We start from the raw sequence: 72,089 nt of genomic DNA, 5'->3' as shown, positions 1-72,089 counted from the left end.
ATCCAGACAAACACTGTTAAACCAACATTACTCCACATGTAGTATAGCAGCACTTGCAGTCTGTAGTCAGGTCAGGCACATCCCCCTCCTGGTTGTTGCCCTCTTTCCACAGTGTATGTTGTTAGAAGTGAATTCCCAATCCATCTGAGATGCTGTTTGCCAAACAACAGATCGAGTTTCTGCTCACAGTGACTGAAAAGGGCCAACACCACCATGTTGTTCCTAGGTATTGGAGTGTGTTTTCATGCAACTGGCTATGGGAATGTTACCACAGCTGTTCCACATGCAATCCGCTAGGGGAGGGCTGCAATTCGTGCAGAGGCCATCAACTGATCACTTCAAATACATGTGCTGCTGCCTAAGCATAGCAGGTGTGGGTCTCCAAATCCACCAGAGAGGGAGTGGGGGAGACAGACAGAGGCAAATACATGTCAGGGAGGGGTGGCAGAGTAAAACAGAAACATGTTTGTGTCACACACCTACCGGCACAGGGTATCAAACCCCCAACAACCATGTAGTGCTATCACAGTTCGATGCATTTACTGGATGCTCCACATGGGTTACCTGCGGTGGAGCACTCAGAGCATATATGTGATGGTGAGTGACATCTGCAACAGGGATACGGTAGATATACAGTAGGTGACGTACACATGCCTGTCTGCATGAACAACTGCCAGCATCAACACAGGCACACTTACACAGGGACACACACACACTGGCACACTTGGCAGGGCCAGGAGTGCAACTCATCACTAGTGGGATTGCCACAACATATTAATGTGCAGGTATCACATGTACCACACGGGGTCATATGGAGGTCGTATGGGCATAGAGTATTATGAGGTGTCAGGCATCAAACAGTATGCTTCAGTATGCCCTGGGGGGTTGTAGTAAGTGTGGATGTGGTCAGATGCACCATACAACACACACACGAACACACAGGGTGCCAGTTCTAACATGCATGGGTGCATGTCTGCACGGATGTGTGGTGGTTTACTGTGCCAGAAGGCTGTACAAGGATAGGGGAAGGGTATACTTTGGCAACAGGCCACATGACAGTTGTCCGCATTGTGTCTCAGGCCTGCATTTTCTGCATTTGCCCACACAGGTGGGTATTGCATCCCCCATCCAGTCACCTGCATGACAATTGTGTGTGGCCAATGCTGTGCATCACTTGCCATGTATATGTTCCTTACCCCATGACATGAATGGTGTCCAGGATGTGCACACCTCCCACATGCATGTACAGTGACATGTGGAACTGTACCTGGGGTGTCTGGCCCATGTTGTGAACACAGATTATCATTGGATGTGCCAGTCTTGCCCACCTGTGGTAGGAACTGGTAATGGGCAGCAGGTTTACCCTACACCTACATTGATAGCATGCTAACAGCATTCCCTGATGGCAGTGTCATCTGTCCATACAGGGCATGTTATCAGGCATGGTATGTCCGTTGGAAATCACATGTAAAGGCACCATGGGTGGTGCAGGTGTCCATTTGGGAACATGGTGGTGGTGCACTGTCTGCATGTACGTGGTAATGGACAGATGGGCAGGGTGGCATGCCCTTTGTAGCCCACTGCTATCACTGCAGAGTTACTATCAGTGGCCAATATGCAGTATACTACCCACATATTGGCTGTTGCCTAGGCATGTGTGTGCATATGACACATGGGTTGTGTGTGTGCTCTGGGTAATAGTGGGGTTGCTAACTGATTGGCTGGCCTTGATATCACATGTCTGGGTATGGCTTTGCACCCCAGCCTCTCAGCTAATTTACATATGTTATCCCTGTATGGTTAACATGGTGATATACAGTAGGGCCACCATAAAAGAACTGAGCAAAACCCCCTCTACATTGGCCACAAGTGTCACACACTCACAACCACCTCTACACAGGATATGAGTTACACACACACACACACACACACACACACACACACACACACACACACACACACACACACACACACACACACATACACACACATGCGTGCGCGCGCACGCACACACATCATGTCTGGGAGTAGAACCCCTACCTAACTAGTTTATTACACTACAGCACTATGCAGTTACAGTATGCACTACAGACATTACTGGTGTACTTCTTCCCCAAAGATGTATTTCACAATGTATGACATCAGCAGGGTTACCAGAGTAGGGCATTTCAACTGAACTGTGAGTGACTTGCCTAAAATGCATTGCTCCCTACACAGACAGTGAGACACACACAAAACATCCACAACTGACATGTGTGGGTATAGAACCCTCACTGAGGCCTATATCACACTACAGCATGGAGCTGTGATAGGACGCACCACAGGGATTACTACAGAAAGTCTTCCCCAAAGGTGTATTTCACAATGAATGACATCAGCAGGATTGCCACAGTAGTGCATTTGAAATGTACTGCAAGTGAGTAGCCTATAATGCATTGCTCCATACACACACATTGAAACACACACAAAACATCCAAAACTGCCATGGGTGGAGATGGAACCCTACCACAGTTCTAAATCACACTACAGCAGTACGCGGTTACAGGACACTCTACGGAGATTACTGGGCTACACTCTTCCCAGAGGTGTACGTCTAGGTGAATGACATCAGCAGTCTTGCCAGAGTTGAGTATATGAATTGTACGGAGTGTTAGTAGCCTAAAAAGCATTGCTGTCCACTCAGTCAGACACACACACACACATTCACACACAATTGCCAGATCTGGGGTTAGAACACCTACCTAACTACTTTAGCACACTACAGGAGTACACAGTTACACACACAAACACACAGTTGCCAGATCTAGGGTTGGAACACCTACCTAACTACTTTATCACACTACAGCAGTATGCAGTTACAGGACGCACTACGGACATTACTGGGCTATGACTTTCCCAGAGGTGTATTTCTAGGTGGGTGACATCAGCAGCCTTGCCAATGTTGAGTATATAAATTGTGCAGAGTGTGAGTAGCCTAATAAGTATTGCTGTCTACTCAGTCAAACACACACACAAACACACAGTTGCCAGGTCTGGGATTAGAACACCTACCTAACTACTTTATCACACTACAGCAGTATGCAGTTACAGAATGCACTACGGAGATTACTGGACTAAGACTTTCCCAGATGTGTATTTTTAAGTGAGTGACATCAGCAGCCTTGCCAAAGTTGAGTATATGAATTGTATGGAGCGTGATTATCCTAAAAAGCATTGTCCTCTACACAATCAGAGAAACACAAACACGCATTCACACAGTTGCCAAGTCTAGGGTTATAACTACTACCTAACTAGTTTATCACTACAGCAGTGCACAGTTATAGGATGCGCCATGGAGATTCCTGAGCTACACCTCTCACAAAGGTGTATTTCACATTGGATGAGCTCAGCAGGCTGGTCATAATACTACTATGGGGAGGGTGATGTGTGCATGGGCCATAACCCATTCATGTAGGGGTTGACATGCCACATGCGGTCACACACGGGGTCATATGTCACAGGTACATGTATACAGCTACTAGATGACTACTTCCTTGCACAGTCATGTTGCACAGCTGGCACGAGCACCACATAGTCTGTCATGCTGATGGCTAGTATCTGCAGTGAGTGACACTTTACAGATCAGTCTGACGAGCCTGATCTGCAAAGGCATGGAATGCATTATCATGGAACTTATAAACAAAGACATTGGCAACCTTCAAACACTGGACCCCACCCAGTTTGGGTTCATGAAGGGCTGATCTTGTCTCCTGAACCTGATTGACTTCTTTGAATCAGTCTCCAGAGCTGTGGATGAAGGTAAGGCAGTCCCCACAGCCTAGCTGGACCTCACCAAGGCTTTCAACACCATCCCCCACTTTGGAATCATAGATAAACTTACTAAGCTGGGTATAAATCCCTACGTCACTCGATGGGTTGCTAACTGGCTTATTGACAGAACCCAGATTATAAAAGTAGCTGACTTCAAATCCAGCTCCAGACAAGTGACAAGTGGAGTACCTCAGGGTTCAGTCCTGGGACCATTCTTGTTTGGCATCTACTTCTCTGAAGTACAGGCCAACACAAAGGAACTCTGGCTAACAAAGTTCGCAGATGACTGCAAACTGGGAGCCATTATTGAATCCCCAAATTATGTGGATATTCTACAAAAGGGCCTTACAGAAACAGATGCTTGGTGCCAGAGCCATGGGCTCAAGGTTAATGCCAAGAAATGAATAGTTTTCCCCTTTGGGAAAAGCCATACACCCATGAATTACCACATAGGTGGCAGTACACTAAACACCGAAAGTGTGATGAGAGACTTAGGGACACAGGTGGACAGTGGTCTCACCTTCGATAAATACATCGCCACAACAGTCAGGAAATCTTTCTATGTGGCACACCTCATCACTAAGGGCTTTTCATCCAGAAAAAAGGAGGTCATTGTCCAACTGTACTCATCTCTCATTAGACCTATTATAGAGTACAATGGCCCGTTTGGTATGTACCTCACAAGACATCTTCCACAGCTGGAAAGGTCGCAGAAATACCTCACTAAAAGAATCACAGGCCTAAAGCAGATGCCCTATACTGACCATCTAAAACAACTCCAGCTATACTCTGTGGCATATTGTCTACTCAGAGGTGATCTCTGCTTAACATACAAGGCCATGTCAAATCCTGAGCTGTTGGACATGCTCCACTTAAAGAAATTCCAATCCCTCAGAGACACATGCTCCAGGGATCTAAACCTTGTCATCACAATGAACAAAACATGCTGGAGGGATAGGTTCCTGACCCAGAGGCTCCCTATACTCTGGAATAGACTGCCATACATGTCAAGCAGAGCACCTCCTTGGCGCTCTTCAAAAGGAACCTTGACGATTGGATGGGAGATAGGAAATTCACCCCAGGGATCACATCAGTCGCCCTGCTAGACAGGGGTCCAGGGAAGTAAATATTGCAGGAAGAAATATCCAGGGAATTGTTATGGCTAGGCTTGTATAGGCCCTAGGGCTGATAGCCTAGTACCAACCTATGAACCTATGAACCTATCTGCACCTCATGTGTTTGGGGCCCTTTGGCTGTGTGCTGGGTGGGACAGTCCCGGATAGGTCCTTGTCACGGTGACCCTCTTTCATACATCCATGTCCATCTACCTTTGGCTTATTATAGTGTGTCATCCTTACATATATGTCTGTATTTCTATCCACTGTGTGTGCAAGGCAGGAGTGGTGCATACTGACATGTGTTTATACTAAGAACTGTGACTGCCAGATATGTCTGGTCCACTGGTGTTTGCAGACATGGCCTTCATGTATTTAAATGTGTGACCATATCCAGTATGACTTTTCAGTATGTTGTTGACTGACATTGCCTTCATTCCTCTGTGCGTGTGAGTATGCCCAGTATGGTCATCTGTATTGCATGTGTGGATCAAGTCCTGGTTGTTTGTACTGTGGTGCTGACCTTTGTTTTGTACACCAACAGGTAGCATGCTGTGTCTGCAGGGTATCCATCGGTCATTTGGCATGTACTGTTGCTACATTTTTGCATGGGGGGGACACCTGACTGTTTTTGCATTTCTACACAGGAGTGGGGGGTGCACACCTGACTTTTACTATAAGTGTACGTAGGATGGGGGGGCACACCTGACACTTTTCCACATTTGCTAGGACTGTACTGGTATGTCGGGTACTCCATTTCAGTCTGTAGTCTTACCTATCGTGCTGGCTAGAGGCATACCAGTGTACTACAGATCCTAGCTTTCACTGCCTACATATTAGTTTCTGACTTCCTAGCCTTCACAGCTTACATCCAACTGACTGGCCTGTTGTAGTCCGTCTGTGTAGGCCTGGGGGGCTTTACACATAGGGCTCATTCAGAGGCACTAGTACAGCATTTGTTTGTGTTTGTCTACACCTATCCTGCTGGCTGTAACTGTTGTTGGGTATGTGACCCCCCCCAACTGGCATGTGTGAGTCACTTACCTTGTGGGTGTCCCAGTATTGAGAGTGGTGCTGCAGGGCTGCCTATGTTGGATGTACAGAGTACACTCCTTATACATAGCTAAGCACAGGTAGTGCCATGTTTGGCATCCCTTTTACTGTATGTGCGAGTCGGAGGGAGGTGTCCTTCCCTGGGTCCCTACTGTGTCAGTGTATGTGCTATGCGTTGCCTCTTTGCTAAGGCCAGGGCATACTGGGCATGCCTCCTTCTGCCTACTGGGGCAGGCTCAGGTTGTTCCTCCTCCAAGTCACTCTGTGCCTGTGCAGGCCTTGGCAATGGTGGGGGGCTGTGTGGCCCTGCCCCATGCTGTTCCTGCTGCAGCTGTTTCTGCAGGGTCATATTGTATAGCATGGCACATACAAGGACAATTTGGGTAAATATAGTTGGTGAGTACTACAAGACTCTACCAGATGTGTCCAGACACTGGAACCATGACTTGAGCATGCCAAACACACGCTCTATTATGATTCATGTTTGTGCGTGTGCCTCATTATAGAGTTCTTGTTCGGGTGTGTGTGCATTTCTGATGGGTGTCATCAGCTGTGGCTCCAGTATGCATCCAGCATCCCCCATTAGGTGACAATATGGGATGTCCCCATTGGCAAATCTCTGGTACAGCTGCGTCAGATGCCAGATGTGGGAATCGTGGTAGCTTCCAGGGCAGTCAGCACACACATTCATTATTATGCTCTGGGCATTGCACACAACCTGGCAGTTGATCGAGGGGAAGCCCTTGCGGTCGATGTAGACCCTACCCTGCTCACCAGGTGGTGCTTTGATGCATATGTGCATGCAGTCTATTGCATCCACTACCTCAGGGTATTCTGCTATTGGATGGAAGAGACGCATATTTCTGGCCAACACCCCATGGGTGATGGGGAAATATAAGTGCTCAATGACATATGCTGACATGGCATCCAGGAACTGGTGGAGTACCCTGGATGCTGATGCCTGTGATATCCCCATCATATCCCCAATTGGCCTTTGGAAGGTACCTGTAGCTAGTATTTGTAGGCCTACACATACCTTGGTATCCACTGGGATGGGTTCCCCTCTGTTAGTTCTGTGTGTGAGGCATGGCCAGCACAGCTCAACAATCTGCTGTAGGAGGTCCCTGTCCACCCTATAGCGCTCCACTATCTCCAGCTCATGTAGCCCTTGGTAGGTTACCCTGGGTCTGTACACTCTTCTCCGTCTCCTCACTGTGGGTTGCTCAGCAGCATTCACATCCTCACCCACCCTCAGCCTCTTGCACATGCTGGTTTATGATAGCAGAAGCAGCCCCTAACATTTTTTCTCTTGCTTTCGTTTTGTAAAATTTCCCCCTTTGTATACACAGGTGGTGCAGAGTTATTGGGAAAAACAAGGGGGAAAGCTGTTTGCATTGTTTATAGTGGTGGGCTGGGCTGGTCTGCTGCCTGTGTGATTGGCTGATTCTGATACATTTCACCTGTCAGCTAAGTTAGTTCTCCATGGTTACCTTCCTACTGCTGTTTTCCCTCACATTGCCTTCCTATTTAAGCCCGGGGTTCGCTGCACAAATGGAGTGCTCAAATGTCCACAGAGCTGCTATTTCCTGGTTTAACTTCTTTTTTCTTCCTGTAAAACCCGGTGCGCAGCGCACATACCTGCTTACACTTTGTAAAGAGTGCTAGTCAAGTTTAGACACACCACTAGCTTAGCTGTGCTAAGCTAGGAGCAATCCCGAGCCACTGGACTCCAGTCCACTTACAGTATGTGTGGCAACCCCCCCCCCCATGATGTCATCTATATCCTAGTCTTGCACCCAGCTATTCATACTCTTTCACTGATGGGACCTGTCTCACATGCTGGGGAAAACTGGTGGAACTGATTTTTACAGCTTGTGTGTTATCTAACTCAAGGATCACTTGCATAAAATTAGACCTGTTAGTAACAGCCTGCATTTCATTGCTGGAACCTGTGTTCTGAGAGACTGCTTCTCAATCTATCTGAAAATATACAGAGCTGAGTATATTTTTTTTGTTTTAGAGTTTGTACTGTTAATTGTTGCTTAGATCTCTGCTGAAACTGTTGTCTCCCTGTTCTGAGAGACTGCTTTCCAATCTATCTGCAAATATACAGAGCTGAGTATATATTTTTTGGTTTTAGAGTTTGTACTGTTAATTGTTGCTTAGATCTCTCCTGAAACTGTTTTCCCCACCTCCCCCTATTTTCTGCCGTGTCTTTAGTTGGTATAACTGGTTTTTACAGCTTGTGTGTTATCTAACTCAAGGATCACTTGCATAAAATTAGACCTGCTAGTAACAGCCTGCATTTCATTGCTGGAATCTGTGTTCTGAGAGACTGCTTTTCAATCTATCTGCAAATATACAGAGCTGAGTATATTTTTTTCGTTTTAGAGTTTGTACTGTTAATTGTTGCTTAAATCTCTGCTGAAACTGTTGTCACCCTGTGCTGAGAGACTGCTTTCCAATCTATCTGCAAATATACAGAGCTGTGTATTTTTTGGGGGTTTTAGAGTTTGTACTGTTAATTGTTGCTTAGATTTCTGCTGAAACTGTTTTGTCCCAACCACCCTCCTTATTTCTGGCTTGTAGTTTAAATTTGGTGGCTTTTGCAGTTGCCCGCCCCACTGTGGATTTGATCTGGGACACTCCCCCAGTCCCATCTCTTTACCACATTCTACCTAATAAACTCTTTCTGCACTTGCTTTTAGTCCTTTCCAATTTAATTGCATTTTTTAAACTGTGCTTGGTCTAGTATTGCTACATACTCATGTGTGCTAGTTTGCACTGCACGTGAATTGTTTTTTCTGCTGTTTTAGCTATGTTTCTGTAAGAAAAAAAACTGTAAGCCTGTTTCCTACCTTTCCTGTAACTAGTGTTCCAGATACAGATTTGCTGTATCCAGGACTGTATGTGAGCTTCTGAGCACCCCAAGCCTTTCTGTGTTGAAGGGAAGCCTTCTAGCTTATCAGTGGGAGTGGTAAGAACTAGGTAACCTGTCTACCACATAAGGAGTGGTTCTGGCCCAGAAATTGTAGTTATTGGCCATTTGGGCAATCTCTTCCATCTCTCTCAACTTTCTGATTTGAAAGCCTGAATTTGCACTTGTTTCTGTCCTGTAACTCGTCTATTGCAGATACAGATTCTTAGTTTTAGCACTTAAATTTGCTTATTCATGCTCAGCACTTGTTCAGAACTTGTAAGCACTAAATAAGCTACTAATTACTATGGCACTCAACCTTCCTCGTTACCTAGAGGAAAACAGTTTTTGTACTTACATTTCTCACTTGCTTAGAGAAAAACAGCTCGTGTACTCACTTTCTTCACTTATCTAGAGGAAAATAGTTTTTTATTCAGGCATGTCCAAGGGTCAGCTCCCAGTGTTCTCTCCTGTCTATCTGATGAATCTGGGCATCTTGAGGCAATGTAGAAATGGACTCATGTACACAGACAACCCTCTCCTCCTACCACCCAACACTACAACCTGTGAGAGAGGCACTTATCTAGCCAAACTGGAGGTAAAGCTCTCTCCAACCAAGACTGAACTTGACAGTCATGAGGAGAAGGTAAACATTTGCAGCACACCACACTCATCACATAGTCTCACTAAATCTACACCACCAAACTCCACACATAGTAACACAAAAACATTTGCAGAAGCTCTCAATAATAATCTGTCTAAGCAAAAGAGACCTCCAAAGCAGAAATGCAAGCAACCTACATCCCACAACACAACCCAAATGACACATAGCCCACAGACTCAGTGTGCCATTCAACCACAGCCAATAAGGCAAAACAATGTACCCAACACACTAGTCACAGGTGACTCTATAGTCAGGCACACTGATGTCCCACTCACCAGGCTAAACAAGGAGAAGGTTACTGTCAGCTGTCTGTTGGGTGCCAGGATCCGCCACATAACCCATGCACTCAGGTCACTCCACAACAAGTACAAATATGACTCTGTCATTGTCCATGTTGGTGTGAATGACCTGAGACGTACCTCCCTGGACTGCATGAAAAGAGACATGGAAGAGCTCTCGGATCTTGTAGTCCAGGCAGGTATGACCCTAGCCCTGAGTAGCATTCTGCCATCACCCAGAATGATACCGCAGTACAAGGGCAAAATTATTGACTTCAACAATTGGCTAAGCTTCTGGTGTCATTCAAAGGGGATCCAATATCTGTCTGCTTGGGATGACATGGTCGACAGACCACGATGATTTGCCACAGATGGCCTGCACCTGTCACCCCTGGAATTCCGGATACTGGCTAAGGCTCTTGCTGCCCCTATAGTGCCTTTTTAGGCAAGGTTCAAATAACAAATTCACCACCATAACAGGAACAGGTAAGCAAAAACTGAGGGTAATGCTATTCAATGCTAGAAGTCTAAATTTCAAAATGCACTCACTCGAGGCACTCCTTAAAATGGAGAACATCGATATCTGTGCAGTGACTGAGACCTGGTTCAAGGCTCCAGAGAACACTCCTGCACTACCAGGCTATAACACATACCACACGTTTTGGCCATGTAACCTGGACCGAAACACCAAAGGCAGAGGTGTGTCCATATTCATTAAGGATATCCACACCTCCAGGCTAGCTGCTCAGCATAATGCATCCATGGTTATCCAAGTGCAACTAACTCTGGACAAAACTGCAATCCAAATTGTAGCTTGCTATAGATGCCCCACCCTGCCCCAGGATTCCCACTCCCCTTTTCTTGATGTACTGGAAAATATTAGGGTTTAACCAAATACCCTAATAATGGGCGACTTCAACTACCCCACCATTAACTGGGAAAACTACTTGTGTACCAACTCCTTAGCTCAACACTTTCTGGAATTCATAAACTTCAATGCCCTGGATCAACTTATCCACACCCCCACCAGAGGCAACAATATCCTAGACCTAGTCATTACCAACATGAGTGAGCTGTGTTCCACACCTGAAGTCAACTCTTCGTTGGTCCGATCCGACCATAAGCTAATCACCTTTGATTTCCACATCCCGCCCCCACCCCCCATTAAGGAAACCATGGTAAAAAAATTTCACCAAAGCCAAATTCATGCTTCTTAAGACAGAAGTGGTGAACTTCATGAAACCCATGCAGATGGACAATACAGTTACAACTGCTGAATCCTACACAAATGCACTCTATAAGCACTTACATGAGTGCATGGATCGTGCTATCACAAACAATCTGGTGGTCCCCTGCCATAAACAAACTGTACAACAGAAGGAAGAAACTGTTGCAAAAGATAGTAAACTCCCATGAGTGGAGGAGCTCCCTGGTCAGCCTCAGTAAGAAGCTGAGATCCCTTATAAGATCCTCCAAAGCTAGCTACAAAAACAAAATTGCCACTAATTCTAAGGACAACCACAAAGCATTCTATACCTATGTCAAGAATCTCGATGGCAACACCCAGATCTGCTCTGAGTTACAGCACAACGGCACGAAAATTACAGAACCAACTGATATTGCCAACATCCTGGCAGATAGGTTCGGTGCTAACTTTACCCCCCCACCCCCTAAAGGGCCCATATCTATACAGGAATAATGCAGAGTCCCTGTAATCACAACTACACAGGTAAAAGCTGCACTCCCTAAAGCCAAAAACACAGATCCACAACATCCCAGGCTGCGTTTTACATGAACTTCAGAACGAACTGGCTCTCCACGTAAGCACCATATTCAATAATAGCCTCACATCAGGCTTTGTGCCCACTGAATGGCGCACAGCAACAGTCATCCCACTCCACAAAGGGGGAGACACCACTGATCCTGGGAAATATCGACCTATTAGCCTGACGAGCCTGGTCTGCAAGGCCATGGAACGTATCATCACGGAACTCATAAACAAAGACATTGGTAACCTCCAAACTCTGGACCCCACCAAGTTCGGGTTTGTGAAAGGCAGATCATGCCTCATGAACCAGATTGACTTCTTTGAGGCAGTCACCAAAGCTATAGATGAGGGTAAGGTGGATCACACAGCCTATCTTGACCTCGCCAAGGCTTTCGACACCATCCCCCATTCTGGAATTATAGCTAAACTCACTAAACTAGGTATAAATTCCTATGTCACAAGATGGGTTGCCAACTGGCTCACTGACAGAACCCACACTGTAAAAGTTGCAGACTCCAAATCTGACCTCAAAGCAGTGATAAGTGGAGTACCACAGGGTTCTGTCCTGGGACCTCCCCTGTTTGGTATCTACTTCTCTGAAGTACAGGCTAACACAGAAGGCCTCTGGATAATGATGTTCGCAGATGACTGCAAACTAGGAGCCATGGTCAAGTCCCCAAGTGATGTGGACATCCTACAGAAGGGCCTTGCTGAGACAGATGCCTGGTGTCAGAGCCATGGCCTCAAGCTCAATGCCAAAAAGTGCAGTGTCATCTCCTTTGATAAAAACTATGTACCGATGAACTACCACAGAGGCAGCAATCTACTTAACACTGAATTTGTGATAAAAGACCTTGGGACCCAGTTGGACAGTAGTCTCTCCTTTGATAGACACATCGCCACAGTAGTCAGGAAGTCCTTCTACGTGGCACACCTCATCATAAAAGGGTTTTCATCCAGGAAAAAAGAGGTCATTGTTCCCCTGTACTTGACACTCATTAGACCCATTATAGAGAACAACGCCCTTTTTGTAATGTACCTCACAAGACATCTGCAGCAGCTGGAAAGGCCACAGAAGTACCTCACAAAGAGGATTACTGGCCTCAAACAAATGCCCTACACTGACCATCTCAAAAAACTCCAGCTTTACTCCATAGCATATCGCCTACTCCGAGGTGATCTCTGCCTAACATATAAAGCTATGTCAAACCCAGAGCTATTGGGCATGCTACACCTAAAGAAATTCCAATCCCTCCAAGCTACACTCTCTAGGGACCTAAACCTTGTCACCACAATAAACAGGACATGCTGGAGGGATAGATTTCTGCCCCAGAGACTTCCCATACTCTGGAACAGGCTACCCATCTATGTCAAGCAAAGTTCTTCATTAGCACTCTTCAAGAAAAATCTTGATGAGTGGATGGGTAATAGGAAATACACCCCAGGAATCACTTCTGTGTGTCTGCTCGACAGTGGCACAGGAAAATAACTTTCTTGGGTGGCGTAAGCCAGGGAACCTTGTTGGCTAGGCTTACGTAGGCCCTTGGGCCAATAGCCTAGTACCTACCTATGAACCTATGAACCTATGAAAACTGGGATTCACTATCCTTCCCCTCATTTGCATAGGATTGCCTGCTAATGCATAGTTACATGTCCCACACTGCCCACACTGAGCCTCCCCCCTTAGCAACCACTACTCACTGGCCAGGTTGTCTTCTGCCTGCCATTGACTTGCATGGCAGAATACTGATTTTAGTTAGAATGCCCATTTTAAGTTTATTTTCTTATTCCCCCCCCCCCCGATCCCATTTGTGCACCGCTGCTCTATGCTTAAACAGCCGAGATCGGCGGAAAAAAAAATTATAAGTTGTTTTTTTAATTTTTTTTTTTTTATTGTTTGCAATGCCATTGGCCTTCTACCTGGCCATTGGCATGCTTGTTCAGTGATATGCAGCCTTTATTTGGAGCTGTCATAGCTCCATTTTTGATTTTGCAGAAATGTACTCGGTTACTAACCGTGTACATTTCTGCAGATTGCACTAGTCTTGCACGGACTATTGCAAGCTTCCTGGATTGCAAATTCACCTCATTTACATGGATTTCTCCTGAAAATGAGGTGATTTGCATACCAGGACTTAGTCCGTGCAGGATTAGTGCTGGAGCTCTCGTGCACACCCCTGCCGGCTGTTCCTGGATCGCACGGCAGACATATTGCCTGCGTGGGCACCTGCACTCATCTTGCACTCCGTGCAAGCTTTTGAGAATCCAGGGGATTATTTTACATAATTAGTAATCTAGGTGAAAAAACATTCAATGGTTTGGACTGGAAACTATAGACGTGATCTACTGTTTTGTGTGTATTTTGTATAAATAACTCAAGGCACTCTACGTTTTTACATCCATTTCATACTTTCAATGTATATTTGAGAAAATATTTTTGTTTGTAAAGTGTATAATACTGTGTATGCTTAAGTGCTTTGCTACATGTAGCCATTAAACATAATTGGTTATTTCATTTTCCCTTCACAATCAATAACATATTTTAAAAGAAATGTCAGTATGCCAAATGTGCAAAGGAAGGTCTTGCAGTAAATTTGATTAAATGTGCCTTCAAGATAAGATGGAGAATATACAACATGTATCTCAAGTGTAACAACTGAAGGGATTGCTGGTCCATGTATGTTACCTGTAAAGGGACTAGCCACATGTCTCATTTAAAGATAACATGCTGATTGAGGGTTAGAGTGACTTTGGACATTTATAATCTTGAGAAGAAGACCATATCATCTCAAGTCAGATTCCCACAGACCCACAATGGAACTTATTAAACTCCAAGTCAGACACAACAAAATCAACTATCAGTTTTTATACAGCATGTGATGTGTGGAAACATGGACATTGACAGTGAAAAGCCTGGAGAATATTGAGACTGAACTGGACACATCACAGGAGACTATAATGACAACAACACTTGATTCCAAAATATACTGAAAGACAGTTTGCTCAAAGAAGCATCCTGTTACAAATAAAAATGATAATTTAAACATATCACATAAGCATGCAGGAAACTAAGCAGAGGGCAGCAGCTATCATAATAAATAAAGCCTCTCCTTAAAGCTCTGTTTACATCATGGTAGAATGTTCAAATAAAAATGTTACCATTCTCTCTTTATCTGCCATAATACGATGTAAAATAGCTTCCTGTATGTGCTTGTTGTAAATATGTCCAAAATGGTTTAGTGTTCTTTTTGTATAGTTTGTGCTGCAATTGTCATTTTGTATACAAAATTTTGAGAATATGAATGCTTACATAACTGTTTATGTTTTGCAACTTGTTTTGTTATATGTTTGTAACTTATTTTAACAGGCACTTGGTTTCCCACTTACAAGTTCTTGAATATGCTGATATTTTCTCCAATTTTCTGCTTTGCATTCTTATTTAAATTGCTGCCATATGGGTCCATATCATGGAAGAAAAGGTTTTGAGAACCAGCCCATCTACCACATTATCAAACATAACAAATTAAATAAATAAATACATTTCAAAGATGAGATTTTTGGACAAATTTAAAACCCATCCCAGTATGATTTTGAGAATGTTGGAATCCCGACTGTATGAGCTTTGGGTTACATTAACTGGACACTTGTTGACCTCAGTTCATGGAGTCTGAAATACCATTCCATACTATGTAAGGGAATGATTATGTCCTTATCCAGTATTATGTCATTACCACACAGCTAAAAACAGAATTAAATAACTCCTAATACAAAAATCCCAAAGGAGTTGCTAACCCACAGATGCTATAGCAGGATCCACATATGATGAGCTGGTTAAAAATCCCAGTATTCTGTAACTTGCTCCATCAGGTGGATAATAAAATGAGGTTTCATCTAGGTGTGCTGTTGAAAAGAGCTTCTTCTTCTAGTCCTCCTCGTGATGCTAATGAATGTAAAATGGCTAGTAAAAGCTAGAAGACAAGTCTTAGGAGCCAGATCTTTTTTCTTCTTAGTCTTTATTGGTCATCAAAGCAGATGAGCACTGTCTGAGTTGTATCTCGCCAAAAAACACTTTTTTATATGTTTCTGGAGGGGGTCTGTTTCTGTTTCAGCTGTCCCTTGGATGTGTCATTCTCTGGATTAGTGCCCAGGGGGGAGTGGAGGAGTGGAACTAAAGCCACACCTCCTGGATATCTTTAACAAAGCTGACTTTTGGTGCCAAAAAAGACTTTGTGGAGTTAATAAATGCTTTTCATACCTGCAGTGAATATGTTTTTACAAGTAAACATAATATCTATTAAGTGAAATGGTCAAAAGGATGCTGACATTCTGCGTTTTCTCCTAACATGCTTTCACCTACACTTCATTAGATTTGCCTTGAGGGTACTCTTCCATTACAATGTTTAGATTTAGGTCCCTGAACTTAAGCACTGCCAAGGACTCTAGCTTTTGTAAAAGCCAAAGGGGTGATGTATTTTTAGGATGTTATGTGTACTATACAGCATGAGATGTGTGGAAAGAACACTTGAGAACCTCAGTGTAGCTAATGTTCAATAGAAACCTGTTGTCTCCCCGGTAGCACGTTGTAGTGTACAGTGCATTGTAGACTGCCCACTCTAAGAGGTGTCAAGTCAAGTGGAAGAAAAAGAAAAACGTGTTTAAGCTGTGTTTGTCAAATGAGTAAATCAACCTATATCTCGGGTTACTGTGCAGGTCAGGAGGTTGTGGCTTTTACAGTGTGGGCAACCTTTTAAAAGGTTGCTTTATTTTATTCCCTTATGTTAAATTAAATTAACTCAAACAAAATTATACCATCCCTCTGTGGGAAGGGAAATCTGTGTGCCAGGGAGAAGAAAAGACTGGAGGGGTTTTATTCTGCTGTAGGTCCAGTGTGGGAATTGTGGCCATTTGGGAGATTAGGGCAATGGGGATTCAAACCTTAGGCATGAACAAAATGGCCAAGTGTGAGGTCAGGGAGGTACCACACAACTGTAAAAGGAAGCCAGGCTGCAGTACAGATTATGACTGGTCATGAGTGTGTATATATATATATATATATATATATATATATATATATATATATGTTTACAATTTGATTCTTTCTTTGTGAATTACCCTGAGTGTTATTGAGTTGAGCTTAGTTGTAATAATGAATGCCATGAAAGTATTCTCATGTTTACATCCTACCCATTGCATTCTGGATTCTGGATCTTTTTGGCTGGTTAAATCTTGCCACAAGTCTCTAGGTTCAGTAGTTTTCTTCAATGTATATTCCCTTCTGTAGTATACTAAAGCTGGAATATTTACACCCGTTCTCAAGAAACATTTTCTTGACCTAAGCAATCTTCCCTGTTTCTATCCTTTCTTTCATATGCAAGGTTATAAAGAAAGTTATTGTTATTGTAAATTAAGTGTAATCCTCATAAGATTTCCTAGATTTCCGTCAGTCTTGCTTTACTTCAAAAACTAGCATTGAAACTGTCCTGTGCAGGCTGTAAGTATCTCTGTATTGTCAAATATCATCCGCTGTATTCAATCCTGATTGTTCTTGATCCGTTGACAGACTCTGACACCACTCTCCGTGATACTCTGCTTATGTTTTTTCAGTCCTGCTGTTTCACTTCCATCATAATGGACTGGTTTGAATCTTACTCTGCTACTGGTCACCTTCATCAACAGTTTCTAGAGTTAATTACTGCAATGAGCACGCCCTGACTTGAGTGGCTCAGCAGGACTCAATCCTGGTACTATAGCTGCATATGGTGTACATGCTGTGAGTTAGGGAAATCATACAAAGTACATTGAGAACTCACTGATCTTCAGGTTAAAGGCTTTGAGTTATTTCTTGAATTAATTTAGATATCTTTTGCAAACATTATTTTGCTTATTCAGCACTACTGCCTTGAAAAAACTACCTAACACATATTCAAAAACATCTTCTTGAATCTACACATTTTTCTTTTTAACACTTACAATTTATAATTATTTATTCTGATTTAATCAATCTAAGCTATTTTTTACTGCTAAATTGCTCTCCCACTTGATTTTTTTGTCATACACACATACATACTTAAAAAATAATATTTACCCACATACATAGATGCATGCATAAATATATAAATAAAAGGCAGGTCTACTACAATTTAAGTCAGGATGGTATGACAGAGGGTTCCCAGTTATGTTGACAGAATTAAAATGTGTTTCCAAAGAAAAACCTGTGATAGGGATAGGACAAAACCTGCAGTGGTGATGAAGATAGGTGGGTGATGTATACATTTACGGATAGGGCAAGAAGGTGGCTGTAGGAATTTCGGTAGGCCTTTTGGAAATTTTCTAGATCCTTTACCCAAGTTGTTAAAGATGCCTACTCAGAATGAGTATAAAAGCCATCCTGGTGATCCTAGTTGGAGTTGTTGTCTGTGTGCTGTATATAAATTTATATAGAACATCTGGATAAATGGGAATCATTCACTCATATGATGCAGACATCAGTGTTTTGGTGGTGCACTAAATCTAACTGACATTTAGCAAGAGTAACACCTAGAAAATAGGAGACACATCTATATCATACACAGAGGCAGGATGGAGTGGGGGATCTCAAAGTTTGCTTGATTGTTTTTTTAATCAAAGGATTACATCTTGATTATAGTATACCATAAAATCAGACAGCAAAAGGAAACAAGGTGACTCAGATCATATCTTGATATTCTTTAGTATTGTAGGAGATATATGTGCACAAATTTGATCCTTAACCTAGGGGATGGATTCCAACCATCATAATAATCATCATTTCAAAGTTAAAGTCAGGACAATTCTGAAAGGGTACCCAAATATACACAAAAGGCAGAAGCAGTTACATACTAACATCTGGGAGACTCTGAAGACCAGGAGAAGTAGAATATCATTATGCAAGATTTGTGGCAAGTGGAGAATAGGTAGTTACCTGTATTAAAAAGGTAACTGCAAGATACAGAGTCCCACTTGATGGATGGAGAGGAGGACTAGGGCCTGCATTACAGAATTTTATGAAATGTAGCAAGCAGGAAGTTAGGCCGGTAACTGCACAGAAGGCAGAGTTCTTACCAGAATGGGTGTAAGACTTCAAACGTATCTATACTTCTACAAGCAAGATGACCCATCTAGTTGATGGTAATTGAGCTCTCTTGACACATGTCCCTTGGGAGCAAGCAGAAGGTCCAGCTGCTACACTCATGGAAGGGCAGATTGTAACAGCATTCATTTGCTTGTCCTTACATAAGTCTCAGGGTGGAGACAATTTCCTTGAAGAATCTTACAGTGAATGTTTGATGCTTCTGTTGTTCTTTGTGGATCAGTCAATGGTTTTACCACCTCAATGTGTGTGACAATCATGCTGCTGTCTGATTCAGAACCAGGTTGAACTACAACCTGCCATCTTTAGACCATTATCATTTCTAAATGTGGTTGCAGAGATACTTGACAAGGCACTGCCTTCCAGACTGGGGAAGATGTTTCCACATTTGATCTCTACAGCTCAGGTGAGGTATATACAGGAGAGAGCTATCATCCTGTGGTAGCTACTGCACATTTCAATAGCCCAGGAATAGGAACCTCTCAAATGGAGGAATGATATGACAGTTGGTGCAGAGGTTTAAATATATTATCTGTAGTTCCTATGGTTCAGGGTTTGATTATCTCTGACCTCATTTGCCTACTATGTGACCTTGAGCAAGCTACTTAATCAGACATTGCTCCCAGGTCTCACCTAAAAAGGAAACGTATGTACAGTTGGCCTGCATGATTAACAAACTGTGTCAATATTGACCTGTTGTCACCTTGCTGTTAGATATCTGCAAGAGAGTTGATACTTGGATTAGAATTTCATTTTTGAGATACTAGAAAGAATGGTGTTTGCATCTAGTTTTATTTTTGCTAGGCTCATATATCAGAGAAAAAGTTCTGGGCTTTTAGCAAATGCATTTGTAACCCCTACCCCTTTGTCTAATATGAGTCATGAGTCTGGCATACTTACCTTCTCTGCTTATGTTTGTAAATATCAAGTAATCCATATCATAGCAGTTGTAGCAGAATACATAGATGAAGTCAGTCTTTATTGGGGATGGGATCTTACCAGTGCAGCTAATTGCAAATGACTGGACATTTGTTGCCATTCTAATGAGACAAGGATGGATACAGTCCAGTCCCTTGATTTTTATGGGAAATGTTCATGTTTTGACATTGCTAGGCAGAAGATTATTACTGCTACACAAAAAATGTGTGGCTCAATCTGGCCCTTTCCCTACAGCCCAAACCTGACAAAATACTTTGGTTTTCACACTGACCTTTCTTCATAGATTGTTACAAGGCTAATGACCTGGGAGGGGGCCTTTCTAAGTCTAGCCAAGTTTTCCAGAAAGAATAATGATGTCTTGTTTCTGAATAGGACATTGAGAACCAGGCATTTATAAGCTACTTCTGCTGCCAGTAAGGGACATGGGTGTCAGGCCAGGTGTAAATTTCCTATTACCCATCCGCTGGTCTAGGTTGTGCTTAAGCTGAATAATAGACAAACTCAGCTTCATGATGGAAAGCATGTTCCACATGAGGAACAGTCTCTAGAACACATATCAGTCTCTCCAGCATGTACTGTTTAAGTTACAGACAAAATTCAGGTCCCTAGACCTTGTATTTCTGGTACTGTCTGACTTATGAATATGCAGGAGATTCATAAGTGTGGGGTTTGCGGATGCCTTGTAAGCCAGGCATAGATCACCCCTCAGCAATCTATAGGAAACTGAGTAGAGGGGAAAGGGCTTTAAGGTGCCCTGCATAAGGCGTGTTTGTTATGCCTTGTACTCTTTTTGTAAGGAATCTAGTTGTAGCATATATCTGGTCAGGTACATATCAAAGGGAGCATTGTACTCTATGACTAGTCTGATAAGGGTGGAGTACAGTGCGATAATGGCCTTTCTTTACCTAGATGCCACGCCCTTACTTATAAGTTGTGCAACATAAAAAGATCTCCTCACCATACATGCATACCCAGATGCATGAGTAATGAGTCAAGTCTTAGGGGCATATTATCAACATGATAATTAGCCAGGATGATAGACTTCCCAAAGTGTATAATTATGCATTTCTTAGCATTGTTTTTAAAACCATGGCTTTGGCACCATCTGATAGTCAGAGATAGACATTCTTGAAGAATGATTCTCCCCCTAACATAAAATACCTGCAGTCAGGTCTTAAAGGTATAAAGTATATTTAAACTAAGCTGAATGTTATATGTCTATATTTAACATTGTTGATTTTATAGGTTCATAGGTGTTTACTAGGCTAATGACTACAAGGGCCTTTATAAGCCTAGCCATGCATCCCAAATCTCTGACAAGTTCTGATACACTTGATAAGTGTAAGCAGGATTTGAGAGATGAAACATTTATAAGCAGGGGCCTGGGAGAAGAACCATTTACAAGATGCCTGTGTTCATTGCAGACATAGATGCCAAACCAGGGATGAATTTCCTGTTCCCCATCCAATTCTCCAAGTTGCACTTGAAGTGGTTTAGGGAGGAACTCTGCTTCACATGGATGGGGAGCCTGTTCCATAGACAGGTAGTCTCTGGGATGCATACCTGTCTCTCCAGCAGGTCCTATTTATAACACAAGCAAGGCTTAAGTCTTTAGAATGAGTAATTCTGGTGATTTTTGTTTTGTGGATATGCAGGAGGTCCATCAGAGTGGGGTCTGACAATGCTCTGTATGCCAAGCATAGATCTCCCCTCAAATGCCTGTAGGAGACAGAATACAAGGATAGGGCCTTGAGGCCATCTGCACAGGCCATTTTACTTAGAGCCTGCATTCTTTTCATAAGGAATCGCTGTGGATGTTCCAGTTATTGGATATGCCTGGTTAGACACATACCAAAGGGCGCATTATACTCAGTGATAGGTCTGATGAATTCTGAATACAGTAGAACAATTACTTCCTTGGACTTAGATGCCATACCTTTGTTTATAAGCTGTACGACATAGAATGATTTCCTCACTACTGTAGACACATGATGGTCAAAGGCTAGATTACTATCTATGTGTGTCTCTAAGTCCCAGACTACTGGGTCAACTCTAAGGGATGTGTTGTCAATATGATAGTTAACAGGGGTGGATGACTTCCCAAAGGATACTATTAAGCATTTCTTGGCATTTAGCTTTAGTCCATGGCTCTGACACTAGTTGTTTGTCTGTATCAGACCCTCATGGAAAACATTTGTGTCAGTGTGAGATTCAATGACAGCTCCTAATTTGCAATCATCTGCATATTTATTCAGCCGGAGACCATTGACATTGGCCTTGACTTCTGAGAAGTAAATGCCAAAAAGGAGTGGTCCAAGGACTGATCCCTGAGGGACTCCACTTGTGACAGGCCTCTTTGTAGAGGTGAACTCCCCAATTCTGACTTCCTGGGTCCTGTCTGTGAGCCAGTTGCCTGTCGACAGGGTGAAATTCGAGTTTGTACCTAACCTCTTGAGTTTGTCAACAATGCCCGAGTGGGGAATTGTGTCAAATGCCTTGGCCAGGTTACGGTAGGCAGTGTGAACCATTTTTCCCTCATCCATTGCTTTGGTTACCTTCTCAAAAACGTCCACCAGCTTGAGTAGGCATGATCTGCCCTTGATAAAACAAAACTGGGTTGGGTCCAGTGTCTGGAGGTTTACTATATCTCTACTGATCATTTCCATAATTCTTTCCATGGCTTTACATATAAGACTAGTAGACGTATGGGTCTGTAGTTTCCAGGGGATGTAGAAGGCCTACCTTTGTGCAGAGGGATGACTGTTGCTGTTTTCCATTCGTGAGGCACAAAGTCTGTTTGGAGGCTACAGTTAAATAGTAATTCCAGAGGCCCTGATAGGTCATGTTTCATGCTATTTGGAATGTATCCTGGGATATTGTCTGGGCCCACTGATGCAGTGTTTCTTGGTCTTAAAGAGACCTTTGCAAAGTTTTATTTGAGTACTATACCTTTAAGACCTGATTACAAGTGTTTTGTGTTAGGGGAAGAATCATTTAAAAGCAGCATTTGATGTGTGTATTCTGGATTCTGATGAAGTCTGTTGTGCACAGACAAAAAGCTATATTGTGCATTACACAAGCTTAAAAAAAATTGTGATATTTACCTTCACCAGCAGTGCCTATTTTTGGATCTGTTTTGCAACTAGTGTTTTCGTTGGTATTTGTTTGGATTTCTATATGTTTTTCTCCATGTTGTTGTATTAGTTTGTTGATTCATGGAGGAAGAGGCGGACCCGTATTCTGGCAGCTGCAGTTTGTTCACCCAGGGCCACCGTAGTTGTTACAACCAGGAAAATTTTAATCAGATGCTGGATTGTAGTAATGGTGAGCTGACTAAGCTCTTAGCATTTTTTCTGAACTTACTGGAAAGGAAAGAAACCCTGGAGGAAATGATACTAGACAGGATAGTGGAAATCATTTTAAAAATGTTGAACAGAGGTCATTACATCCCATTTCAGCTGTTCCTGAGGATTTTATCCACTTGGAGCATACACAACACTCAGGTACTGTTAACCATGATTGTTTTGATTCCAGGCAGGCAAATAGAGGTGCCTTTAATGTTAATTTTAAGCTTGGTTGGACCAGGACATTTCTTTATAGGCAGAATACCACCACAGTCCTGAGGTGGTGGAAAATGACAATTTAAAAAACTATATTCAACTTTTGGAAAACAAATTATTTAAACTAAGAGGGTTATAATTAGACAACATATTTTTTAAAGGAATATATTTGAGTTAGGATTGTTCCTAAAGGGATCAGGTACTAAAAATTCACAAATGGGGTAGTGCCTTGGACCCTTTTATATCAAGAACTGATAGAGTCGTTAACAAACAAGGATTGGAACTTCTAGCAATTATTGTTAGAGAGACCCAAAAGAATACTGATGTTTTAAAGATAGAAACAGAACATTTAAACACCAAGATTAGGAATGATTTGTTATTTAGTGTATACAATATGGAATATGAGTATGTGTTTAATAAAGTGGACATTCACACCAATAAGATTAAGTTAAGGAAAATAATCAATTGGCTTTAGCTAGGGACAAGTTGGATTATGAAAGAGGAAAGATACTTCCCATAGACAAGAAATGTGATATTTTAGTTAGGGATAGTGCTCCCCCAGGTCAAGATATGAGAGACCCACACTCCCGTCCCCACCCAACTCCCAATCAAATTACATCTCCAATAATGAAGAGGCGTTTACAAATGTGGAACATTTGGGGTATGACAGGGGTGACAACCCTAGTGGTATGGATTTGGATGACCCTTTAGAATTTCCATGTCTCCACAGGTCAGAGAGGTCAGCTAGCAGGACTCACTCTCTCCCAGAGCCACAAAGGGAGTTCCCCAATCTTCACCAAGGGGGGCATTTTAAAAGAGGACAGAGCAAAACAGGGGGGAGTGGAGGATACAGAGGTCACTGGAGACAGGTTTAAGTCAAGCTAACAACTCTTTTATGCTGGTGATTACTCAGAAGAACAACTTTACTGTTTAAAACTATAGTTCTTTTAAAGTGACCGATGAGCTTTTCTTCTTTATTTGAAAGCGGCTTTACCTTTTTCCCCATTCCAAAAAATAACCTAACTAACGTTTTGATTGAGTTCAAACTATTTAGTTGGAAAATTAACTTTGCTTTACAATACCAGCAGATTAAACAGGAGAGAAGTAACTTAAAACTCGGTGGTTATTCTGTTTACATTTAATGAAAAAAAAACACAGCTATGCCTACCCCCCCCCCCACCCCCCCACCCTACTGTTCAGGTTTTCTCACACGTGTGTGAGCAAGATATTTGCAAGGTTTATAGTGAGGGTAAAATGAAGAAAAAGAAATTCAATCTTACTAAGAATGAGCATAATCTGTTAGAAAATCTATCTCTGTTGAAACTGTTTTGTCCCACCCTCCATATTTTTGGTTTGTAGTTTAAATTTGGTGGCTTTTGCAGTTTCCCACCCCACTGTAGATTTGATCTGGGACACTCCCCCGTCCCATCTCTTTACCACATTCTACCTAATAAACTCTTTCTGCACTTGCTTTTAGTCCTTTTTAATTTAATTGCATTTTTAAACTGTGTTTGGTCTAATATTGCTGCATACTCAAGTGTGCTAGCTTGCACTGCATGTGAATTGTTTTTACTACTGTTTTTGCTACTTTTCTGTAAAAAAAAAAAAAAAAAAAACTGTAAGCCTGTTTCCTACCTTTCCTGTAACTACTGTTCCAGATACAGATTTGCTGTATCCAGGACTGTATGTAAGCTTCTCAGTCCCCCAAGCCTTTCTGTGTTGGAGGGAAGCCTTCTAGCTTATCAGTGGGAGTGGTAAGCACTAGGTAACCTGTCTACCACATAAGTAGTGGTTCTGGCCCAGAATTTGTAGTTATTGGCCGTTTGGGTAATCTCTTTCATCTCTCTCAACTTTCTGATTTGAAAGCCTGTATTTGCATTTGTTTCTGTCCTGTAACTCATCTAGTGCAGATACAAATTCTTAGTTTTAGCACTTAAATTTGCTTGTTCATGCTCAGCACATGTTCAGAACTTGTAAGCACTAAATAAGCTACTAATTACTATAGCACTCTATCTTCCTCATTACATAGAGGAAAACAGTTTTTGTACTTACTTTTCTCACTTGCTTAGAGAAAAACAGCTCTTGTACTCACTTTCCTCACTTATCTAGAGGAAAAACCCTGCGACTCTCTTTTTGCGTGGTCTTGCGCACAGAGCAGTGTTGGGCAGTGCCGGTTAGCTGGGGTATACTATTCCCGGCCCCACAAAGTCTGCACTGTAAATTTTCCCTTAGAACTAGGCAAGCCTCAACTCAAGTGCTTCAGATCAGCTGCTCTTATTGCAGCACTTGCAAAACAGAAATCAGCACTTGTCCTAATCTCCTAGACAGCACTATTATTCTCCAAATTTCCTAGACAGCACTATTATAATATAGCATAAGACCCTCGATCGTCCGCAGGACTTAAGTTCAATTTACTCTTCAAAGCATGTCCAGAGGTCAGCTTCAGGTGTACTCTCCAGTTCATCTGGTGGAATTGGGCATCCTGAGGCAGTGTCACAACTGCCTCATGTATACAGACAACCCTCTCCTCTTACCTCTAGACACAAACACTTGTGAGAGATGCAAATACACAGCCAGACTGGAGGCTAAGCACTCTCAACCCATGACTGTAACAGACAGAGGATAAGGGACACACTTGCATCACACCACCTGTCACACATAAATCTACAAAACATACGCATAAATACACAAAAACATATTCGGAGGCACTAGGTACCAATCTGAAAAAGAAACAGTGCCCTCCAAAGCAGACAAGCAAGCAACCTGCACCCCCAAACACAAGCCAGAAAACACATAATTCACCACAGCAGTGTGCCTCACAACAGCCCTTAAGGCAAAACACCATACCTAACACGCTAGTAATAGGAGACTCTATAGTAAGGCACACGGATGTTCCACTCACCAGGCTGAACAAGAAGAAGGTTACTGTCAGCTGCCTGTCGGGTGCTCGGATCCGCCACATAACACAGGCACTTAGTTCACTCCAGAACAAGTACAAGTATGACGCTATCATTGTACATGTTGGTGTGAATGATCTAAGACGTACCTCCCTGGACTACATGAAAAGAGACATTGAGGAGCTCTCTGATCATGTAGCCCAAGCTGGTATGACCCTGACCTTGAGTAGCATACTACCTTCATAGAATGATACCACAATACAAAGGCAAAATGATCAATTTCAACAACTGGCTAAGCTTCTGGTGTCATTCTAAGGGGATCCAGTGTCTGTCTGCCTGGGATGACATGATAGACAAGCCTCGCTGTTTTGCCAGAGATGGGTTGCACCTGTCACCCCTAGGTTTTCGAATACTGGCCAGCGCTCTTGCCATCCCCATAGTGCCTTTTTTAGGCAAGGCTCAAAGGAAAAACCAACTACCGTAACCAGCACAGGTAACCAAAAACTAAGGGTAATGCTACTCAACGCCAGAAGTCTCAACCTCAAAATGCACACACTCGAGGCTCTCCTCAGCATGGAGAAAATCGATGTTTGTGCAGTGACGGAAACCTAGTTCAAGGCTCAAGAGAGCACCCCAGCACTGACAGGTTACAATTCATATCATACCTTCCGGCCTCAGTTACCGGATCACAGTACAAAGGGCGGAGGTGTATCCATATTCATCAAGGATACCCATATCTCCAGGTTAGTAGCGCAGCATGATGCCCCAGAGATCATCCATGCGCAACTATCAGCAGGCAAAACCACATTTCAAGTTGTAGCCAGTTATAGATCGCCCACCATGTCCCAAGATGCTCACTCTGCATTCCTTGAGACATTGGAAAATATAAAGGTCCTACCCAACACCATAATCTTGGGTGATTTCAACTACCCTGGTATAGACTGGGCGAACTACCAATGTTCCAACTCCTATGCTCAGCGATTCATAGAATTTATAAATTCAAATGCCCTTGAACAACTAGTATGTTCCCCCACTAGAGAGGACAACATATTGGATTTAATCATCACAAATATGGGCGCCCATTGTACCACACCCGTTATCACCCCCTCCTTGGTCAAATCCGACCACAAACTGATAACCCTGGACATCCTCACTCCTCCACCTCCTCCAATCAAAGAAACCATAGTCAAAAACCTTTCCAAAGCAAACTTCAAACTACTTGCATCCGAAGTGGAAAGCTTCACTATTCCCTTGCAGAAGGATAATGATATCCAGGATGCGGAATCCTACACCAAGGCACTCTGTATGCATCTTCAGGATTGCATGGACTGTGCTATCCCAAATAAAACCAAGACTCCTTTCTCAAGCAAGAAGAAACCAGTCTTGTGGACCCCGGCCATAAGCAAACTTTACAATAAAAGGAGGAGACTTATACAAAAAAAGGCCAAATCTCAAGTAGAAAAATCATTCCTGATCAGCATTAGTAAGAAATTGAGGGCCCTCATCAAGTCAACTAAAGCTAATTTTGAAAAGAAAGTTGCCAAGGATGCCAAGGATAACCATAAGGCCTTCTATGGCTACGTCAAAAACCTAAATGGCAATGCTCAGGTCTGTTCTGAGCTAGTACAAAATGGAACAAAATACACTGACCCTTCTGACATTGCCAACATCTTGGCTGACAGGTTCAGTGCAAATCCCCCACCACCACCACCACCACCTACAGGGCCTATTACCATTCTAGGGGATTGTGTAAGTCCAATTATTACTGATATGTTGGTTAACAAGGCTCTATCTAAAGCTAAAAACACTGCCTCCATGGGACCAGATGGTGTCCCAGGCTGTGTCATACACGAGCTCCAAAAGGAATTAACCCCGCATTTTAATACCCTGTTCAGTCTCAACCTCTCCACAGGATATGTGCCCATAGAATAGCACATGGCAATGGTGGTCCCGCTACACAAGGGTGGGGCCACAACTGACCCTGGGAACTACCGACCAATAAGCCTGACCAGTCTGATCTGTAAGGCTATGGAGAGAATCATTATGGAACTCATAAATGGAGAGATTGGGAACCTCCAGTCGCTGGACCCCACACAGTTCAGCTTCATCAAGGGCAGATCATGCCTCCTGAACCTGGTGGATTTCTTTGAGACAGTTACTCAGGCTATAGATAAGGGAAAGGAGGTACACATGGCTTACCTTGACCTTGCTAAAACATTTGACACCATTCCCCATTCAGGTATTATTGATAAGCTCACCAGCCTGGGCATAAACCCTTACATCACAAGATGGATCGCAAACTGGCTGTCAGACAGATCCCATAAAGTAAGAATAGCGGGATCTATGTCCAAATCCAGACCAGTAACGAGTGGTGTGCCTCAAGGCTCTGTCCTGGAGCCCCTCCTGTTTGGCATATACTTCTCAGAAGTACAGGCAAGCACGGAAGGGCTGTGGCTGACTAAGTTTGCAGACGACTGCAAACTGGGTGCTATAATAGAGTCTCCGGCCAACATGGAGATCCTCCAGAAGGGCCTAAATGAGACTGATGCATGGTGTCAAAGCCATGGTCTCAAGCTAAATGCAAAAAAATGCGTAGTAATCCCCTTTGGAAAAAACAGAGTAACCGCAAACTACAACATAGGAGGTAATCCCCTGAAATCTGAAGAAAAAATAAGGGATCTATGGACCCAAGTAGATAGTCAGCTTTGCTTTGATAACCATGTTGCCAAAGTGGTTAGAAAATCCTTCTATGTGACCCATCTGATCACGAAAGGGTTCGCATCAAGATCTAAGGATGTAATGGTGCCCCTCTACTCTTCCCTCATCAGACCCATTATTGAGTACAATGCACCAATTGGAATGTACCTGGCTAGACATCTCCAGCAGCTGGAGAGACCACAAAGGTACCTAACCAAGAGGATTACTGGCCTCAAACAGTTGCCCTATGCAGCACAATTGAAAAAGCTAAGACTGTTCTCTGTTGCATACCGCTTTCTCAGAGGCAATCTCTGTCTAACGTACAGAGCCATGTCCAACCCAGAATTGTTGAACATGCTCCATCTTAGCAAAACCAAATCTACTCGAGCTACACGCTCTAGGGATATAAACCTCAACACAACAATGAATAGAACATGCTGGAGGGATAGATTCCCTTCGCAGAGACTTCCCTTCCTATGGAACAGGGTCCTGATCTACATAAGACAGAGCCCCTCACTATCACTCTTCATGAGGAACCTTGATGAGTGGATGGGTAACAGAAAGTTCACGCCGGGGATCACACCAACAGCGCTACTAGATAGGGGCCAAGGGTACTAGCTGCTAGTACAAGGGTCTAGGGAACTACTAAAGGGGCGGTGAATACCGCACAACATGGCTGGGCTAATATATGCCTTCGGGCAGATAGCCCAGTACCAACCTATGAACCTATTAAGAGAGATCATAAGGTTAGATTTATGAAACCTAACAAGGGTGGAGGATGGGGATATTTGATAACCACAAATACAAGGAGGAGATGATGAAACTGTTGAATGATGAAGACGTTTATGAAAGGGCCTCTATCAATGAAGTAAACAGTTTACTGTCATAATTTCAAACATGTTTGTTGTGAGTATTACGTACTCAAAAAACAATGTTGAAAGTTATGATAGCGACCAAGAAAAAGAAAGAACGAAAAAAAATGTTGTAATCTGAGTAAACTTACATCCTCCTACAACAATATTGCCAGATTTGCAGCTGGGTCCTCCTATAGAACTCATCACTGTATCAATCTGACTCAGTTAGGATGGTTAGAGCTGCCAAATTTAATACTTTTCAATCAATTAATAGTAGCCCATAAGATCCTGTATTTACCTCAAAATACACCCATACATACATCCCTAGTCATCCCCTATAATAACCTCAAGACCTTACGCTCAGCTAATAACCTACTTGTACAAATATCAAAATCCAACAACTTAGCTGGTGACACCTTGTTCTCCAATACAGTAGGTAAAGCCTGGAACATCCTCCCAAGCCAGCTAACCTCAATATTCTCTGTCAGCTTATTTAAAAGCAAGCTTAAACCCTACCTCAAATCACACTGGCTATGCCCCTGTGTTAACCCAGACTAAGTACCTAACTATTAACTAGACTCCCACAATTCCTAGCCTATCATGATCTTGTGTTGTCTCACTAATTTTTAGTGAGCTTAACCTTCCTTAGGATTTTTTCTCATGTAAATAAGTATATACTGTGGAATGATCAAACACCTTCATATAGTATCACAACCTATGTGTTAAATAACACTAGAAATCCATCCTTGTTTGCTGTTCTTCTATACTCTATCTATTGATCTCTGGTGTTTTTCTTTCTTAGGTTTTTGTGAGATCTTAGTATCTCTTATCATAAATTACTAGGTGTATCTAATTTTGTAATATGTTATAAAGATTTGTACTACACCATTTCTAATACAAATGTATTAGTCTTATTCATCTATTATTAGATAAATTTTTCCTTTTTCCTACTGAAATATAAAATATATAATCTTAGGCTTGTACTATAATTGTTAAAACTTATGTACCAAATTATACTGTTATTGTCTTTGTCTTGACCTTTTATGTTGTTGTAATTTGTGGAGCTTTTCTCCCCGGGCCTCCACTGAAAATGGACATATATCCAGCTGGACTAGCCCGGTCAACAAATGTAAAATAAAATAAAATAAAATAAATAAAATTTGATTTTGAATTGTCGACATTTTTTGAACATACCACCACATCTGGTGGTATACAACACACATTTTGCAGGGAGGCAAGCCCTCCTGCTCCCCCCACACCCCCCTGCAACATATATATATATACATATATATATATATATATATATATATACATATATATATATACATATATATATATATACATATATATATATATACATATATATATATACATATATATATATATATATACATATATATACATATATATATATATATACATATATATATACATATATATATACATATATATATATATATATATATATATATAAACTCTGAGATCACACTGCAATACGGGAAAGGGTACAATTCACAATCCCCACTATAGTGCGATCTCCTTCCAACATGCTGAACTCACAACAGCGAACTCACACTATCATTCACTATTGTGCATGCCACATGTTTTGTTTTTTCTCACATACAACCCTGTGCAGACTTACTTTCAAATGTCCGTTGTCACATTGTCACACACTGCAGCTACGACATTGTGATGTTACACCAAGTAAACACCTCATATAGAAACAGACTATTTTCTTGAAGATGAATTATTGCAGCATGGGATGGACCTTAAGACATAAGTTTTTAAGGAATTTGCATCCAAAAATACCTACTTATTTTGTGATTCCACAATTACACAAAAATCTAGCTGAACCGCCTTTTAGGCCAATTGTGTCAGCAGCAAGTGCTAAAATTCATCCCTTTGACTTATATGTAGATAAAGCATTAAACCATTTCAAAATAGCTTAAGTCACATTATTAGAGACTCTTGGGATTTTTTGGGAATAATTAAACCTGAGTACTGGGATAAGTAACTCATATTTTTAACTATTGATGTGGCAGACCTTTTTTCCAATATACCCCAAAAAGAGGTCCTTGATATGCTTAATAAGACACTTTTAAAATTGGAATTTTTGGACCCCAAAAAATCAGGCTTATTATGGAGTGTATGGAAAATGTCTTTGTTAATAATTATGTGTGGTTCAATGGTAACATCTATAGACAGAAAAAAGGGGTGGTTATGGGGGCAGCTTCTGCCCCCATTTTTACAAACCTCTTTATGCTGACATGGGAAAAGGAGTTTGTGTTATACTCCCCATTCCAGGAACATATAAAATTATATCTGAGATTCCTGGATGATGTTTTTATTTTATGGGGTGGAGGTACCCCACAAATTGAAAATTTTATGGCGTACATCAACAACTCCACCCATTAATTAAGATTTGCACACCAAATAGGAAAATACACCATTAATTATTTGGATGTTACCCTTAGTAAGAACAATCATGCTTTTCCCTCTAATATACTGTAAACCCAGCTTTTCTAACAACTACCTCCATTCTGGCAGTGCTCACCCTCTCTTCCAAAAGAAGAGTTTGGTGAAAGGCCAATTCATTCAGTTGGCTAGGATGATATCCAGTAAAGATACATTTGATGCAGAAAGGAAAAAAAACTTGAGAAAATGTTTTTAGAAAGGGAGTACCTCTGATAAAGAATATTAGTCATTATGTTTGTAACAACTGGGGAAATAAATATGAACCGTTGTTGGGAAAAGGTTTAACAGATGTGAGGCCCAACAATACATATACACCCTCAAGAAATATTGATGGAGATGGAGAGAATATTGTAGGTAAACACACAGATACGAAAGAATTTACAAGGGCCTTTGTTCTAGAATATAGTGCAGGTTCAACTATTATTAAAAATACTGCTGAAAAATACTGGGGGCTCTTGACAGCTGATGAAAAAGTGAAAGACGTGGAGAATAAACCTCTATTCACCTATAAAAAGGACCCCAATTTAAAGAACCTTTTGGAAAACAGCACAGATAGTAAGTGATACAACAAGAGTATGAAAAAATGTGGCAGCTGTGTGCAATGTAAACATATTTTAGAACAACCAGTTGCTTACTTGAAAGACACAGATAAGACTATTATATACCCTAGATATGGAAATGGCACTAACAAAGGAGTGGTCTATTTAGCTGCCTGTAGTATATGCTCCGCTTTTTCAGTTGGGAAGATCAAGAGGTATCTTAAAATGCAAATTTATGAACATGGGTATGAAAAAGGGGTGAAAAACATTAACAATACTTTATATAGACACTCCATTAACTGTTCTGACTACAAAGGGTTTTTATTTTGTATATTAGAGAATGTGACACCTAACCCAAAAGAGGGGGGCATGGAAAGATCATCTAGTGATAAGGGAGTTGTGGTGGCAAGTAAAGTTGGATGCCACACACATTACCTGGGGATTAATGACAACTTATCCCTACGTTCCAGTGCTAAAAACAAGGGCTAATAAATATCAGCATTCTGTCTTGTTGTTGTTTCCGTGTGCTTTCTAGGAATACAACATTTTTATGTTGTATGGGCGGCCACGGTGGTACAGCGGTTAGCGTTGTCACCTCACAGCAAGAGGTTCTCTGGTTCAATTCTCGACTGGGGTGCCTTCTGTGCGGAGTCTGCATGTCTTCCCTGTGGTCGTGTGGGTTTCCTTCGGGTGCTCCGGTTTCCTCCCATATCCCAAAGACATGCAGTAGGTTGACTGGACACTCTAAATTGGCCCTAGGTGTGAGTGTGTGTGTGCCTTCTGTGGAAGGTTGGGTGCCAGGCTGGCCACTCGACACCATAAAACTCCACTGTCAATCATGAGCGGACAGATGATCCGCTGTGGCGACCCCTAACCGAGAAAAGCCGAAAGAAGAAGAAGATTTTAAAATAAACGTATGATAGTTTGGTTATTTAAAGTAAAACAACAACACCACCTTCACTCCAAAATACTTCAAGAACGAAAAAATCTAAATGGAATGTAGAAACACCAAAAAATAGAGCAGTTCCACAGCAATTCGATATTAAAATTAAATACGTTTAATTGTAATATTGAATTGCTGTGGAACTGCTCTATTTTTTGGTGTTTCAACATTCCATTTGGATTTTTTTTGGTTATTTAAACTAAGCTGAATTTTATGTTTATATTTAACATTGTTGATTTTTTAATATATACAATACCTTTGAGTGCTATACCTTTAAGACCTGATTCAAGTATTTTATGTTAGAGGAGAGTCATTTAAAAGCATCATTTGATGTGTGTATTCTAGATTCTGATGAAATTTGTTCCACACAGATGAAAAGATATATAGTGCATTACACAAACTTAAACAAATTTGTGTTATTTACTTTCACCAGTAGTGCCTATTTTTGGATCTGTTTTCCAACTAGTGTTTTTGGTGGTAATTGTTTGGATTTTTAGCTGTTTTTTTCTATGTTATATCAGTTTCTTGAAGAATGCTAACATCTACAGGGCAGTCAGCAATAACCCCCACCTTTCGAACATCTGCAAACTTAGCCAGCCATAAACCTTCAGCATTTGCTTCCATTTCAGAGAAATAAATGCCAAAAAAAGCAGGCCCAGTTCGAAGCCCTGGGGAGCACTAGTGGCTGGCCTCTTCGTGGAGGTGGCCTCACCTGTTTTGACCTCCTGGATGCTATCAGTGAGCCAGTTGACTATCAAGCAGGTGATAAAAGGATTTATACCTAAATTAGTGAGTTTGTCTGTAATGCCTGAGAAGGGTATTGTATCAAAAGCCTTGACCAAGTCGAGGTAAGCTCTGTGCACAGTCTCACTTTCATCCAATGTTTTGGTGACCCCCTCAAAAAAAGTCCACCAGATTTAATAGGGCTGATCTTCCTTTAACATGTTCCAGGATGTTGGTTTTAACAAACTTTAGGAATCGCTGGCCTTGTGCATTAAAATTGATGTAGGACTCCCAGTCTATAGAGAGGTGGTTCAAATCCTCCATGAATATCGTATTGGGTTGAATGGTGATGGACTCTGTTACATTAAGATAGATAGTATGGGTTTCCTGGGACATGGAGGGGGACCTATAGGTTGCAAGGATATTGTACAATTGCCCGTTTATGGTGAGTTGCACATGTATGAGTTCTAGTGGGTCATACACTTTAATTTGATGTGAGGTTGTTTTTAATATAGACTGAGACTCCACCTTTAGTTCTCTCCTGTACAGTAGCTGGCCTAAAGGTGCGAAAGGCATTATAACTTTCCATTCCTGGGGTAATATCCATGACTTTAAACCATGTTTGCATTACTACAGAGATGTGTACACTCTCCAGGGAGAGGAAGGCCTGCAGGGAGTGGAGTTTCTTGCTAAGACTTGTACAATAGCTATTTTCAACTATGAAACTTTGTTGAACAAACTCTACAAATTAGTACAAATGTGGTAGAAAGTGAATATTTCCTTCAAAAACAGGTGCCTACCCATTAAAATCACCATGGTGTCACTCATCATGTAATTTTTCATCCTTATGCTTAGCTCTTTATCCCCAATGTAAGCCAATAAGTTTCAAGCACAGATGCTGGCCTTCTAATAGAGCAAGGGGGGATGACAGAGTGAATGAATTCACATTGTATGGCCCAAGAATTGGACGGCAGGGTTGGAGGGTTTCAAATGATAGGCTTTATTTTCAGGCCTTTACAGTTTCTGCAGAAACATAATGGTTAAAACTAGGTTAGTTATGGCCCTCTTAGAAGGCTTAGTTTCTGGTGTCATTCCAAGGGGACCCAGTATCTGCCTGCCTGGGATGACGTGGTTGACAGGCCTCGATGGTTTGCCAGAGATGGCCTCCCCTTGTCACTCCTGGAATTCATGATTCTGGCCAAGGCTCTTGCCTCCCCCATTGTACCTTTTTTAGGCAATGTCCCAAAGACAAATATTCCAAAGTAAAAGATCTGTCAAAAAGCAAATTGAAGGTCCTGCTGCTTAAGACTAGGAGCCTTAACTGAAAATGCACTCACTGGAGGCTCTCCTCGCACTGGAAGATGCCGACATCTGTGCAGTCACAGAAACTTGGTTGAAGGCTGTGGAGAACACCCCTGCCTTACCAGGCTATACCTCATTACACACATCCCAACCCCAAAATGGGGTCAGGAAGACTAAGGGTGGTGGAGTTTCTATTGTCATTAAAGACAAGCACACCTCCAGACTGGTTGGCCAGAATGATGCACTAGAACTACTCCAGGTGCATCTGACAATTGGCAAGACACCCATCCAAATTATAGCCAGCTATTGACCCCCCCTCCATGACTCAGGCCACCCACACCTCCTACCTGGATCTACTTGACTCCACCAAGGTACCCCCTAACACCCTAATCCTCGGTGACTTCAACTACCCCACCATAGACTGGGTGAACTATTCCTGCTCTAATGCACTCAGCCAACAATTCCTTGACTTCATCAATTCTAATGCACTAGACCAGCTTGTCTCATCCCCCACAAGGGGAGATAACATACTAGACTTGGTTCTCAACAACATGGGCAACCGTTGCAACACACAATAGTAAATTCTTCCCTGGTGAGATCAGACCTTCGGTCTGTCTCACTCTAATTTTCTATCCTGTCCAACCCAACCCGAGCCATAACCAGGCTAAAAAACTTCTCAAAAGCTGACTACAACCTTCTAAGGGAGGGTATCTGTAGCTTCACATCACCGCCCCCTCACAGGATGCAGATAAATATGCTGTAAAGTACGCCAGTGCAGTATACAAGTACCTATACAACTGCATGGACTCAGCCATGCCCAACAGAACTAAAATCTGCTCCTCAAGGAAACACAAACCTATCTGGTGGACATCGTCTATCAACAGACTTTACAACAAAAGGAAGAAACTGTTATCCACGGGTAAAAAGGCACAAATTCCCAATTGGAAAAACTCCCTCCTTAGCCTCAAAAAGCAAATTAGATCATTAGTGAAAACCGCCAAAGCTAATTATGAATCAAAACTAGCCTCCAAAACAATGGCTAACTGGATATACATTTTCAGTTATGTCAGGAACCTCCATGGCAAAGCCCAGGTTTGTTCCAAATTAGTTCATAATGGCACCAGTTACACTGATCCTGTTGACTTGTCCAACCTGCTAGCAGATAGGTTCAGTGCAAACTTCACCCCCTGCCCCCCCAAAGACCCATTCAACATCCCCAATGCTTGTCCCGTACCTCACATCTCCATAGATCAAGTGCTAAAGGCCCTATCCAAGGCAAAGAACATAGCTTACATGGGACTTGATAGTATCCCAGACTTCTTCTGCACCATCTCCAGCAAGAACTAGCTCCAGCATTGAGCACCCTATTCAACCATTTAAGTACAGGCTTCATTCCAGCAGAGTGGAGAACTGCCATTGTCATCCCTTTGCACAAAGGTGGTGCCACTACTGACCCTGGAAACTATCACCTGATTAGTTTGACAAGTCTGATCTGTAAGGTTGTGTAGCGTACTGTTATGGACCTCATAAACAAGCACTTGACCTCACCCAGTTTGGATTCGTCAAGGGCAGATCTTGCCTACTGAACCTGGTTGAATTTTTTGAGACTGTCACCAAGGCACTGGATGAGGAAAACTCAATACATCCAGCTTATCTTTACTTAGCCAAAGCCTTTGACACAATCCCCCACTTGGGCATCATTGAAAAGCTAACACAACTTGGCATAAATCCCCATCTCATTAGGTGGGTGGCCAACTGGCTCACAAATAGGACCCCATAAGGTCAAAATATGTGCCTCCACCTCCAACAGCAGACCTCTCAGTAGTGGTGTTCCCCAGGGTCTGTCTTGGGACCCTGACTGTTTGGCATCTACCTCTCAGAGGTCCAGGCAAAGACAAAAGGCCTGTGGCTGACCAAGTTTGCAGACAACTGTAAGTTGGTTGCTGTCATTGACTCCCCAAATGATGTTAACATACTACAAGGGGGTCTCACAGCAACAAATGACAGGTACCAAAGTCATGGCCTTAAGTTAAATGCAAAAAAATGTATTATACCATTTGGCAAAAACATGGCCCCTACTGATTACCACATCAACGGCAACCCCATAAGTACACAACCTGTGGTGAGAGACCTGGGTACACAGGATGACAACAATCTCACATTCGACCATCATGTAGGACAGTGGTCAGAAAGGCATTTATTTGGTTCATCTCATAAGTAAAGGGATTGCATCCAGAAAAAGGAGGTTATTGCCTCTCTGTACTCCTCCCTCATTAGGCCAATAATTGAGTACAACACCCCATTTGGTAAGTACCTCTCCAAACACCTGCACCAACTGGAATGGCCACAGAAATACCTCACAAAGAGAATCCATGGCCTCCAACACCTGTCCTATGTGGACAGGATCTTTGTCTCACATACAAGGCAATCTCAGACCCTGCTCTACTGGTGATGCACCATATCCGTAAGTCTAACTCCTCACGCATTACCCAATCGAAAGGCCTAAATCTAATATGTGACATTAACAAAACCTGCTGGAAAGACAGGTCTGTCTCCCAGAGGCTTCCCTATTCTGGAATAGACTCCCCATACATGTCAAACAAAGTAAGTGTCTGGCCCTCTTCAAACGCAACCTTGATGAGTGGATGGGAAACCACAAATTTGTCCCAGGGGTTCCACCTGCATCCCTCACTTACAGGGGCAACAGGTGCTGATTGAGGTTTCTTTTTTGGGGATAAATTCTTGTCTAGGTTTATAAGGGCAGCAGGGCCATTAGCCTAGTAATCTCTTATAATCCTATGATCCATAGTAGAACCCCCCTGTAAGAAGTGAATGATTCCTTCTTTATTGTCTGAACTATTGGCACAAGCTTACCATAACCCTCTGGTGCTTCTGAAGCAATCTGCATGGGACAGCTTGACGTATCCATCCTCTTACCAAAAAGGATGTAGCTTGTGACAGCACTGAGATTCACAAATACAGTGGATACAAAGGATTCTGCACGTGTCACAGTCTGGCCTTCACAGGACCACCCAAGAATGTTAAGAAGCTATCAGGAAAATAAATGTAAGTTTCTATGAATTTAAATGATCTGTGTAGAGTCCAATCAGCTTATTAAAGCTATAAAAGATCAATTCCAGAAAGATCCCCCGAGTGGCCAGAGAACCCAAACAGCACATAGGTGTGACCTATTGCTTTCATTAAGATAGGTTACCCTAAGTATTGTTCCCATACAATAAAGAGCTGAATAGACAACTCCCCAGCTTCATGATCAGTAGGCAGTGTGCAAACAGATGGCTACCGCTGTACTAACAGAAAGGGTGAGTGGGACTGGTGATATTGCAACAAAAGGCTATACTTAGATGGCACTGTATACCTGCCAAGCTAAAAACAAAATTGTGCAACATTCCCTCGCCCTACTAAAGATGTACTGACAAGCCTGCTGCCCATTACTATATGCCTGTCAAATGTTCAAGGTTTCGGTATACTGTGTTCAGACCCACAGGGTCAAAGAACACTGTGGATTAATAATATAAGCCCATGACCCTTCCCAATTATCTAAAGAAATTCTAAACACTTCTATGGTTGAGCTCTTCCTGGTAAGTAAAGATGATTTATTCCAAAATCTGACAACTGACTGATTAACAAATTTTCTTCTTATAACAGTATTATATTTATCTAATCTAAAAGAAACCAATTGTACCCTGCAGACATTTCTGAGACTGTACCTCTAATGGATTTAATAGCTGAAAAATGCAGAAGGAATCATTTTTGCTTATACAAGGTGTATTGTTGCATCTAATTTGTTTTCAGCCCCTGTTAACTTTTGGGCATAACCTCGAGGATGCACATGTTTCTGGCGGCTGCTATAGCATATCTTAGCTGTATGCTTCACCCTTTCCAAAACTCTATTTGAAATTTGAAAGTGTGTGATACCAGAGGATCTGAGACACAAGCTGAACATGTCCAGATGTAACATGGCTGATATGGAATTCCACCTCATCTCACTGAACTCTGCCAAGTCCTGAGGGTATATTATGATGCCACGCCCCCTGTAGTATCAGAGGATGAGAATTCTTGTTTTACATTGCCATGACTCTTGACAGCCAAATGGATGGATTCAGGATGGCTATTCTAGCTATGGAATTTTTTATGGAAACATGACATATATATGTGTATGATCTTTCAGTTTACTCGGTTATATTTTAATGTTATAAAATACCTCCTTTTTGCAAAACTCATTCTACATGAACTGTGATATGACAAAGTTGTTACCTGGTAACTGATAGAGATAATTTTAGATTGATAACTATATTCTAAAATGTTAATAAAAAGTATTACATCAAAAACAAGCTAATATTGGGGATCATGAAGTATTAGGGTTAGGCATTCTTGCTATATGTATGTTATTGCCTTAACAAATCTTTTTTTTTTTTTTTTTTTTTTTTTTGTAAATTAATTTTTATTGATTTTTATATAAAATACTTTAACATAAACTATATACAGTGTCCAAAATAGGTACAACGTCCACAATGATATTACATTGTGTCTAACAATTTTTTGAGTTTTAGCCATGCAATTTGTTTATGAGTCACATTTGAAGTATACATTGAAGCTGTTTGTAATTCCCTATTACATATGATCTTCGATAAGGAAATAAATTTGTTAAAAGAGAGGTTATTTCTACATTTCCAATTTCTAGTGATGATTTTTGTTGCTATTGCAAGGAGAGTCCAAAGAAGATGTATTTGGTTTAAGGGGATATACCTTGGGATTGGTGCATTAAACAAAAGCAAAGAGTTTGAAACCTCACATCTGTCTGACCACAAGGCTTTAATGAAGTTTCTAAAATCAGACCAAAATAATAATACAGTTCTGCATTCTAGAAACATATGAGCCCAATCAGCTTCCAATGACTCTTCACATTTCCAACATTTTATAGGTTCTTTTTGGCAAATTTTGGAAGCCTTTTGAGGTGTAATAAAGCTTCTATGAATGAATTTCCATGTGAACATTTTACAATAAACAGAAGAAGATGTATTATTCACTGATTTAAGGATTGTTTTTTTTTCTGAAAGTTGTGTGTTGTTGGTTTTAATCATATAATTCCATAAACAGTCTTCTGAAACCTTCATGTCTGATCTAAGGATGTTATAAAATTTTGACAATGAAATACCACTCTTATTGCCGAAATTACTGAGCTCAAAAAGAAAAGATAATGTTTTGGGAAGATCAAATGTGCCAGAAAATTGAGATAATTTAGATTCAGCTAGAATAAATTCTGTAAAGGTTTGTATATTTTACCAATTATTTTGAAAAACATCAAATCTGGCTAAAAGATAAGTGGTTTCATGAATGGTTTTGTTTCCTAAAAACTGGTGCCAATATATTAACCCATTTTCTTCTATTATTTTCATTTTCCTCATATTGAAGGAATCAAAACATTTGTTAGTGAAAGCTATTGAAAATATTAGGAAATATGTATTGTTAATTACAAGATTCCTATTTACTATTTTTTTTAAAGTTTTCCAAAATAAAATTAATTATAAGAATAGATTTTGAAATTTTCTCTTTATTATAGAAGAAATTTTTAACTATTAAGAAAAGTTTGAGATTTTCAGAACATTCTAACGTATTTATTGAGATGTTTGTATTGCTTAATAAGATTTCCTTATGTAGGCTTTTCCAATTTGATGTGTATTTTGGACTAAGCCATAAGCTCATTAAATTAAGAATAACAGAATCAACATATAATTCAAGATTAGGGAATGCTATTCCTCCTTCAGTCCAACTTTTATAGTGCCAGTTATAATTAATTCTAGGTTTTAGGGGTGACCACAAGAATTTAATTAATAGAGAATTCACATGTGTTAGTTGTTTCTTGGAGGGAGGTGCTAATAATGCTTGAAAAAGAAGCAGAATTTTGGGTAATAGAATCATTTTTATTAGAGATAATTTTTCTTCCATGGTGAAGTATAGCTTATTCCAATTGTCAATGTGTTCTATAATTTCATCTGACAAAAAATTGTAATTTATTTTTATGGAATATTTCCATGTAGAACTAATATAGATCCCAAGGTATTTCAATTTGTTATTTGCCCAATTAAAATTGCTATGATTAATTAAAACATTACTTATTTTTTTATTTATTGGAATGGTTTCTGTTTTATTATGATTAAATCTAAGGTTCGAGATCTATTCAAAGATTTGTAATGAGTAAGTAATATGATCGATAGAAGAATCAATATTTCCTATTGTTAATAAAATGTCATCTGCAAAAAGTAGGATTTTTGAGGAGTAATGTGTATCAACATCTAAACCTTTTATATTGGTGTTATTTCTTATGAAATTGGCAAAAGGTTCTCTTGATAGTGCAAATAATAAAGGAGACAGTGGGCAACCCTGTTTAGTATCCTTCATTATTTTAAGAGGGCCCAAAATAAAAGCGTCAATTTTAATATAAGATACAGTTTTCATATACTTTTTTTAATAAGATGATGAAATCAGAGGTAAAGTTGTATGCTTCCAGCACCTAAAACAAATATGACCAGTTTATAGAGTCAAATGCTTTATCTATGTCAAGACTAATAAGTGAGAGTTCTTTTTTTTTATTATTTACAAAATCTATTAAGAATAACAGTTGTATGACATTATCTTGAACTTTTCTGTTTAGAATAAAGCCTGATTGATCATTGTTTATTAATCTTGGCATCATTTGGTTTAGTATATTAGCTAAGATAGAAATAAATATTTTGTAATCTAAATTCAATAAAGATATGGGAGGACAGGAGGAAACAAGTTTAGGGTCTTTATTCTGTTTTAGAATGGGAGAGATTAATGAATATTTCCATGAAGGGAAAAACTTGCCACTGGATCTAAATTCTTCAAAGGCTTCCACTAGTAATATCAAAACATTGTCAGGAAAAATCTTGTACAGTTCTCTTATTATACCGTCAAGACCCAGGGCTTTATTGTGTTTAAGGTTTTGTATTCTCTCTTTAAGCTCAGTTAATGAGATTGCTTTAAGTAGTCTATTGTTTTGTTCCTTAGAAAGTTTTTTATTGATATTTTCTTTTAAAAATTCAACTCTAGTTAAATTATTTATGTCATCGTCTGTTTTATTGATGGATTCATGGTAGGATCAAAAAAGCTCTAGTATATCTTTTAAATCCGACAATGATTTTGATTTACGTTTGAAAGGATCTATTATCTCTGTTATATGTTTGTTTTTGGTCAACCTTTTCATTTTAACTGCTAGTCCATGCATATTTTTGGGATTATGAGAATATGATTGTAACTTTAATCTTTCCAAATTAATTGCAACCTTGTGGTTAAGGAGTTGTACATAATCCGAGTTTAGTTGTTTTAATTCCATATTTAGTCTGATATCTCCAGGGTTTCATTTCTTTTTTATTGTATCAATTTTCAGTTGTAAATTGAGTAATTCTTTATCCCATTCCTTTCTTTTGTGTATGTACCAGCTTCTTATTTTCCCGTATAAACATGCCTTTAAAGAATCCCAGATAAAAATTTTTGCTGTAGAATTGTTATTATTAAAGTTAAGGAATGAGCTCAGTTCATTTAATAGCCATTCTTTAAAGCCCTTAATCTTTGTGATGTAAGTGGGTAATCTTTGCCAGTGTACAAGTTCATTAGGTTTAATGCTAATTTTGAATGATATCGCATTGTGGTCAGACAATGGGCATGAAGTAATTATGACATCACAAGTTTTAGATAACAAAGTATCTGATAAAAAAACTTTATCAATGGTTGTTTGAGTACCATATCTAAATGAAAAATAAGTGAAATTCAAAGATTTTGGTTCTTTAATCTCATATATCTCTTAGATTATGTAAAGAAACAAAACATGCTAGTTTTTTGCAGGAGCTTGTATTGTAATGTTTCCACTCTTAGTGGTTTCTTTAGCTGAAAGGATACAGTTAAAATCTCCTGCCATGATGATATCTCCTTTGGATTTAGCAGAGATTATTTCAAGGTATTTATTTGCTGTTTTAGCACTGATGCCAGGTATCCAATAAACATTTACTAATGTAAAATATTTCTTATTTAATTCCAATACTACTTCACACAACATTCCATTTTTGTCTGAATATATATCTATTACTTTAGGTATTGGTAAAGAATTTCTCCACAAGATCATCGTGCCTCGCCTCTTAGACTGGTAATGGGGATCAGCAAGAATAGTATAACCATTAAAAGATATTCTGTCTAGATCCTTGTGTATTATATGTGTTTCTTGTAGAAAGACAATATCCACCTTATTAGATGTTAAATATTTAACTAAACTTCCTCTCTTGCTAGGGTTATTGAGACCATTCACATTTAAAGATATACAATTAAACAAAGACATTGTGAGGACTGTATTTCATGTCAATTAAATCTATTTTGGACATAAGTAGTACATAAAATGTAAAAAAAATAAAACCAAACTATTTACAGAACTAACCATGGAACATCTAGTCCCTGGATTGATGAATATATCATCAAAACCACCCACAACCATCCTAAGTGCTCAAGACTACCATTCACTAGTGCAACTGCCTAAAAAATAAAAGGAAAATCAGACAGACAATAACCACTTAACTTTCCAGGGTAATAAGAGACTTCTTCAATGTTTTATGAAAGGTTTGACATCAAGTTAAACTTAGTAATCATTCTTTAGTTTAAATATAATCATAAATTTAAACTCTTTGACATTAAGAAATGAGAGGCACAAGTAATAAAAGAAACAAAGAGATAGGATTGTGATTAATAACTGATGTTACGTGCTCTACCATAGAACAGACCTTATTATATAATTATATAATGTTCAGCTAATAGAAGATATTTGTTATTACACCAAGTGTTATCATACTTCCTTACAAATAGCAAGAAAAGGGAGGGGTATATATTCCAACCTTAGATACATTAGCTTCTTAAGCAAAAAAAAAAATATTTTAAATTTCACATTATATCTCAACATTATAAAAGTTTAAAGAGAGGCGTTAAGCTCTAGATACTTTTCTAGGCACTTATGATATATCAAAAGCAAAACATTTGTGGAATGAAATAAATATATGGAAAAATAGCAGTGGCTTAACAATATAGGATTAGTAAAGTTGCATTATCCTGAGTTTTTCCAAGTATATAGCTATTGAACTTTTATTTATCCTTTATATTATAAGAAACTATTTTAATGACTAACCCCTCATTTTACTGATTTACCTCTCTTTGCCATATAAAACAGAGTGAAAACAAGTAGAATCACATGCGTGTATATTCTATATTTCCACATTAGGTAAGTATATTTATGTGAACAAGTTCATAGAATAAACAACTATAAGTATTATCCAAGAGCAAAGTACTAAATATGACTATAGTATAGAGCCACATAATTAAACAATAAACACAGCTGAGCGTAAAGGTGCATTTTTTAAAAACTTTACATATTTGCTTGTTTAAACAGAACTCTATCAGTATGTAATATCATTGTATTCTGTTTTTTGTTCATTCAATGAGAAACATGTAATACAGGCTTACCAGTCAATTCTTTTTAGACTTGCCTTTACTTTTACGTTGCTTTCCAATACGCTTATTAAACGAATAACCTGGAATGCATTAGATGTAGTTGTACAATGGGTATACCTCTCAAGTGTACAGATTTTCGTAGAATGTCCAGATTTGTGGCTCATGTTTTTGGCCTGTTCCTCTTTTTTCCTGGCAAATCACTGGGATGATGTCAGGATTTAAGTCACTAAATGATGACATACATTTGGGTTTCAGACTTCAAATCCTTCAGAAAATGCATATTAAAACAAATCCTGTTACTCTAGCAACTTTCTATGTTTATAAGAGGAATATTTAAAATATGTCCTTATTTGTACCCCCATTTTGTCAAGCTTTGTCCAGATTTTTTGCATTAAGAGGTTGAGAAGTATGGGTATATTCAGTGATCTTCCGTACAGAAGTTCGCCTCTTTTGATTTCGTAGAGAAGCCATGCAAGTTCAGAGGTTCTGTTTGCACGCATAGGGCTACAGCGTAACTTCAATGCAAGCAGGATTCGACAAAGCATCTCGAGTAAGTGTTCCGTTAACATTTTCAAGATTTTGGCGGTAAGATAGTTACCGTTAGTTGATTTTGTACAGCTTTTAAGTTTCGCGAGACGCTCGTGAAGCGGGCAAAGGAGGGAAACAAAATATGAAAAGGTTAAATATTTTCAACTCACTTGGTACAATTCAAATCCAGCAATCTAAAACTAGAGTGCATCACGAGAAGCAACAGCAAACTGCAGCAACATACAACAGTCGCGACTTCAACTATCAAAGGGTCCCAATGAATTTTAGACCAAAAGTGATACATCCTACATTTAAAAAGAAGTCAATGACTCTAGCAGAACCACAAGTATATTCTACATATATAACCGTTCACTATTCTCTCCCTACATGCAAAAGACCACCCCTGCACCTCTGAAAGGATTCAAATCAAAGTCAAGCCATCTATTAACGCTAATACTACATCAAAGTAGAAGCACTTCAAACGAATCAAATATGCCCCAGATTCCTTCCAAAATAAATCTGGAAATGATCTCAAAGGACATATAACAGAGGAATATTAGAATAAATATATAGATTAAAAAAAAAACTTGAAGATTAAATTTTTATAACAACTAAAAGTAACATATTTAAATGCTCAGTTAATAATCAGACAAATAAATAGGTAATTGTCACCTAATGCGAGAACATAGTTTAAGGTGTGGGTATTTTTATTGTTTTAATTTAAGTGTTAAGTCATATGAATAAATAAAAGAGTGTATACTTCAAAACCTCTTCAAAACCTTTAGAAATGTAGTATATTATATTGTGTATGTTTTATACCTGTACTAAACTATGTGTTTCTGTATTTATTTGTAAATAAGTGATAATGAAAGAAAGAATGTAATAACAATCTTACCTTGGGGTGATAACTCCTTTCCAAATGTGATTGCTTTATTATGAAAAGAGAAGTCTAGTGCTTGGAAATGTTGATAGAAAAAAACAATGAGTTTATTTGCCTTTAAGCTTCTTACTTGTTTTGTCAGTCGGAAACAGTTTACCATTGATTGCTAGCCTTTTCAGACTAGGTAGGGAGATATCCATTTCTTCAACATTTTCTATTAATTTATTCTTCTTCTCAAAGTCCATGGCTTCTTCAAGATTGTTGAATATTTTTATATCATTGGAGAGGTGGATCTTGATTCTGGCAGGGAATATAATTTGTGCTTTAATTTCAGCTTTTTTCAGGCTTTTAATGAAGGGAACGCAGGCTTTTCTTTTGGTTATTATGGAAGATGTATAGTCATTATCAAACCTTATGTTTCTTCCATTTATTTGTATAGGGTTACCGGACCAGGCTGTTCTCAGTATTAAATCTTTATCTTGAGATGACAAAAATTTAACAATAATAGATCTTTTTGTGTTAGGATTTTTTGAAGAAGAAATGTTTGAGAGAGACCGGTGAGCTCTCTCTCTATTCCAAAGGAGAGAGCTTCAGGCAGATTCAGTACCTTTGGTAGCCAGTCATTTAAGAATTGAATCATGTTGTTTCCTTCCATTTTTCGGGTATACCATATATTCTTATATTGTTTCTTCCTGATCTTAAGGGTGTTTTGTTTCAGTAAGAAGTCTATTTGATTATAATTTTCAAGTTGTCTTCCATCTAATTCATTCATAGATTCTTCAATCGCAGTTAACTGATCTGTATGTTTTGTGATAATCTCTTTCAAGTCTTCTGTCTGTTTTTTACTTTCTTTCTTCATGTTTTCCATTATTTTCTCCAAATTATCCATTTTCAAGGAAAGATCTTGAATACTGGAGATTATTGTTTGTAACTCTTTTTTCATGGATGTATCCTGGGAAGAAGCTTTTGAATGACTCATCTTTGAAATAGTCTGTGAGAAACAGATATAGAACTTCTGACAGGAAAAAACTCACTTCAGATTTACTAAAACTGATTTCCTTGTAAAGTATGTTATTCACACTGCCAATATGACTAAGTGAGAGCAGTATCCAAAGTTTTTGATAAGTTAATAAGAGAAAATTCTGTCAGAATAAGTCTTTTTAGGCAGAGCATCTAAAAAGTGCTGTTATCTCCTTGACATCTTGGCCACGCCCCCACCTTAACAGATCTTTCATTATGACAAGAAACTAAATTAATTATTTTCTTAGGTAGGTATTAGGCAAGCAGTCAGAAAAGACAATCTTAAGCATACTCAATACCCCATATTCAGTAAATGACTCAAGCTTTGAAGAGGCAGCACAGAATAGACCAATACAGAATTTGTGGCTACCCATCCAATTATCTTTATTTTATTTTATTTTTTATTTTATTTGTTTTTATTATCTTTTATAGACTGTGATTGCCACACTAGACAAGTGGCCTCTTTTCAAGGGAGTCCCGAAGTGCTGTTTATACTGACTAGGGGAAATTTGACCAAGGCACCAGAATGATTCCCCTACTCATTACAATAAGTTCTGTGGGGTCGTTTTACAACTATCTGAAGCTATCAACAACTGAGGCAGTTGGTACTTTGGTTAAACATCTGATCAAAAGGGTATCATACTCAGGAGTGTAGAATCACCCTTTTGTTGCACTGCAGTGTCAGTAATAAAAAATAAATCTAAGCAGCTGCAGTGCAGATGGAATGATACTGCAATTAGCAAATGACATTTAGGAACTACTCTGCTTACAGCCTAACTACTCCTGTTCTTGTTGCTAGCAGACCACAGTCTTGACTATGCCTCTTACAAACGAGTTGGGGTAGAGAAATGTATCATTCAGTTAGGAGGTAGAAAAATTAAATTTACTAAACTTAATTACACTTATTCGCATCAGGTTTGAAACTATTATCCTTGCACCAAGTATTGCAAGGTACAAAGCATGTTGGAGCTTCAGTGTGATTCTGAGGGAACAATCATCTGCAGACTTTGTTTACCAAGTTAGGCATGTTTGATTTCAGAGCTGAGAAATATATACCAAAAAGGAGAGGTCCCTGGAGTGAACGGATAATCAATTCACAAAGAAAACAACGGGAAGATACATGTATGGCATCCATATATGGAATAAAGTCTAGGAGATTTAGGATTTTTGCTTGGAAGTGTTTGCATAAGTATTTTTATACCCCACGCAGACTCCAAAGATTTTTTCCTTGGGTAGATTTCAAATGTTGGTGGTATGATGGAGGAAGAAAGAAGTAATTGTGAGCTTTATTTCTGGAGTGCAATGAGTTGACAGACTTTAAAATTCTCTGTAGATTACTCTGTCAGAAATACTGGGCGAGCAAATTGATGTAACTAAGGAACTTATTATTATTATTTTTTTTTTGAGCTGTGCTACAGAATTAGAATAGTCAAGACATGGTACAGCCTTGCAACATTTAATTCTAGTGGCTGCCAAAAAAGCAATTACTAGAAAATAGAAATCAAAGTATAAACCAACCATACTAGAAGTAGTGAACATAATAATAGAGATGCAAGAACTGGAAGTGGGATCTTTAGAAAAGAATAGAAGCAAATTACATAGAAAAAATGTGAATTGTTGAAAAATACATACAGAATAATGCCTTGGAGGAGGAATGAGGTTTAAGGGAAGTCAGAAAGTGAATGAGCTATGTAATGTTTGATTGACAATGACTACATAGAAGATTATCAACCAGATTCATTAACACCTACACTAAGTGTACAATAAATGGACACTACCTGTATTCAAGAACATCCCAACACATTTTGTGTGCTTTCTTGTCACTCAGAAACATTACACTAAGTGTACATGTAGTCTATACTTTGTGCTTATGTTGTCTGCTTCACTCAGAACAGTTTACACTTAGTGTACACTTAGTGTAGGTTTTAATGAATCCCAGAGTATATGTGATGTATTACATTTAGAACTGAAAATATGTCAGTATGGTTTTTCATGTATATAAATGTATGATTGCCTGTCTCATATGTGATAATTCAATAAAGATGTTTCTTGCTAAAAAAGTGTGCCTAACATAAATCCCTGTGGTGCACAACTAGCATTTTTTTATTTATTTTACAGGAGACAGTAGCTGCTCTCAAGTCATGGGTTCTATAAAATAGCAAACCAGCTATCAATCATGCAACATATAGGTTTATATTCAGGATGACTAGTCTGTTACCCAAGTGGGTATTAGTGTCCAAAGCCTTGTCTGGATTCAGGTAGGCTGTATGTACTACAAAAGGCAGTCAGTACTGATTTAGTGACTTTTTTAAAGAAGTTAGTGAGGTTAAGGAGAAAGGGCTTGCCTTTCAAAAATCTGACTTGATATGGACCAGGTAAAAAAAAAAAAAGAATGCGTGTGGTCGCCACGTCTGGTAGAAGTGAAACTTCTGTAAGAAAGTGCAACGGAGCTTATACCATACTGTACCATTTGCTTTCCTTCGCAATTCGTTAAAGAAGTTTCACTTGTACAGGGCATAGCAATGGGACACATTCTTTATTTATTTATTTATTTATTTTTTTTTTTTGTGACACGATATTAGTAAAAATGACTTTAATCAATAAAGCAACACTTTATTAATAGTAGTGATGAAACAAAAAAGAAATACAGATGTTGCCTACGTACGCATGTTTAAATTATAAAATTATTTTCAGTTTTTTTTTCGTAATTTTAAGTGGCTTACTTCAAGTTACTTGCATACATAACGCTTGATCTGTTAACAAAACATTAATTGCTCCTAAGGCATTTATAAACAGCAATAACAGAAAAAATTAATGCAGTTGTCAGACTGCAAAGCTAATTTTTGCAGCTGTATTTCTGCATATATTTTATTATTATGTTCTGTGTCAGTCATGTTTTATTATATTTCAAATCAATAGTACCCCGAAGACAATAAAGCGAGTATGAAAAATGAATGAACGTGCACAGTAATGTATTTTACAAAGGACCGAATCATAATGCTGTGCAAATAGGTTCAAGGTTATACTTTTGCAATATTTCTCCTTTCTTCTAAAATGTGGAAGCAACAGAAACCCTTGTGTAAGCACTTCATAAGTTAATACTCTAGTAGGGGGTGGTACTGGTTTCTGCAGTTCATGCAAAAATCAGCTACCTGACAGTCATAGGACTACACATTAAAAATCTTATTTGATACAAAAAGAATGCTAAGTATACATTCGCTGAGCCCTGCTGTCTGTTTCTCCCCCCACCGTTTGACTCACTGCCTCTTAAGTCCTGAGTTTCTTCTCTCTATAGACAGTATAGTTCAAAAGTGAAAATGTGCCGTACTGGGTCCTTGTTTAGAAAATCTACAATTTGTCTAAGAGTAAACCAAAAGAATGTCAGGGAAGTGTTTACTAGCAGCAGCATATTCAGACTTCTAACTAAGGCAGAACTTCTGTGGTCCATAAGTAATTGCATTTACTCAACTGATTTGATTTATGTAATGCACAAATAACATCCTGGTTAAGCTCATGTCTACTTTTATAAAGTCCGCCACCGAACATCGTCACTGTCTGGAGGAGTCTGACTTCTGCTTCACTTTTCTGTTTCACTTTGGACTCTCACTACACTACTAAAGAAGTTTCACTTCAAAATCTTTCTGATTCTGAGGTTAATAAAGTCCATGATAGTGTGTTCCATTACTTTACACATGAGACTAGTCAGACTAATGGTCAGATAATTACCAGAATTATTGGTTAGGACACACTTTCTTAAAGACATTAAAATTACTGCTTTTTCTAGGTTTTGAGGATGTAACCAGTTGATAAGTTTAGGTTTAAAAAGTTGGGTACAGCTTCACATAAACTATATTTAACACTAATGATGAGCCAGCTGGCACATTATCTGGGCCCATAAATGAGGTGTTCTTAGCTTCTAAAAGAACTGCAAGGACCCAGTTCATGGTGACTTTAGATGTTTGTTGGTACAGTGGTCTGTAATAACTGTCACCAGAGTGAACTTTGCACTGGAATTTATCAGTTTGGATATAGACAATATTCTTAGGGTCAAAGATAGAACCATTATTGTTTGCAAGTTCTGTGCCTTCCTGGGAGATGGTTCATAATCTTTGTAGTTAAATTTGGATACAGAGGCTATTTGAAGCTCATAATCCTCCTTGAGTTTTCTACTTAATTTCTTTCATTCTTGTTGGTTTGCTTAAGGCATTAAGATGTCCTTACATTCACCTCTACAGTATTCATTACTTATGGGATTCCCTGCAATGAAGCCCATCATCTGGCCAGTCTAGCAAATTTTACCATTGCTTTAAGGTATGCCGAACGTCACCTACATACTCCTCACGTAGCGTAAGGCATAAAGGTGATGTTCAGGCAGACCATCCTCAGAACTTCTTTGCTGACAGTTCAAATGCTGTTTTTAACGGGTCTATATCACATCGTCGAACTTGTGTAAGTTAGAACGATGTAATATCGAACCCAAAAGTCCAAAATGCAAAAATAGCAAAGCCACGGCACATCGATTTTTTTCCCAGGGATAAAAAATGGTGGGCCGTTTTTGGGGCTTTGCTATTTCCTCCACTGTGGTGTGATGTTGGAGTTCATATATTTAAGTAGGGGGTGTGGGAGGCACAGCCACCCATGTTGGGGAGTGTGCGGGGCAAAGCCCTCCACTTTAGTTTTAGTTTAAGGTTTATATTTTGTTTTGTTTTTTTGTTAGGGAACAGCGTTTTTTTCCCCTGGGAAAAAAATCACTGTTCTGTGTGTTCATTATTGTGTGGTTTCGGACTTTTGGGTTCGATAGTACATCGTTCGAACTTATACAAGTTTGACGATGTGATATAGACCCATTTGTAACCATAAGTCTGTTTGTTTCCATCTGTTTTTTGCCAGTTTTCATGGTGAGAGCCTTCCTTCTTCTGTAAAGGCTCATTCTACTAGAGCTGAGGATGCTTCTGGTGCTTTTTTCAAGGGTTCAGACTCTAATTCTGTTCTTGAAGCTGCTACCTGGACGTCTGTGCATACCTTTACTAAATATTTCAAGTTGAATGGTATCTCCAGAGCTACAGCTGGTTTTGCTAAGCCCATTCTTCATGGCTTCTTAGAAGGCTCTATTGCTGCTTCCTCCTCCCCAGTTTCTTCTTGAGCTTTTGCACTCTCCCAAATGTAAGGAATACTGCAGCTGTGAATGTAAGGACATAGTACAGTTGTGTAAAATCCTACCATAATGGTAGATGTCCGTCCCTTCACCGCTTCAGTATTCACTCCCTCCCTCCATCCCCCTAGTCATTTTTCCTTCCTGGATGTGCAGGTAGTCTTTAGTTTTCCTTGGACTGCTGTTCCTACTGGGGCAATCAGTTCTGAGGATGCTACACCTGAACATCACCTTTATCTCCTATGCTACTTGAGGAGTGTATAGATGACATTCAACGTACCTTAAAGTAACAGTAGACTACTTTGGTAGATTGGCCGGATGACAGGCTTCACATCAGGGAATCCCATAAGTAATGAATACTGCAGTGGTGAAGGCAAGGACATCTACTGTTATAGTAAGATTTTACACAACTGTACTTTCCCTGCTGACAAAGATTTGTTTCTATGAAAGGAGAACTGCAGGTGCTATCCACTTGTGCATGTCAATTGTTGAGCAGTTACTGAGAAAATCCTTAATGATTCCTGACAACATAACAGATTATTATTATAAAAATTTAGATCACATGCCATGCATAGTTATATAACATGGACAATAATTAATTCATTTGTTTTGCAAAGCAGAAAGAAGAGTAATTATACATCATTATGTGAATCACATCATCAAATCAGTGTGGCTCTGCCTGTGATATATAGTTAAAAACAGCAGTGGCTTAAAAGACTTGTGAAATTCAAACAGAACCCCACATTATGAAACACAATTAACAAAAAGAAATAAGAATCAGAATAATTAAACATTATTTTGCAAAATATTCCACTTGAGCATGTAGAAAGAAGACATAGCTGTCCTGTTATATTCTCATGTACTTATATCGTAATACATTTTTCAGTAAATCTTTGTGTCACCTCTGAAGTGTTACTTATTCGGTAAGTAATATTGTTTGAACTATTTTCTGTCAAAGTTTGTGAGCATCCATTCATAATATTATTTCATGGATACAGTATAGTCTTTAAATAAATTGAATTACCTCCTCTCTGCTTGGATTTAAATTGTGGAAGCCAAGATGAAACTTGAGCATTTTCTTGACAGCTCATCTTCTGGATGTATAAATTATTTGCAATGTGCCTTGTGTGTAGAAATGAACACATTTTATAACTTCTTCATGCTCTTAAATCTTGGAAGCAAGAATCTGAAAACCTTGGAAACAGAGCAAATATGCACACATCTTACACTTGATGATTAAGATATCCACAGACACAGAAAAACCCACAAATATGTGTGATGTAATGCAAAGGCAACCAGAAATACATACAAAGAATGCTAACTGCTATTGTAAAAGATATCCAGAAATGCATACAAATGATGCTAATAGCTAGTGTAGAGATAACCAGAAATATATACAAATGATGCTCAGAGTATGCAATGTAATACAATGTAACTCTTCGCCCAATTATTGCTCCAGTGGCGCAGTTGAAATGCTTGTGTGATTTTCTTTTTCTGTAGAGATTTTTACCATCTTCTCTACTGTCCACTGGTGACATTTGTTTATGAAGAGCAACCCCCCCCCCACCCACACACACACAAACACACACACACACACTAGGCAGCATTTGAATTTCAGTGCAGCATATTTGGATGGATGGATCACATTTCAGTATCACAGAGAGCAGTGTGGCTCAGCTGTTTCTCATTTTTATCAGCCTCTAGGGTAGTGAAAGGGGTTACACTTATCACTGGATGGCTGAGGCATTCTAGCTATTGTTCACCTCTGTTCTGTAATTTGCTATCTCTACTCTCCTGTCAGGTAGATGCCCACAAAGGGCAACACTGCTTCTTCTAGGTCTTCTTGAAAACTACTATTCCTTGGACTCAGTGTTGCATCTTTACTATTTGCTCTTAATTTTTGCTTCATTTGAAATACTTCTGACCTCCAGTCACTAGATGTGTGCGTGTTGGGGTGGGATTTAAGGGATAACAGTTTTTTTCGCCTGTTCCTATGAGCTGTTTGACTTGCTGAGATGTAGGAGGTCTAGGACCATCGGGTCCGTAATGACATAGCAAGTGAGACACAGCTCAACCCTCATCCATCTGTAAGGCACAGAGTAGAATAACAAAGCTTTCAGTCTCTCCTGGTAACTAAGGTTCTTAAGAACTGAGGTCTTTTTAGTTAGGAACCTCTGGGGCTTTTCAAGTGTGTTATGTCATTGAGGTAGCTATCAAAGGGAACGCTGTAATCTACAATAGATCTGTTCAGTGTTGTGTATAGAGGAATGATAACATCTTTGGATCTAGACAAAATCCCTTTGGCTATTGCTTATACTAAGTAGACAGATGTTCTAATTGTAATGCCATGTGATGATCAAAGGAGAAGGAAGAACAATTAACCCAAGTGCCCAAGTCCTGACTACCTCTTTGTTAAGTAGAGTGTACTATAGGTTGTAGGTAATTTATGTTTTCCAAATAAACAATACTACACTTTTTTAATTTGTATAAGCCCATTAGCTATACCAGAGGTATTAGAGAGCATTTTGATACTTAGGGATATTCATTGTCTCTACACCATCCCTGGCAGTCTAGTGGTTAGGATTTGGCACACTCACTGCCACAGACTATGTTCAATTCCCAGTCTGGTAACTTCAATTAATTTTTTAAGGAAGTTTGGTGTGGAAGATTAATGTTACAAGCTCTTAATGAGCTGCCTCTAGGGTACAGGTGCCTTAAACTGTAGTAGAAGGTCAATAGTGATAAAATGATTGTGTTATCTGCTCCAGGTTTTGTTTCAGTGCTTTTATATTCTGCTTATCTTTTACCTGCTAAAAAATTGCATTCTGTGCCTGCCCCCATCCTCTACTAACATGTTAAGCTAAAGTTTCTAAAAAAAATTCCAGTGTTACCTTTATTTGATTGGTTTGCTCTCTAACAACCCAGCTATTCTAGAACAGAGTTAACACCATCCAAGGTCTTTTATCTAAGACTTGGAGAGGTGTGGAACTGTGAGTGTCTGTGGCCCCCATCCCTTATGATAATCTGATTTCCAAAGTCCCTTCCTCCCCTCTTTCATTGCCATAGATTGTTGTATAAGCTATTTATGTACTCTTCCCTCCGATTGTTTTCCATAGATCCATAATACTGAGTGCCCACCCAGCAAACCAGGATTGCTCTACAATAAACCTCCATTACTAAATATTGTCTCTGCTCAGTTTCTAGGGGCTCAGTAGAGCTTGAAGTCCTATTTTAATTTAGGTGGTGTTTTACTTGTATCCAGTGCCATCCAGGCAAAGTTAAGTACCTTTGATTGCTAAATTACATTTATTTTGAATGACCACTGATGTTTTCTGCTTTTATGTGTGTATTTCCCAGATTTTTTTTTTTTTTTGTAAAAGAATTGCTCTTCTTCTCACTGTTGCTGCTGTAGGACTGTTTTGAAATTGCCTTCAGCAAGGGATTTCCAGCTAGCTGTTTAAGTGGTTTGTGGTAGCATTGCACTTGTGGATTTGTTCTACTGTGCTTTTACATTAGGTCGACTGGGTTTATTCATCTTGTGGCAGGAGGTATTTGCCAGTCTGAGTCGGGAAATACACAAAAGGTCTCATAGTATAGTCATTTTATTGGCCAGAAGGTTCATTAATTAGTTTTCTGTTTTTTTCTGTGCTGCTTTAAATTTTGCACATTTGTGTAGGGTAGCAGTGCCCTGTAGAGTAGCAAACACTTAAAAAGAATGGTTCATAAAACTTTACCCTGTAAAGCAGCAATATAGCGCAAATACCTTGGGTGCTAACATGCTTAGAGCAGCTAGCTAGGAGTCAAGTTGCAAAATCTACAGATTTAGTTAAATTCAGTATTGTGTTAACATTAAATTTATTAGAATTTAGTACTGTTTTGCATAATTGGCTTTGATAAAGCACCTTTAATAGCCTTCTAACCCCAATGCACCACCCCTTTGTAGCTCACAAATCAAATGGCTAGACAAATGGATATACAATTTCCTAACTTCTCTGTAGCCAACTTAGTGGATATGGGCATCTTGAGATAATGTAGCAATTGTCTCATGTTTACTGACAACAACTTAATCTTTAAAGAGTCAGACACAGTATCCGAGAGGTGCAATTACACAATGACACTGAAGGCTAAACTCTTGCATACAGCTGCACATCAGGTTGTCAAAACAATACACACTAGACCCACTTCACATAGTACACAATACACACATAGACTAATGTATGCTGAGGCACTTGAAAGCAATCTTTCTAAACAACAAAGATCGCCTAGATCACCTGTTGTCAAAGCTATTCCTCAGCAAGTCCAAAGGCATTCAACAAAAACAGCACCTAACATCACACATACTGTCACTCTCGGTGGAGCTTCAAACACTAAGCCTCTAAGCAAGCAAACACAATTCCCAGGACTCTCATCATGGGGGACTCCATTGTAAGACATACTGATGCATCATCGGGGACTCCATTCTAAGATATACTGATGCCTCTCTAACGAGGCTTAACAAGGAGAAGATCACTGTTAGTTACTTATCTGGAGCCAGAATCCGCCAAATCATGCCTGCACTCAACTCATTATGCTAGTGGTACCAGTATGATTCTATCATAGTCCATGTAGACGTAAACGACCTGTGATGTACCTCCCTGGAGTATATGAAGAGAGACATTATGGAGCTGGAGTATATGAAGAGAGACATTATGGAGCTTTTAGACTATGTGTCTCAGGCTGGTATGAGCCTAGCATTGAGCAGCAATTTACCAGCACTGAGGATGATGCCACAATATGAGGAAAAATGATTGTTTTCAACAACTCTCTATCTTTCTGGTGTCATTCTAAGGGAGATCCAATATTTATATATCCAAAGACTCAAAACAAACTGTAAAAATATACTGTGAATAAAAAAAAGAAACGGCACCAAAAATAAACTGGTAAGCTCTTTCATTCGAGATGAACTTCATCAGACCAAAGTGAAGTTCATCTTGAATGAAAGCGTTTACCAGTTATGTTTGTTATATATTAAAGTTTTTATTTTGAGTGTTTATTTTTGGTGCCGTTTTTTTTCTTTTTATTGGAGATCCAATATTTGTCAGCTTGGGAAGACATGGTTAACAGACCACATTGCTTTGCCAAGGATGGTCTGTACCTCTCCTATCTAGGCTTTCAAATACTGGATAAAACTTTATCCACCCCCACAGTGTCTTTTTAGGCAGTGTCAAATTGACAAACCTTTAATATAGAAAAATCAACTCATCTGAACCTCAGTGTGTTACTGCCCAATGCCAGGAGCCTAAACAAAAAAACTACACTCCCTCCAAGCCTTCCTCAAACTCAAGAATATAGACATCTGTGCATTTACTGAAACATGGTTTAAAGTGCCAGAGAGTACCCCACCAGTGCAAGGCTTCAGTGCCTTCCACACTTTTAAACCAGTAGCTGCACAGAAAAGGACTAAAGGAGGAGGTGTTTCAATATACATCAATAACAATTATACCTGTTGGGTGGTCAAACAGGATGATGTGCTGGAGTTCCTCCACATGTAGATCACCATAGACAAAATGCTGTACCATATCCTAGCCAGCTATAGGTCACTTTCCATGTCCCAAGAAGCTCACAATGCATACTTGGACCTACTGGAGACACTTAGCATCCAACCTAACACCCTATTCATGGGAAAGTTTAATTATCCCTCTACATACTGAGAATCCTACACAGTCTCATATCTACAGACACAGAGATTCCTGAACTTTGTAAATACAAACGTCCTTAACCAAACAGTGAATACACCCAGTAGAGGCTCCAACATACTGGACCTCATGCTCACAAATATGGGAGAATGCTGCAACTCCTCTAGGCCACATCCTCCCTGGTAAGGTCCGACCATAAAGCTGTCTCCTTTGAAATCAAAATCCACTCCATAATCCCGTTAAGACCAGTAACAGTTAAAAGCAATTCCAAGGCAAATTACCTGTTATTATGTGATGGTTTATCAAAATTCAATGCCCATCCAAACCCAGTGAACACAGCAGCCTATGCTGAATTGCTGTCAGAAACTCTGTACAACCTACCAGAAGCAAGCCCAGAACTAGCCCTAGAAATAAACCACCCTGGAGGCATCCCAAATTAAACAGGATATACAACAGAAGGAAAACATTATGGCAAAAATCATGAAGGATAATTCCCATAAAGATAGAAACTTTCATCAAAGTAAACAGGCAACTAATAGGACTAATTAGGTGAAGCAAAACCAGCTTTGAGGTTTAGATAGCCTCTCAGACGAAAGGTAACCATATGCTCTTCTGTCACGAAAGGAGATACTGCCAGCCCAGCTAGCTGGAATTTTGTAAGTAATTTTATGTTATTTGTGAATATTAATGTGATTTATACAGAAGTGTAACAAAAGGGAGATACTGCCAGCACAGCTGTCTGAAATTTTGTAAATGGTTATGTGTCATTTGTGAATGTCAACATGCTTCATGTAAAATGCTGGTGTTACAAATGTATTAGAACTGTATGTCATATTGTGCAGACGTGTGCCGAAGAGATATTTTGTAAAGTACTGAGCAGAAATGTATATACACTATTGTAACTGTTTAGATGTATATATTTTAACAATGGAAACTGCAATACAAGAAGTTAACTTCAAAAGAATAGTTGAGATTGAATTACTTTATGGCTAGGCCATAAAAAGAAATGTTATCTTTCAGTTTCAGTGCAACAGGAGACATAATGTCTAGAACTAGAAATTTTTTTGTATTGTCTTTAAATGTGGAGGAATGTAAATTATTTTACGACTTCCAACATTTGCCAAAAAATATGAGGTCTATGTATTTTCACAGGTAGATGCTGAATGCTGCCAGTTGCATCAGTGAGGGTTTTCACCTAGGATGGATTCAGATGACAAGAAGTGATGTCATTCTGCAAGCTATCCCAGCAGTAATATTTGGGATATTAATTTAAGAACTCTTTGAGAGAGAGAGACTGAGCATTTTGTATTTTGTCTTTGACCTGACAGGAACATCCACTCACCACATCTGCCTTGTTGCTCTGTAAGTAAGTCAACTAGGGTACAGTAATTTCTCTTAGATACAGTCAGGAATATAGTGAAGTATAGATTAGATATTTTCTTTATTTATTTGAGACTGTCTTGCAATGTTGTTTTAAATATGTCCTGTGATTTCGAACTCTGATGTAACTGTGGTTATTTACTGAATATTTTTTTGTTCTTTTATTATTTGTTATTAAATATATTTAAACATTTCATTGTGGCTTATATTTGTGAGACATATTTAAGTTCTAAGGGTACTTTCATATTTATTTGTTGACACTGTGGGCCACTCCTAATAGCCTTGCTCTTGGTCAAACTACCATTTGTATTGATAGAAACATTACACAGTAAGACTGGACACCCTTTGTTAAGGTCCCTAAAGTAGCTGGTAAGGCTGTGGCTGGTGGCACTGATAACTACCTCATAGTCTGTGCAGAAGGGGGCATAGCTACTAAACCTGTGCCAGCCTTTCCCAGGTGTATGTGTGTGTGTATAAATCAAACCTCAGAGTTCCTATGCATGTGTCAGCTACTTGGGCAGGGACATGAAGCACTGGTTGGACAGAGGGTGCTGGAGGTAGCTTGACCACTGGGATCTTAACTCTATAGCTATGCCAGTGGGGAGTCTTACTGGGGATCTGGAGAAAGAAAGAGTAACCAGCCCCAGACTGACTGTGGTCTCTCTCTATGCTCTTAAGGGAACTTGCACTTGATGCAGAGAGCTGCATCCTTCCAATGTACGTCCCTCACTGTTGCCAGTGGTGAGGACTGAGGCTCCTTAATTACTGGGCCAGTGGTGGGGCTTCACACCTTCTACAGCTATGCCAGAAGCAAAAAGGACAGCACAGAGCAATGTGCTGAACTGGTGGTTAATAGTGCCACATTCACTGAGCTTGGCAGCACAGTAAACCTGTTAGCAGACAAATTCAGTTCACACTTTACCTGCTTTCACCCCAACCATCCCTTCAAAAATACCCTCAAACATAACCCATCAAGCTATAACTAGGGAGCATGTACTGGCTGCACTCACTAAAGCTAAGAACACGGCCTCAGTGGACCCAGATAACATCCTAGGATGCCTCCTGAATTGGCTAAAACATGCCTTATCAGCACCCCTGGAGTCATTATTTAACTATAGTTTTAAAACAGGCTTTGTGTTATATGAATGGAGGAGTGCAATGTTCATTCCCATTCATAAGGCAGGACCTTCAACAGATCCTGGAAACTATAGCTCCATTAATATGACTAATCTAATTTGCAAAGCCAAGGAAATTATCAACAAGGACTTAGGAAACCTCCAGACAATGGATCCATTCCAGTATGGCTTTGTCAAAGGAAGGTCATGCTTACTGAATCTGTTGGACATCTTTGAAAAGGTCACTAAGGCAATGGATGAGGGGAAAATGGTGCATAATGCCTTCCTAGATATGGCTAAAGCATTTGACACTAAAAATGATGGAACTAGAAATAAACCCCTTTATCACATGCTAGATAGCTAGCTTGTTTAGTGATAGGACCCAGGAGGTTAGAATCAGTGAGGCCACCTCCACAAAGAGGCCTATTACCATTGGAGTCCCCTAAGGTCCTGTGCTGGTTCAAGATGCCATCAGACTAGAGTACTGGCCCATACAGGTTCTTACAAATCAGGTAATTGTCAGCTATGATCACAGTAGTGGATAGTGATAATATTCCCCTGATTGACTTGATTCATTTACCTGTTGCTAATTAAAAAGTAGTTCTGATGCATATGCCTGTCATCAGTACAAGATATGCTTAATTAATTGTATCAGGGTGAATCTTTTTCCAAGGACTGCACAAAAAATTCTGTTTGGATATTCAACCCCTGTGTATCTTTTTCATAAAACATTGATTTGCCAATGGAATTTTATCTAATAAGAGGTCATTCAGAATATTAAAGTCCCCATGTTTTATTATTACATATTCATTACCCATATTTTCTAGTTCTGTTGTAAATTTATCAAGTATCACTGGATTTTCTTAATTCGAGATATACATACCTCCAAACAATACTAGTCGTCTAACTGTTGTCGCTCATGTCCCTTGGGGTCCATGGTTTCCTTTATGTTTTTCCAGTTCAAATCAAGTTTAAACAACCAAATTACTCCTGTTTTACTTGTAGAAGCAAAAATGATTGTATCACATCCCATCAATTCTTTCATAACCTTATTAAAGGAATTTTTTCCTTAGGTTTGTTTCCTGGGTAATTTTCTTCCCAGTGTCTTTGGCTATCAAGCATCCGTTGGGTGAGAGGTATTCACAGAGCCATGAAGCGCATATCCACTCAGGTTCTCTCTGTGCATGGAACTAACCCAAACCCTGGGGTATGATGCGAGTACACACATCACTATGGGGCATACTATGATTTACCCATGGCAGACACGTAGTCCCACATAATGCTCCCCAGGGCTACCTTCACCAGTTTGGGATCACTTAGCCCACAACTACTCGTGTTATGGCCATTATGAATCTGCAAGCCACTGCTTACACAGGAGCAGTTGCATGACTAGGAACACCATAACCCCTGCCTCCAGCATGGGTGAGACTGCATAATATACCCACTCCCATATTATCCTTGTCTGTCTTTACCAATGCCTAAGTTTCTATCTGATCTTCGTCTCCTGAGACAGTACAGGCCAAGGAGGAACACTTCCTAGATCATTATTTGTTTAACTAGTTTAGCAGATCTCACAAATGTTACACTGATGACTTTAACAATCTACAAAAATGTTTTTAGATGTATGTGGTCCCCTTAGATGAAAACATCACTAACCTTACTGGGAAAAATATGAAAGCTATCTAAGTAAAAACACAATTAAATAGAAACTCACTAAACTTTCTAGGTAAAATATTACTGTGTACATATTCAGCTCCACAGACTCCTGTTTCTGTAAATAAACACTAACTGAAGTTGAAGGTGACATTGAGCACTTCCCATATACATGTAAGCAGTCCAGTCTTGGGAGACACTGAATATCTGGCTATTACTGAAAAAAAAATCATAAAAACAAAGACTCTTGTGCTATCCCTATCAAGATCTTTGCTGCAATACATCTAACTGAATTAAGGCAAAAATGTTAATAACTGTAGAAGCCAGTAAAGGAAAGTATAAATTCTGTATGCATAACATAATATAAAGTAATGTTTAGCGACACCTTGATAACTGAAAATTTCCCTTCTCATACTGAAAAGTACACTCAAAAATATGTGCATTTTAAATGCAAAGAAACTTTTTCTTAAGTCTAGGTATAAACAAAAATTGAGTCTGCATGCCCTCCCCACGGTTGGGTAGCATTCAAAAGACATGCGTGTGTAAATGGGCATGCCTTTGTTGAAGGTTGGGCTTCGAGCTGGCACCTCAGCGTTTCATAAAAATCTACTGCCAATCATTAGCAGACCGGAGTTCCACTGTGGCGACCCCTTATCAGGAAAAGCCGAAAGACAAACAAACATACAACAATTCTGCAGTTAAAAAATGTGAATTAGTATGAGAATACAAGTATGGTTCAGTATTGATTCTGACCGATAAGTTAGTTGATTGATCAGTACTGTGTGTTTGTTAATTTAAACTGAGACCACAGTAGCCTACTGATACAAGGTTATCCTGTTTTTTCCACCTGAGAAATGGTTAAGAAATGACTTACAGTTTCAGTGCAGTCCTTGGTCAGTTCTGATTGTTTCTTAAACACAAACTTGCCTTTGCTTTGGCTCATTATCAGCAGTACAAAAGAACTGCCTGCTCACACCCTTGTTCTCCCCCCCTTCCCTGTTTATTACCTTAAGCCAATCCTAAAGTTAATAAATATTACCTGTGGCAAGCACCATTTTTAAAACTACAAGCACCCTTTGTCAGTATCATATGTTCATTTATCAGTTTACTCTGTTACCTGATTGTTTCCAGCCCCCTCATAAGAGCAACTAACAGGGTCTCTACCCGCTTTGCTCCCCACCCTGCCCCCTGTTCCCTCCCGCCCCCAGTGGTCCTACCTTTATTACACACAAATCCCTACCATCTTTCCAATAGCCAACCACAGCGCTAACCCAACACTACCTCCTCCAATTTCCCACTACTATCACACCTCCTCAACTAACATGTACAAGCATACCTTACCTATGCTCACTGCATGCACTCTCCTTACATATCTTACATCCTACCAAAGCTCCATCATTCCCCCACTCAACCACTACCACTGTACTACTACTCACACCACCACTCATGTCTCACCGTCACAGCTCCCCTCCCACCAACTCAAGAACCATCCCTATGCACCCCCCGCATATTCTACCAACTATATTACTCAAACATAAAGCATCCCTACAACTTAACATAGTAACCCTCCCCACCATACCTGTTACCCACAGAGCACAATCATAAAGTTTCCCTAATAAACAAACACATTCAAAAACTGAGAAAACTAATAACCTCATGCATATCAAAACTAGCCCTAAGTGGAGACATCCACCCCAACCCTGGCCCTACCATCTCCAACCCCAATCCTCATAATCAGACTAGAAACCACAACTTCTCCCATATCACAACCAATAGAAAGCCAAGTGACTTCCTTCTACTAAGCCTAAATATTAGAAGTATATCCAACAAAGTCCATGAACTCCATGCCACCATAGACTTGTACTCCCCAGATATAGTCATCCTGACAGAAGCCTGGCTAAAACCTCACATTACCAGTGAGCAAATACTCCCTACCGGTTACGGCATACTAACAGTAGACCGGCTAAACAAGAAAGGAGGCGGTGTAGCTATAATATTTAAACAGCATCTAAACATCCAGATCTTAAAATCATCAGCTCCACAAATAGGCAACGAAGAAATAATATATAACAACCTCAAAATAAACCAAAACAAAACCATCAACATAATCGGATGCTACTTCCCACCTGGCCAAAACATCCCTTCACTAGAAAACCTCCTCAGCTGGTCTACCCACCATCTCCCCCAAGAAACTATCATTTTAGGTGATTTCAATATTGACTGGCAATTCTGTTCTGGCAACAATCCAACCCATCATATAAACCTTCATGGCTTCACCCAACTAGTCCAGTCGCCAACCAGGATAAATAAAAACTCCAGCAAGCACACGACCCTGGATTGGATACTAGTCAGTAAGAGCCCCCAGTCATATATAACAGGCTGCTTATCAGATGGCCTCAGTGATCACTCCCCAACATTCCTACTAAAAAAATACCTATACCAAGCTAAACCTGTCATCTACTGTCAAATACGTAAAAAACTAAACTTTAACCCACTCACATTCATCTCATCACTCAAAGAATGTAACTGGCATCCCCTAAAGTACCTCAGTCTTGACGACGCAGTTGAATTTTTTTAATACTACCTTCCTGAGCATCCTTAATTACCATGCCCCCATAAAACTTTCCAGAACGAAAGCACAACCCTCCCCATGGCTACAGAAAACCACTAAGTCAGAAATGAAAAACAGGGATAAAGCCTGGGAGCACTGGCGCAAAACCAAAACCCCCTCAACTAGACAGAAATTCCTAGAACTACGCAATAGAGTTAAAAAGCTAATAAAACAGGACAAATTCCAATACTACCAGTCTGCCCTAGACTCCTCCCAACACAGCCCCAAACAATTCTGGTCCTCCATAAACTCCATCCTTCACCCAGGTAAAGTCAGTACCCCTCCTCCTAACATCCCTCACTCCTCCAAAAATATTGCTACCTCATTCAACACACACTTCACACAAACCATACTATCACTAGCTAAACAACACAACCCCCCTCCCCTCCAACCCACACCTTCAACTAGTAATCTCCCCACTGCCTTCTCTTTTTCTCCTGTACCTACCTCCAACATAAAAAAACTCTTAACTAAACTTAAGCCCACCAAATTAGCAGCAGACAACCTCCCAAGTGAACACCTACAAATCACAGCTGATGCTCTGGCCTACCCAGTATCCATCTTGATTAACCGATCTCTGTCAGAAAGTTACATTCCCACACTGTGGAAAGTATCACATATAATTCCCCTCCACAAAGGCGGCCCCTCCACGGAACTAACCAATTACCGCCCCGTAGCTATTCTCTCTCCACTCTCCAAAATACTAGGGAGATGCATACATTCTCAGGTCTCAGACTACCTCCTTACTAACAACCTCCTTTCCAATACTCAGCATGGTTTCCAATCAAACCATAGCACCACCACTGCCTTACTCTCCTTTACTAACACTATCCTTCAGCATAAAAACAATGGTTATCTCTCCTCTATTACTTTCCTAGAACTATCTAAAGCATTTGACATGGTCCCTGACAAACAACTCATCTCTGTCCTCAATAACTTATCCTTCTCTCAGTCAGTCACCAACTGATTTCAGAGTTACCTGTCTGACCGCCAACAATCCGTTGTATGGCAGAATGACATATCTCCCCAACTACCTGTCTCCATAGGGGTTCCCCAAGGATCCAACCTTGGACCCCTACTCTTCTTTGTTTCCACCAATAATCTAGCCTCTGCCACTAAACAATGCACACTTATACAATACGCAGATGACTCAACTATCATCTGCTCAGCCCAGTCCCTACCCAAACTGCAAAAAGTCACACAGGAAGCCTTTTCTTCTGTTGAAACTTGGTTATCCAATGCCCAATTAATACTCAACTCAAACAAAACTAAACTACTCATCTTCCAACCCACCAAACATACTCAAAACAACTCTCACTTTAACATCACAGCAAAAGACAACACCACTATATACCCAACTGAACACACCAAATTGCTAGGAGTGGAAATAGACAATAAACTAACATTTGACATTCACATATCTATGACCATAAAAAAAGTCCACAAAAAACTAGGAGCGTTATATAGAAATAAGCAACTTCTCACCAAAGCAGCAAAGATTTCAATAGCAAATTCCCACCTTATCTCCACCCTACTTTATGCCTCTCCAATATATACCAACCTAAGGCAATGCGATCTAAACAAGCTAGAGACCTGCTACAATAAAATCGCCAAATTCGCCACAGGGGCATCCTACCGTAGTCACCACTGTCTCTCACTTGCTGAAATGGGCTGGCTTGAACTCCCTCACATCCTTCAATGATATCAACTATCACTTGCCCACAAACTAGTAAACCATCCACTAAATGTCCCATCCCTCCAGAATCTACTCCAACCCTATCGCACCACCAGACCACTAAGATCCAGCAACAAAAATCACTTGCAGATCACTAAAGCCAATAACTCTGCTGGTGAAGCACTATTCTCTTGTGCCATAGCCAAATTATGGAACTCCCTCCCACCCACAATTACCTCCATACCATCATGCACCCACTTCAAAACTTTACTAAAAGCATACCTAAAAACATGCTGGCTATGCCCTTGCAACTCCCACTCAAATATCACCCACCCCATCCAACCACTACCTTTCTTTCCACCCCACTAACTACCTTGATTATAGCAAGCTCAGATGCTCATAAGCCTAGTACTTTTTATACAGCAGGAACTTCTTATTGTAACATTTGTTAATGTCTGTTATGTACTTCACAGATAAAGATTCTAGTTGTCTACTGATGTACTATGTTCTTCATCTGTAAATATGTTTGTAATTAATTGCTATGTTAAATTGTTAATCGCTATGTAATCCAATGTAACTACTGTCTGTTTATTTAAACTGTGGAGCTTTTCTCCCCGGGCCTCCGCTGAAAATGGACCTACGTCCAGTCGAACACTCCCGGTCAACAAATGTAAATAAAATAAAAATAATAAAAAAATTGATTGACTAAGTGTGCATAAATTCTTATCTTAATATTATGGAAAATAAATATGAAGTCTGTGTGTGTGCCTTCACTCTTAGTTGCTCTAGTAAAGAAAAAAACTTGAGCTGAGTTTAGCCTACTCCGCTAAGATAAGAATGTGCATGCTGCTGTCTAGGAATAAAGTTCAAGGTCAAAAGACCTTTCACACCTGCAGACAAGTTTCCATAGATACAGACACACTACTAGTGGGCTTCACAAAGTGAAAGCTGCCTAGCCATATCCAGAAATGATAAATGTACTTTTAGTTTGTATTGACAACATACATACCATTTTCTCAGAAACTACAACATGGTCAACATTAAAGGGGAAGGTATAATCATGAAGAACAGATAAACGGACTGTAAGTTGAACCAAAAATTACTGCTCACAACCTTGTTTAACAGCCTGCATGGCAAAATTACTGTGGTCCATTTCTACATTTATTTGGCAATAAATTGACAGTTGTTTCAAAAAGGGAATTATATGCACATCTCAGCAAAGAGTATAATGTGTGTGGCAGGACACAGGTAAAACACATAAACAGCTATCAAAACCTTGTGTCCTTTTATGCAGATTCCCCAGTTTTAGAGATCATTGCCCATATAAGGCTTCATAATTATTAACCCTCTCACATTGTTCCCACTCACTGAACATGTGGTTGTAGAATCAATTTCTTCTTCATCTTCTGATGATAATTGCACTAATTGTGTTTGAAGCTGTGAGTAGATGAAGACATTCATGACAAATGACAGATGATGCCAGACTGCTTTGGCATAGATAATTTCTTCTGAATTGTCACTAATCATTCTAGGCTGCCCAATCCTTTTTCTTTCTCAAGTTTTGACTGGATTTCCTGGTAATGATCTTGGTTTCCTTTTACATTCCTGAACAGGCTGTGTAGTAGATGCAGCTGGTGTATTCACAGAGATGTACTTTTTTCAAGTCTAAAAAAGAACTGGTTTCAGAAGGAAATTCAGAGCTGAAGAATTAAGATCTTTGGTTAAAATCAGTAAAGCTGCGATGCAGAACTGCCCCTGGAAGCTGTGCTCCATAAACCTTCTAAGGCAGAAACACCATGATACAAATTGGACTAAATTGCTAACAATCATGCACTGTGTGATCTACTTTGATTTTTTTTTAGTCTCTCTTTTGGTGCAGTATGCTTCAGGAACGTAACAATAAATTGTCTAGGATATGAAGTTAGATCTTTTACTCAATTGTTTTGGATTAATTAATTTACTTAGTAAGCAACAAAAACCTGTTCCACGAACAATAAAGGTCATCCTCCCACACAAGTCCAGAAAGATAGAATCCACCAGCGAAAATATATAAATGATTTATTTTCACACCAAACAAGTAAAACAAGTAAAATCTGAGCGCTTTCGTCTCCCTTCGGAGACTTCTTCAGAGATGAATCCGAAGGGAGACGAAAGCGCTCAGATTTTACTTGTTTGGTGTGAAAATAAATCATTTATATATTTTCGCTGGTGGATTCTTTCTTTCTGGACTTGTGTGGGAGGACGACCTTTATTGTTCGTGGAACAGGTTTTTGTTGCTTGGTGTGACAATTTCTCGTGCTTTGTGGTTACTAATTAACTTAGTAAGTTCCCTCACAATTAAGGGAAATATGTTGCTGAGATTCTTTGCCTTCAGAGAAGCCAAAGAGCCAGAGGTTGTTTCTATGTAATCTATTTTCAGACTCTTCAGCTTTGATTCAATATTCCTATTACAAGATTGTAATTCTACAAATTATTTCAAGTGCCTCACAATGGCCACTTGTTGCTCCATTAACACGGGTTGCTTCTTAGCCATTCCTTATCTGTGCTCTGCTAGTTTCTGTTGGGTTGCTTCACTGGAATGTTCTAAACTCTTAGAACTGTGCAGCATCTCTTTTAGCACCGAGGAAAGGGAGTACAGGATTGTAGTATTATCTATGTCCTGTAGGGTTCCATGATTAGTGGATGAATTTCACTTTCTCAAGGATAGGAATCCCTGAACTGCATTCCCTGAAAAAATGCCCCCCCCTCCCCCCCAAAAAAAATGTTGTGTTTTTTTTTTTTTTTTTTGCAAGGGGGGATGCTTTTCCCCTGTAACCATGAACCATGATGTGGAGGGCAAGTCCCCCAACCCAGACTTATATGTACCAACTTCATGGTTGCACCAACTCGAAGAAGGTGGGAATTACCCCAACAAATGCATCACTGCCAGCAAAACTAGCTAACAGTTAATAATTTCTTATGGAGGAACAGAATCCTTGGCAGGTTGAACTTTGAGCAAATGGCACTTGGGAGTTCAGTCTTCATCCACCCATAGGTTACCTGTTCTGCAGAATCATCACAGATATCTGGTCCCCATGATCTCATTATTCCCAACAGTGAGCAGTTTTGGATAGAATTTACAGATTTCAAATGAAATAGAAACATCTGGACTCACAAATTCTAATCACCAGCCACTTCATACTCTATTTCAGTGCTTTAAGTAAAAGTTGCTAAAGTTCAACGTACATATTCTGACTGTGTAGCATAGAAGGATAAAGCCAAGACTAGGACCTGGATAATTCAAGTTTGAATGGTAGCTTGGGTGCAAACCACATCTTAAAACAAGTATATTTACTTCAGCTAAGTGCTGCTTATCTATATACGGTATAAAGTAATTCTCTATCAGTTGCTCACAATCTCAACCAAAACAGAACGCAAGCATTACAACATGGGACTAAAGTTAAATAAACTATGGGGACCCACACTGATGCTCAGTAGGGAGCAGTTGTATTTCATATTGTATCAGTATTATATCTGAAGCTATTTTTCATTTGATACTCAAAAAATGAACAATGAAAACAATAAATGAACGCCTCCTGAAAGGATGTCTGCATGTTATAAAAGAAGAAACATAGATTCTTACCAAAAAATAATTTTGTAGTTCTCACATAATCAGAAACTTCCTGAATGAATAACCATGCCATTTCAGTATTTAAACAACCTTCTTATAACAACATAAAAAATACAGAATATCTTGAAAACTGCAATTCAAAGTTTGCCTACTAAACTGCAAAATTTGTCATACAGCTACACTTTCCCAATACCATTTCCCCAATTACTAACTAATCATTAAGTAAAAATAGTATCATAAATGTTTTCCCTTACAGTAATTGACAGTCTACCTAATTAAACAAAATCAGACTCTTTTAAAAATATATAAAACCAGGAAGAGCAATTTAAGAAAATATGGGCTGTACTGCGGGGGGTATGTTCTGATCATCTAAGCCCCATTTATTGAAGGCCTATAATGTCAAATTTTGCTAGTAAAAATGAATTTCAAAAACATTGTCATGGATAAACAGAAAAGCAAGCAGTCATTCCCTCAGTTTATACAACATTGCCCCAGGTTTGTATAATCTTTATGCAAATTCAGAAGTTTTGACAAAACGGTTCAGAGACAGGCTACGACTCAGCTGGAAAGTACAGTCAATGTTCTAAGACTCTGAAAATAATGAGGGGTCAACTTTTCTCACAGTACTGATTCCACAGTTACTGAGCTTGCCAAAATGCTGCTTTTATGAATATAAAATAAAAATTGATATACCTATCTATTTCATTGTAATACAAATCCCTTTGTTCAGCCTTTGTCAAGTTTCTATGTTATGAATACAAATATTTCTAATTGCATGCTTTGTGGTCAAATCCTCCTGCCATTTTATAGGCTCCAGAATCACACAGAACATTAATTATTCTTTTCTGACCAGACAAACAAATCTCACTAATAGATACTAATCACATTTTCCAGTCTAGAAACATCAATGATCTACATATAACCTTAGAAACCATAATCACTCAAGTTCTCTGCACCAAAACCCCACAAACTAAACTTTACTGCACAGAATATGCTTTCTTACTCCATGGTCCCACATTGTGGGAATCTCTTTTCTTAAAGATCATTCCTCTTACCCCATTTTCTGATCACAAATAAAAGCACATTTCAAGACTTAGCAAAATGCAGCTACTATCTCTCTCTTGTCATATCCCTTCTTCCATCTACATACACATTAGTGGCCTTGAAACTGCACGCCCCTCTTGTAAATTTGTGTTTGGATACTCCTTCTGGGCCCATCTCATTTGCTCACTCAACTGAGTGCAGTGAGATCATATTCTGATTTCAGGCACTCCTACTGCGTACAAAGAGGGCATCTGGGAAACAGAAAAAAAAAATGTAAGCTTGTTTCCTGCCTTTCCTGTTAAGTGGTATAGACTATTTGTAGGCTTCTGAGCCCCCAAACCCTTCTGTGTTGGAGGGAAGCCTTCTAGCTTAGTTTTTTTTTTCTTATAACTAGCCAGTTTTCTAGTTTCAGCACTCAAATCTGTTTCTTTGATTTCAGCACTTGTTCAGAAAAAAAAAAAAAAAATTTCATCTGCTTTTACTGTACTTGTGTTTCTACCTACTTTATTTTACTTTTGCATCATCTTAAAAGTACTCAATTGTATTTATTACTGCTTGGTGTAACTCATTCTAAGC

The sequence above is a fragment of the Protopterus annectens genome, chromosome 10.part0 (assembly GCF_019279795.1).
Source record: "Protopterus annectens isolate FY-2018-M chromosome 10.part0, PAN1.0, whole genome shotgun sequence".
Lineage (NCBI taxonomy): Eukaryota > Metazoa > Chordata > Ceratodontiformes > Protopteridae > Protopterus > Protopterus annectens.
This window is presented reverse-complemented; position numbering follows the sequence as displayed.